Source organism: Strongylocentrotus purpuratus, unplaced genomic scaffold (genome assembly GCF_000002235.5).
Source record: "Strongylocentrotus purpuratus isolate Spur 01 unplaced genomic scaffold, Spur_5.0 spur5_scaffold_12, whole genome shotgun sequence".
Classification (NCBI taxonomy): Eukaryota; Metazoa; Echinodermata; class Echinoidea; order Camarodonta; family Strongylocentrotidae; genus Strongylocentrotus; species Strongylocentrotus purpuratus.
The window spans coordinates 26,211,782-26,283,870 of NW_022145597.1; the positions used below are offsets into that span (position 1 = coordinate 26,211,782).

General features: G+C 36.8%; 4 protein-coding genes across 5 annotated transcripts in view; 1 reads left to right on the plus strand and 3 right to left on the minus strand.

The window, feature by feature from the left end:
• Positions 1-5,484: 5,484 nt before the first annotated feature.
• LOC100888989 lies at positions 5,485-15,901 on the minus strand. Its single transcript, XM_030982225.1, has 9 exons — positions 15,701-15,901; positions 14,733-14,941; positions 14,125-14,309; positions 13,528-13,628; positions 12,732-12,771; positions 10,591-10,656; positions 9,823-9,950; positions 8,392-8,937; positions 5,485-7,330 (listed from the first exon to the last, which is right to left on the minus strand). The coding sequence occupies exons 1-9, from the start codon at positions 15,813-15,815 to the stop codon at positions 6,435-6,437; spliced, it is 2,286 nt and encodes a 761-aa protein (XP_030838085.1). The 5' UTR covers positions 15,816-15,901; the 3' UTR covers positions 5,485-6,434.
• A 3,508-nt stretch (positions 15,902-19,409) lies between these two features.
• On the minus strand, positions 19,410-30,560 carry LOC100888918 (probable RNA-binding protein 18). Its single transcript, XM_030982226.1, has 5 exons — positions 30,371-30,560; positions 26,265-26,391; positions 25,627-25,713; positions 24,505-24,638; positions 19,410-21,480 (listed from the first exon to the last, which is right to left on the minus strand). The coding sequence occupies exons 1-5, from the start codon at positions 30,427-30,429 to the stop codon at positions 21,045-21,047; spliced, it is 843 nt and encodes a 280-aa protein (XP_030838086.1). The 5' UTR covers positions 30,430-30,560; the 3' UTR covers positions 19,410-21,044.
• A 4,032-nt stretch (positions 30,561-34,592) lies between these two features.
• Positions 34,593-59,816, plus strand: LOC585932 (calcium-binding protein 39). Of its 2 annotated transcripts, XM_030982227.1 has the most exons (10): positions 34,595-34,726; positions 34,998-34,999; positions 47,542-47,667; positions 49,617-49,761; positions 51,844-52,002; positions 53,431-53,549; positions 54,190-54,358; positions 55,469-55,594; positions 57,036-57,179; positions 57,911-59,816. In XM_030982227.1, the coding sequence occupies exons 4-10, from the start codon at positions 49,651-49,653 to the stop codon at positions 58,100-58,102; spliced, it is 1,020 nt and encodes a 339-aa protein (XP_030838087.1). In that variant the 5' UTR covers positions 34,595-34,726; positions 34,998-34,999; positions 47,542-47,667; positions 49,617-49,650; the 3' UTR covers positions 58,103-59,816. The 2 variants fall into 2 exon arrangements, with proteins under 2 accessions (XP_011680492.2, XP_030838087.1); XM_011682190.2 differs by lacking the exon at positions 34,998-34,999 and having other exon boundaries at positions 34,593-34,726.
• Positions 59,817-71,224: 11,408 nt separating this feature from the next.
• LOC100892413 (FUN14 domain-containing protein 1) overlaps positions 71,225-72,089 on the minus strand; it is a 5,765-nt gene continuing 4,900 nt past the window's right edge. Inside the window, exon 5 of the mRNA XM_030982228.1 lies at positions 71,225-72,089. This exon is cut by the window's right edge and continues 1,227 nt beyond it. The gene's annotated coding sequence lies outside the window, so the exon portion shown is untranslated.

Below are 72,089 nucleotides of genomic sequence, written 5' to 3' on the forward strand. Positions count from 1 at the left end.
AAACAGAGAATTTTTGGAGTTCTTGATGTCCGCATAATCAATCAAGTCTTGTAATTGATCATCCTCAAGAAGTTCAAATCAAGGAAGAGTCTCTTCAGCCATTTTTACCTTTTTTTGGACATAAAATAAAGTTTAGAAACTAACAAATCGGAGATTACATGTATATCTAGGCCTACAATCGAGATCGGCGGTCGTCTGCGCTGTGTGCAATTAAAAAAACCTAAATGTAGCGACCAAATTAATCGCACAAAAACTAACTATAGTTGCCGCGCTGCGCACAAACTAAGTTTTAACACGTAAACCAATGGGGATCGCAGCAAAATTTAACTATTTTCTTGGCACCCGGAATCTTGCAGGAATATAACTCATGAACTATTGACCATTACTGGCATTATTTCTGTCTTAACGGGAATGGCTGAAACCACGACTGCAATTTCGACCAATCCGATGGCTAAATTTCTAAAGAGATGTATATAATTTTAGCTAGATCCTGGAGTGTCAGTGTATAGTTACCCCGGTATGTATAATGTTGCACACAAGAACAAATTATTTTACAAAAAGGAAGATCATACGTAGTAAAAATGCAAGATTACTTGCAGAGACAATAATTGTAGTACACCTCAGAAATTGAATTACATATCAGTCCAGTATATTGTCAATAAGAATAAAAACTCTGGTTTTATTGCGAATATTTACATACAGTAGCAACACGTTAAATATTATTCATGGCAATTATAATTAGTATTGGCATAAGGTGCCAGGAAAACAGATGTAATGGTGATTGTGTGGTTGTTTTATTCAATACCGCATTGTCATGCATTGGATATTGAAATATAATCAAAATCAAATTTTATCACACACTAACACTCACACACACACACAGAGTTTTCAAGGCAGGAAATATACCAATACACTATAACCAAACGTAAAATTGCATTACAATTTACATCACGCAACTGGTATAATCTTTTTGCTTGCTCAAGGCATAGCGTATCGAGATGGATGGTTGTGATACGCGTACAATCTCTGTGGGAGGAAACTATTTTGGAGCCTCGTGAAATGACTAACCAATCAGAAGCAACATCCGGTGATGTAACTTTCTCGATCTCTCGAGTATCTATGGTTCAAGGTATCAGAAAGAAAGAAATCATGCTCTGCAATTCTCATCGAAGGATATTATCCATAATTTCAAGTGAGACTAGATCTTTTTAAAAGGGAGATTAACAAACTATAAGGGGAAATCTTTTGACGGAATAATCTTGATAATGGCCTCTTTTACTTTACATTCTGATGAATCAAGGCATTTTATAAGAAGGTTTAAAAAACAGTGACAATACGGTGGGATGTTAATTCACTTATTCATACTATAATTCAAAACTACTAACTATGAATATAAATGTACGTTTGTCTTTGATCAAACATGAGTTTGAGTAATCCCTATTACTGCAGATCAATTGAAACATGTCTAACATTACACTAGAATATGTACAGTTAACTCAATTATTCATACCCTTACCAAGTTTTCTCTCTCGAGGGTTTGACTTATTAAAAGCTTACATCAAAAAGTATTAAAAAAAAAGACCCTATTTCAATCAGTCCACCTTTCATCCTTGAGTTACAAAATACACAAAAAAAACATCAAATTTACGAGGGGTGTGAATAATTTAGTTGTTATCTGTATGTCTAGCTAAATATACATGTTACACTCCTTCTTCGGTTTGTCATAATAAGCAAACCAATCAAATTTGCAATGTAAAGTAAATCTTTTAGTAGCTTATCTTAGCAAGTACACATGTAGGGTACTATTAATAATGCATATCCAGTACAGTCTAGGTTTATAGAATATCAACCACTTTATCCCACGCAAACATGCTCAACATAACCAGGGGCCCGTTAAACAAAACTTAGTAAATGATCGTACAATTGGTTTTTGCGACTGATTGCACATAGTGATCAATGCAGTCAGTTGTAAAAGTCAATTGTACAATCAATTGCTAAGTTGTTACGGCGACCTTGGTCCTAACAAAAGAAGCATCGTTATAACATTTGGTGTACAGTAAAATATTGTACTTTTCTTCAGAAATATGCATACACAACGACCTTTTGACTTAGACACAATGCTCATAGGAGATGTGTGCAATATCTCATACACAATGTATATTTGTTCGTGTAAAAATATTGTTCAATGCTACATTAAAAATGTTCTTTTCTCTACAGCCTCTTTTTTTGTTTTTGTCTTTGGGAGCAATTCATGTTAAGGAAGCATTTCCTTGAATCTATAAACCCACGTTTGCAATATTACTCTTATCCGACATAAAATAAATGATAATAATACTAATAATACTAATAAATATAATGATGAATGATGCTGATTGTCATAATGATGTGATGATGATGATGATGATGATGATGATGATGATAATGATGATGATGATGATGATGGATGCATTTGTAAAGCACTGATGGTGATGATGGCGATGAAGAGTATGATGATGATGATAATTGCATTTGTAAAGCACTTTTCCCATCTTGATAAAAACTATTTAATATCATTCAATATAATATTACTACAAAGTTGACATAATAACATGTTCAGCTATTATATGCAAGGCATTATTCCTAGAAACCCAGCATGAGATAGATATTACTGAAATTTAAAAAGAAATCTACTTTAACTTTGCTCTCAGCCTCTAATTTCACACAGCAAATTTTTGTCTACATTTTCTTGAATTGTATACACTACCATAAACATTCCAACTATCTAGGAATTAAGTCACAATCATAATAACAATATTTATTCATTATAAATATTAATACAATAAATTAAAATTGGCAATTACATTTATGTAATTTTGCAAAGCTATAGTGACAGACACATATGTCTGTCCTTTTGACCTACATAACATGTAGATTATGATGTAATATACTCCTTATATATGTATTGGTGCAAGTTTGTTTGCATAACATTAATGAAATCTTGGAATGAAAGGATATTGTATCTTGTAATCTCATAACTTAATGATACAATTACAAAATCTATCTTTTGGCAACTGCTACAATATTTTTTTAAATTTTTAAATAAAACAAAAATTCATCCATCAATGAAGAAAAGAAGAAAGGAAATTAACAGTACACAAAAAAGGCATCTAATAAGATCAATGAATAAATACTTTTATGAAATCAACAATTTTGCCTAAATAGCTCCTTAAAATTACTTATACATATGCCACTCTCCACCCAGGTGATGTAAATGGGTACCTGGTAGGAAGACATTTCTTGAATACTTGAGCACCTTATGATGGCAGCTCAGCTACAGCCAGGGTAAAATTGTGATACTTTGTATTGAGTGCAGTAGAGTTTAGCTGTCCTGAAGAAATGGACATAGTTTGATTAGTAGTATTTTATTCTCTCTTTCCCTTACCAACAATCTTGTCCTTTCGTGCTCAGCATCCTTCATTTCCTTTTTCATTTTACCCTGCTATCTCCTCTTACTTTTGACAGAATGTATTCCAATGTTGGTTAATCTAATTGATGTTTTTGTTCTGTGCACATTTATGTATTCTTATGTTATTCAATGTTATTTCCTGCCAGTGGAGACCAAATTTCTGTGTTTTTTAACGTGGACAATAAAATCTGAGTCTGAATCTGAATCTAATGCTGTTTCTTTTCTTCAGATTATAGCCTGCACTACAGACATGGTTACTTTAGGACTGACATGTACAAAACTGAACATATTCATGCTCTTCTAGTTGACTGGGTACATCAAACAAATCATTTCAGTTCACAATAACCTAAGTCAATAATGAGATTTAGAATGGCTTAACCCAATTAGTTCCATGAAATAAAAGCACCCTTGACATTCATGGATGAAAGACCTTATTAATAAAAGAAAATATGAAGTGATGGCATAATACACTAATATTTGTCTGTTTCATAACTTCATCACGCGATATTTGTGTATCCAACTTGCAAACACAGTCATCTTAATGCATTTAAAGGAAACCTCACCCTAAAGAATAATAATAATAATAATAATAATAATATTAGCCTAATAGTCCACTCCAAATTTTAAGTGTAGGTATTCTAAAAAAAGAGATGTATTACTGCCCTTTGATGTACAAAATTCTTTACAAAAATGTACAATACAACTGTAGATATATAAATGAAGATATTCTTGGCATGATGTGTTGCATTTTAGCATGACATGGGCATTATTGTTGCTTTATGCCTCTCTCATACACTTTGGTGGGAAATCTTGGAGATTAATGGGCAAGAATATCATAAATCTCTCAGAATAAGTAGTTATTTCTTGGAGTGAGGTTTCCTTCAATATCTTCAAGCTTCATGTAGAAGCTTTTTAGTAACTACAGGTGCAGTCTTTTCTAGTTTTAATCTGCAGAATACTTCATGAATTATGAGTAACTAAACAGGATCTTACCTTTTGTTGCCTTTGAATCAAACATTTTTTTCAACTAAACATCAATCAATGAATATATTAAAAAATGAATGATCAAATAAATTACATTAAGAAATTAACTTGAAGGGCAACTCCCATGTAAACCAATGAGCTCAGAAGAAAGTGTACCAATCACCTTAAAGATAAAGGTGAGTTCTGGTAATGCAATTGCATTGTGAAAGAAAAGGTGTGGAATGGATCAGAAACAGGTGATCATGTAGCAAGTAAGTATTGGTGTGCACTGCAAGGTTCTGGAGTCATCAAAATCATTATAAATTTGGCCGAGTCTTGGTAAAGTAACAAGCACTGTACACAGCAAGCTATATATATGGGACAACACACATGGTGTTGGGGCTAGTACTACATTGATTTCCTTGTCTTTCTACGCTCATTTCTCAGCCAGTATACATTTTCTTCCAAAATTGTTTGGCACATGTCATTTATTTGTAATTTTGAACATTCAGTGTAAGTTTCGTTTGATTCTGTGAGAATTAATTTTCTTTTTTTTTACCAGAACTGGGGGGTGTTTCACAAAGATCCTAAGTTGAACTTATCTCTAAGTTGGACTTAAAAGTTATGGAAAGCCATTAGCATCTATGAAAATATTTTGTAAAAGTTAATAAAAAGGCATAAAATGTTGATTCAAATCATTCATATGTTCTATTATCAAGGAGATTTCATGTTCTTGATGGGGAATTTATAAAAAGTCTAAAATACTTGAATTTTTGCTTTTGAATATATTTAATTTTAAGGCTACAAATGGCTCTCCATAATATTTAAGTCCAACTTAGAGTTAAGTTCAACTTAAGATCTTTGTGAAACACCTCCCTGGAGTTTATCTTTAAACATGGGTCAATACTGTCTTTGCAATACATAACTCTTGATTATAATGGTACTCACTCTTGATTGCATAGTTTTTCTTGGCACTTTTGGAAGAAAGCCAAGTAAGAATTTGGGTTTTGATTCTAATGACTCACAAATTCTAATAACTACTAATCACTCTAATTACACATGACAAAGGAAAAAGCTTCAAGGCTTTAACAAATACATAATTATTTTAAATGCAGATATGCGTGGCAAGTGACGACTAAAAAAAAAACAGTAGCTACGAACAACAACAACCCCCAAACATTTAGCTTTATGTTACACAAAATGTCATACTATGGTGCAGATTTTTCTACTGCATTGTGTGTAAAGGAGGCTTAAACATACAAGATGCCATGAACACCTAAAACTTCGCTTTCCAGTAACACATGGAACAGCATTATATAGTTAAGTAACACATCAAAATTGAAAGTACATCATTAATGCCACACGTTACCTTAAATATTCACAATCATCTGTTCAGAGCCAGGAGGTCGTTAACTCTATCTTAAAGTATATGAGTTAATGCCCTTCTGGCTCTAAACAGACTATACCATTCAGAATTTTGTGTCAGACGCAAATTGTAATCACTACTTCAGTAGATATCACATCTGCAGCAACAACAGAGGGGGTACTTGCTCTTTGGGTTATCAGGGGAACCAACTATTTCAACCCTGTCACAACCTGATTTAGATCACCATTAAAAAATTTTTTAAATTACTATGGTCAGCCAAAAGGGCAAACAAAATTCAGACAAATAAAAGTATATTATTCTGTTTGTTTTTAAAAACAGGAGACCAAAAGAGGGAAAAAATGTTTTCATTTTTGCCCACACTTGGACTGTGATTGTTATTGTTGCTAACTTGCTATCCCTTCGTGCTATCGATGGCAAATTGTTGGTTTACACTATGGCGATGAAACAAACCAAGTCATCCTTGCACCACAATTCCATGCAGCATGAACAAAAATGGGGAAAAAATGGATTTACAGGGAAATTAATACAAAAAAAACACACATCTACAATATATTTTACAATTTATTTTTCTCAAGAAATTGATTGTCGTAAAGCAATAGAGGGCAAAAGCTACAAATATAGCCTGTCCAGATTCTATCTTTATCTGTCTGGTTCAGCAAAGCTTACAGTATGAACCTGGTCTTTGTTATTATTCAATTCTCCAGGTTCTTCCTCCTGAGGTACAACGCCAGATTCTTGACAGTGTAACTTCTCAACCGCTATTACATCCGTCCCATCGTCAATCTGTTCAGTGACGTCACCATCTACATTTTCTCCTGGCATGTTATCTTCGGCGACACCATCAGTTGTATCATTGAGATTCACCTGTGCCATTTGTCCATGTAGATCCACTACTTCTTCATCGGTTACTTGGCACTCTGGGTCATATTCCCCATCCTCCTGGATCATGCCACTACTTGGGATATCTGAAGCACCCTGAACCGTTTCTACCTTGCCCAACATGTCTTCAAATTGGCCATTGCTTGTCCCATTTTCAATAGACACATTTGGCTCGTGTTGACCAGTGTTTCCCTCACGATCAGTGTGACAATCTTGCGCTTCCTCCCGTGGTGTCAAATCTATCAAGTCTTGGGTACGGGGTGTAGGCACATCTGCCAAACTTTCTCCACCACCCCTAGTGCTACCGACCGTCACGTCCTGACTGCGAGGCGTCGCCTCAGGATCAACGGCCCCAACTCTTGGTGACCCCTCCTCTACGACATCCTCCTCCCCTGTGCTTATATGTACGGAGATCTTACTGGCAGTGCTCGCAACAGTACTCACAGCATCCGAGCCGTTCCTTTTGGCAATGCCCTCTTCAGACAAGCCATCCATTTCGTTGTTGCTATTGCGATTCCTGCTGGGGTTCTGTCTGCTCGAAGAGGCAGCCGTCTGAGGGCGGGGCACACCTCCCAATGCTTGTCTTGGGGTGTAGTGCAACTTGATGTCAGGGGAATTAATTCTCTCCTCCTTCATGCTCATACGAGACTGCGTACCTAAAGAAACAATGATCCAAGACAGATGTTAAAGGTAAAGACCAGTTTTGGAAATGCCCCCCTCTCAAAAAATGAAATGGAAGCTCTTATTACCAATCATGTGAAAGAATATGTTTTGACTAATACGTAATGATATAAATTTTGCCGGGAAACCGCCTACTAATTGATATATTTGGTAAATTATTATATATATCCAGACTGGATAGATATCCCATAGTCCCATATACATCTTTCTGTGTACAGTGCTTGTAACTTTACGAAGACTGGGCCAAATTTCAAAATCATTTTGATGATTCCAGAACCTTGCAGTACACACCAATTCTTATATGCTAAATGATCAACCTTTTCTGATCAATTCCACAACGTTTCTTTCACAATGCAATCGCATGACCAAGAACTCAACTTTATCTTTAAAGGGCCCCGTCTTACAAAGAGTTGATATCAATCGTAACTTATTTGCGATTGATATCAATCGTAACTATGTACATAAGAGATAGGAGACTGCAAACTTGCGATTCATTGGAGGACTTACGATTGTACCTTTAAGCTCTCTTGCTCTCTAAAACTTTGTAACAATGAGGCCTGTAACAATCCTGGAAAATAGGAGTATCCTCATGAGTATTTGTTTTGTACAAACACCAACTTTCTTCCATAAATTAGTTAATTTCTTTTTCCTTCTCCCATGTGCTTGTATTAATTAGATCCATTTCCTTTGGGATTATTAAAAATACATATTCCTTGCTTTTTTTTAAATACATATTTAACATAACTGCATTGATATCATGCTCATATCATGCTCATATTTTGCAACTGATTTCAAAAACACATGTCACCTAATCGGTTAGAGTGATTTCCGTTTCATATACATGTACATTTACAATTCCAATTGCTTTGAGAGAAAAGTCTCAATTAAGTCTGCTTGATTTTTCCATGGTTTGAATATATATCAGTACTAATGACCTTACTCCATTGAAGATAGGAGAAAAAAAGAGTCATGAAAAGAGTTAAAAATCTCACATTTTATTAAATATCAAATATCATACAATATTGAAATCACCTACCTAAGATTCTCAGATGGTACTGCTGTACTAGCATAAGGTCTGCACCCTGGCGCTTTCCAGGGTATGAGGGATTGTCATTACTTGTATTGCGCCCTCTCTGTGCATGATGGGTCCATTTCCTCCTGCTGGGTGCCGACATGATGTTCCTTCCGTGAAAATGAACGGGAACGCCATGCTTGACAGCAGAGCCTTCTTGGCACAGGATGCACGAGTCACAGCTACTGACTGTAGAGCGTGCCAGACTACTGCTACTCTGCTGTCCAGAGGCACTCTTCAGTTGGACTCGCTTGGAATGCAGGATCTGACTCCTCTCGGTCACTTTGGATTTGGGAGCAAACTCTGACTCATCCCTCAAGGACGTCGCAAAAGACTCACGGCTATCGTTAGGAGTGGGACTAGGGGCACTCGCAATGGAGCTGGTACCCCACGCCTGACGAGCTTCAGAGGGTGGCTGAAGGAGCTTGTGAAAGCTTGATGTGGACTGGCAAAGACTGTTCAGCTCAGATGCAGTCACTTCAGAGAAGGCCCCCAATGCGATGTTGTTCGCTAGTGGAATGAAAAATTTAAAAATTATTTCCACTTAAGTACATTGAATATAACATTTCAACCATTGTTTCCTTATTAACCTAATGTTGTTTTCATTACCCCAGACTGTATTCTCTACAAGTATGACCAATATCACAAAAAGAGACAAAATTGGCAAAATTTGGGACCACATCATGCAGCCCATTAGACCTTGACCCCTCGGTCCTCTAACCACACATCAACTCTCCTTTGGGAAAAATTCCAATACTGACAATAAAACTGATTTCATGCATACTTTTTAAAGAAAAACAAAATTTCTCTTGATGACTGCAAAGGCTTTCCCGACATATCAACAACTAATGTATGCAAAGTGAACTCAATCCATATAGATGCCATTAAGCAAAGGAGGTGAATCAAATCAATGGTAAGCAAGGGTTTGGAAGAGAAACATGCCTAAATTGAAATACATCAGTAAACAGAGCATCATTTCACAAAACCATCGTTAGTAAAAGTAAGCCAACATCCCATTGGAACTGGGCCCTGTTTCACAAAACTTGTCATCAGTGACAAATGACATTTTTGTTATAAGCTAGTGAAATTCTTGCTTCTGATTGGTTATCAGCAGATTTGTCACTGATTTTTGTCATTTGTAATTGAAAAAAAGGCTCCGTGAAACGGGTCCCAGGTCTATTGTGAAAGAGGCCCACCATTCGCTGTTTTGTTGGCAAGCAAGTTTGCCTCGTTTCACAAAACTTGTCATCAGTGACAAATGACAGTTTTTGTTTTAAGCTAGTGAAAACCATGCTTCTGATTGGATACCATCAGGTTTGTCACTGATTTTTGTCATTTGTCATTCAAAAAAGGTTTTGTGAAACAGGTCCCGGGTTTATTGTGAAAGAGGCCCACCTTTCTCTGGTTTGTTAGCAAGCAACGACTCCCGTGTGGTGCCATTATTCAGAAAGCAGTGCTGAGGATTCTCCCTGGAGACGTAGAGTCCAACCTTGTTGAAACACTTGGCATCCCGATAGTGTGCTCTGAAAGAGACGAAGAAAACATAAACATAACATTAACAAACTACTTTTGCATGATTCAGACATTTTGCTTAGGCCTTAAAAAAAAAAGATGTTGTATTGCCCTTTGCGACCAACCCAAAAATCTTGAAATCTACGGTCGGCTTTTTTTTTTTTTTTAATTTTCCCGCTTTTTAGAGAAATAAAAATAACAAAGCATTCAAAACTGAGAGATGTCAGCCCAAAGAGGGAGAAAAAAAGGGAAGAAAAAAAAAGAAAAAAAAAAGATTTCCGACCAAACGACCCATATGTTTTGGCACTTAAAGGGCAAGACAACACCTTTTTTTTAGGCTTTATTGTGGTAACAATTAACAAAATACTAATTATCTTTTTATGATGGTACTGTAGAGATTGATCTTGATTACCAATACTGATGGGGCCATAGTTGATATACACTCATACGACAATGAAAGATCACTATCACATGAACATTAGTAGAGGACACAACAGCAGAAAGGGTAATATCCAGTTGCTATGTACATGTAGTTTTCACATTAATTTTTCCTCTGAATCATAGATATTAGCTACATCCCTGCTCATGTTATATTTCATAGTTCGCATTTTATGCTAAATCCTTTAAGAAATGGAAAAAAAAAATGCTAACCTGTTGTATCTTGCTCCGACAAGGAACTGATGCACAGTTTCTGCTCCCTCTGTCAAAGGCTGCAAACTAAAATTTGATAAGGGGAAAAGTGTATGGGAGAAGCTACATGAATGTTTCAATTTGTACAATATTAGAGATGACAACAGACTTGGTAGCAAATTTGCCCCATGCTAAACAACTAACTCATATGATCTCTACTGTAAGAATCAAGGATATGTCCCCATGCTAAAGGGGAAGGGGCAAATATGCTTTAAACTACAGATGTTTCTTAATATCACTCCCACCCACCCCCCTCCCCACCCCCTCTCTTTGGATCCACTCATGATACTAGTTATTATTATATACCTCATTTTAAGATTCTTTACTAATCCTGTCTTCTGATTGGTTGAAAATGCAGTCATGTTCTTAACCATGCCCGCTAATTGAAATTCATAGTCATTTTTCCCGGCTCTACCGGTTTATATCCATTTTTCATAGCACTTTTTCCATGAAACGTGACGTCATTTTGCTGCGATCCCCATTTTGGTTTACGTGTTACCGTATAAGTTTCTTTTGTGCGATGACCGATGCGCTTTGTATTTGGTATTTGTGTTTGGTATTCCCTGTTCTACTGGAGCACAGCTTGTTGGATTTCATACTGTACACAAGTTATTGTTGGTGTTAATATTCATGACTTCAAAGAGATGGAAACCTAAATGGGTGAGTCAACATTTTCCTTTTTTTCGGTATATAAAATATATATTGACTGCTTTTAATATTCGAGGCATAGTTGTTTCTATAGGGTCTCGGGAAACTCACAACCTGCTATGACCCCGCGGCGCAAGCGCCTTGGGGTCATAGCAGGTTGTGAGTTTCCCTTGACCCTATAGAAACCACTATGCCTCTCAAAGCAGTCAATATATCCTTACTATTACTGATTATGACGCTATATAACTGCAGATCTATTGAAGATATAAACAGATGAAAATTTAGTGTATGCTTTGACAAAATGAGCTTACACACATTTCCTAAATACCCAAACATTTCTTTACACGTTAATAAAAGCTTCTGTTTATCCAGGATATTTCTAGACTCTCCAAATAAATATATGACATATACTGGATATTTGGATTCACTTTTCTTTGTTATGGATATAGTTATATGCCTTGCTATTCAGAATGTACACTTTGCATGAATATCTTGAAACAGAAATAAACAAATCAGGGCCATTCCATGAGAAGAAGGACATGACATCAAAAAAAGAAATGTACCTCTTATGTTAATTCTTTGATTTATCACTAACCTTATGCCATGGATGTTCATAAAACATTAGGGCCTTTCAAATTCAATACAATTTTTTTTTCATTTTTGTTGATTTCCTAAGATCTCAAACTATCATCAAAAACGTACATGTGGGACTGTAGCTGAAAAAAACCCAATTTATTGCAGATTACACAGGATTCTTGTAATATTTTTTCCTGAAAATTTCGCTAAATGGAAAAAGATGAATATATTTCCATATTCTAAGGGGTCCTGTGATATTTAATCTATTACATAGGGGTGAAAATGGCCTCCGGACAAAATGTAACGCGAGTTACCGTAACGTGAGTTACCGACATATTTGCTCCCTGCATTTTACTAGTCCATTGTTTCTTATCTTTAATATTGTGATCTTATACTAGTAAGTCACAACCTACTATCAAATTAAAATAGGAAAGATTTTGTCAAGATTGTCTAGTATGAGGAGAAAAGAAGGTCTCGTAGAATTGACCATGTCCTTTTTTTGTAACGCGAGTTACCGAAATTCAATAATCCAAGAATCTAAAAATGTTTGTTCTTCAATTTTCTTTTTTGTTTCATTCAGTTGTTCTATATCTACCCTGTCCATGTTTGAAAAAAGTATCTTGTAGATCCTAGCAGTTCTAAAGATATAGGCACATTATCGTGTCAATGTACCCATTAAGTGTAACGCGAGTTACCATGGAATGGCCCATCAAATCAAATTATACCCACTTTTACAATGTCTTTTCCTAATTCATAATTTGAAAAAAACATTTCACAGTCTTGTTAATGTGCAAAGGGAACTAAACACTTCTCTTAGTATTTCTTCTCTCACTCTCGATTATATATATCCAAATATAAAAGCATTCAACATTACTTACTCTTCAGGAACATCAACGGTCTTGTATTTATCTTCCCTCTCTGTTGAAATACAGACAAGAAATTTTTTCAAAGATCAATGAGGTATAAAAGTTAATTGAGAATTTGAAAGAAGATGTGGTGATTACATGAATTTAAATATGTTGCACTTTTCTAAGCAGCATGTCACCCATATGGAGCAGAAAAATAATGACATGTAGCGTACTTCACTTACACACTACATACAGTACATTGTAAACACACATTAATTCTTTTAGGACAGGATTCATCATTAGGGCTACATTTATTTGTGTATAACATGTTGTTTTTCAATTGCCAACAATGATATTTTTTCTTCTATTGCTATAAATAAAATGTAATGTCTCTGAAACGAAACATGGATGCAGAAATGTTGGCCCTTTCTTGTCATGGATCTGGCATATTTTTTAGGGCTCTGCATCAAAATTTATGAAGCCCAACCACAAAAAGTGGAATGATTGTTGCGAAAGGGTTTATGCCAAATGCTTGTCCTGATAGATACAGATCAAAATTCTCAACAAACAGAAGAGCCATACCAAAACTATAAAAAAAGATCTCAAATTTACAATCAAATGATTCAATTGGTTTGATTGGCCTTTGTGGTTGTAAGTTTAAAAATAGATTACTTTTTGGCCAAGTATGTGTAAACAATTGTCACATCTACATCATGTAGTACTTAACATGCTTTTTAATCACACTACATACATGCATACAAGTATATGGTAGAACTTGTGACACAACTATTTCCCTCTTTATTTTTAGCAATTGTGATGAACTTACTCAATGCCTGTTCTTGAAGGTAATGGATATCATCTCGTAAATCTAGCTTAGCTCTCTCCGGCACAGGAATATTTTTGATCCGTTGTCTAGCCCTCAGCAAGCTGTAAATAAGACATTCAAATATTGTACAATACAGTTCTTTACAGGGTTGGCAACCAAATCTAATGCTGAATTAAATCATTCACTTTTTTTTCTTCTTTTCTATAATCTAAAATCATAATGTAATTTTTCTTCTCTTCCATTAGCGAGCTCCAAATGAAATTATGCTATCAAATCCAAATTGCATTTTTCTAAAGTAAGGTAATAAAATGTAATCATCCACCTTGGTATTGTATATTCCTCCTTGATAGTAATCCCTCTTTTTGTTAAAGAGACAACAAATCTATTATTTACAGATGGGTAAGAAAAGTAAACAAATTCATATCGAACATTCTTATCACTTTGCATGACCTATTTGCCAGATATGATGCATGTCACCAAAGATCATGGTCTTTATAATAATGTTTTCATTTAGAAACCATACTCGAGAGAGACAACACATGATACAGGTACTTGGTAACTAGATTGATCTTTATATCAAATTATGGTTTTGACTACCTTGTTCTTGTAGGCCTGCCGTGTCGTACATCCACTAGTTTCTCAGACTGGCCAGGCATCTCAGTTGCAGTCAGATATTGATGAAGGCTAAGACCCTGTTGGAACTCTTTATCAACGACCCGTTCAACACTGAACCTTGACTGAGGTTTGGCGGGTGCAGGAAGCACTCCGTTCTGCTGCTCTTGCTGAAAAACACATAGATAGATATGAAAAGAAATGTCACCAAGATTTAAAGGGAGCAGTCACCCCAACAGATAAGTTTGTGCATTATGTGGTTACCAGTCCCCCCCCCCCCCCTCCCCAAGAAAAAAGAAACATACAAATGGTTAGGAATCAACAGAAGTTATCTCAGATTTAAATTTTGTGTACACCCACTTCTGTCAACTTAAACAAGAATAGTACATTTACCATCATTGAGTAAATTCAAACGTGCTAGATCTCTTGACAAAAGTTATATTTGAAGCTGATATTTGAAAGCAAACTTATGCAGTTTTAAAAAATGGTCATTGATTCCCTTTGTCATTTTGTTTTTGTTCTTCTGAAACATCAATCCTTTCCTACAAATCTATCAATAGCAAGGACAGCTCAAGGGTGTTCTAAAGACCTACCTTATTAGTACTAAGGAATCGTTGAACCATCAATGGTTGCTCCCCAGTATGGTTCAATTCCTTGTTGTATTTACTAATCCAATTTGGAGAGCCATTCCTCTCCTCCTCCTCCGTCTGTCGAAACACCATGTTCTTGACATCGTTCAAGAAGTCCGTCGGCCTCTCTGATATAAACGCTGCCTTTGATGGAGGGTAAAGGTTTGTTATGCCTGCAAGGATTGTAAAAGATTTTTTGAATCATTAAAGTCATTATGGTCTAGGTCTAGACCTAGTCTGGTGTGTCCATATTCAAGTCAAGACCAAACTTCACAGATGTCAAACCCAAAATCCTGATTTCCAGATAAGGCTGGAGTAAATAACAGCTCACTGAATTAACAGCTATTGTTGTTACTTGGTACTTCTACTACTTGGACTTGGTTGGTTGGTTCTCCAAAATAGTTGTCTGGCTGAGTTTATTGAACTGGATAGGGTGGATTAATATTAATGTAGATTAGATTGTTACGTCAGCGTCAACCTTTTTTGTAGGCCTAGAATCTACATCAAAATATTGTTACTGTTACTGTTGCAGTGTTAGCGGCCTAGATCATTCATATTATGATCTATTCTATCATCTTCTACTTTCTCCTAGTCTAGGCCCTAGGCCTATTCATTAAGTTCTTGTTAATGTTAACTGTGTTACTGTGAGTGTTAGTGTTAGTGTTACTTAATTTCTCTTTACTCAAAGCTAATGCGTATTCTCAGAATCATGGTAGGCCTATAGGCCTACACATCATGACATAACTCATATTCATTTGAGTAGACTTGCAGTCACTGAGCCTTAATATTGATACGTGTACTCGCCTACTCGGGCCCGCGTCCGGTGTCCGCGAGGACGAGGTGCGACAGTGAGTAACGGAAGACACCGACATGACTACACAGGAAAGAGCACACGGGACTAGACTCCCATTCACTCTCTTATTTATGCTTACCTTTTCGACCTCCATAGGGACGAGTTCCATAAACATCTTTCGTCTGATTTGATAATGCAAGGTTCATATATATCTTTCCCTGATGAACCGGTGCTCTGCCTTTATTTTTCTTCATTCTTTTTCACTATCTCCATCGTTGATAAAGTAAATAAATCTTTAAAAAGTTTGAACTTTTTGGTTCGTGAAGCTCAGAATTAATATTCTTCCGCTTGGTGATGGGTCTAGTCCAGTATTTTCGCCCAATTTTTCATTTGTTTGTATATTTTCTCTTTCATTTTTGTTTCAAATGCCGATGTTAAAACAGGATAATACACCTATAATAAAAAAAAATACATATAAAAATGAATTAAACATTTCATGGAAGTTCAGGCATTGTTACATGTGACGCGTATGAATATTCATCAGTAAACCGTTTACATAGCAACAATCGGAAACTTTCAATCAATGAAATGTACGCGTTCAAATCGCCGTGCAGGTGATGTAGGTCGAGGGGTCAGCAATGGAATACTACCCCGGAACACAAGTACAAATAGTAGATTTTTCAAATTTAATCACGGGACTGGTATATGGTAATACAACAAATGAGAATTCGCAAATGTATCAATTTCCTATGATTAAGGATGCTTAACAAACATACGGCTACCACTTTTGCCTTTGGATTTAACGAAATGTATGTATCAAATAGCACTCGTCCGTTCATTCGTGACTCCTTAGATCAAGATAGTTATGTAAAGTTCCTTAATTAATAGTAAATTAATTAAATTAAGTACTTCCATCGCCCAATTGCTGCAATGGCCGTTTCATTAACAAATGCCAGGTCTTCAACTGATAGTACTAGCCGTCACAAATATTTATCCCTTATAATCGTGTCTACCATAAGTTTTAAAAGATGAAATATTGCGTGTAAACTTCTTAAAATTACCATTTTAAATCTACCGTCATAACACAACGTCTGGGTTTACATGCATTAAACCAATAGCCACCACATTAACTAAACAATAAACCAGTCAAAGAAACGTTAACTAGCTTAACTACTGATCAACAATCAAATAATTAAACACTCGCCCACCTAATTTGATATCTGAGCAAGAAATAAATCCATAAATTGACCAATCAATCAACCAGTCAATCGCGGATCAATTGGCCACAACATTTCAGGGGGCTACTTTTCAACCTTGCTTGCATGAAAATAACACTCTTTTAATTTGTTTTGCATTGAACTCTATGCACATTTTTGGGGGCTCTTTTATGACTTTCTGGGTGCCAATTTGCCCTGAGCCCCCGTGTATTTTTTTCACTGCTTTGAATCTATGAAAATGTTTATATCTATCAGTCACTAATCAATAAACTATTCAACTTAGTCGATTGCAGCCAGGAATGAACATGCTTTTTAAGCTGTACATCCATCGGCCATATCATGTTCTTTAAACCTAAGGTGACCAAATGAACCAATGATAGGTCAATAAGTCAGTTTGTGGATCATTATATCAAATTAATAAATATCCTTTTGAACCTTCCCTCCTTCCTTAGGACTGACAAAAGTCTCACAGAAGATAAGGAAGGGTAGATTCAATAGATTGAGATATATGGGCTTGAAATATCTTCTTTTTTTTTTTTTTTGACTCTCGGTCCGCGCCTGATTTGGTTATTGCACAGCTCTAGACAGGCGCGCCAGAAGCAGTTTGGGATTTGGGGGGGGGGGGGTCAAACATTCCAGGGGGCTCACCTTCCAGGGGCAGTGACGTAATGAGAAAAAACGTTTGGAAGGGGGGTGGGGCAGACGAAAAATCTGCATCACCACCAGTCTTACACGTTACATGCAGGCCCCGCGGAACGTTTTTCAAAGTGGAGTATTAACGATCAGGTAGAGCGTAAATTGGCGTGGGTCCAGGGCATGAGCCTCGGCAGGGGGTCAAGGGGGTGAGCCCCCGGGAGCTCTGGGGTTTTAGGTATTTAATAACGATTAGATGAGCATCCAGGGGCCCTCTTTAAGGCCATTGACGTGTTCCAGGGGGGGGGGGGGCCCAAAAGCTCAGAGGTTTTAATATTTAACTACGTTCAGATGAGCATCCGGGGGCAGCCATAGGGCCCTTGGTGGGGTCCAGGGGGCAGAGCCCCGGAAGCTCAGGGGTTTTTAGGTATTTAATCACGGTCAGATGAGCATCCAGGTGCCCGCCCCCGGAAGCTCAGGGGTTTTGGGTATTTAATTACGGTCAGATGAGCATCCAGGGGCACGCCTTAGGGCCCTTGGTGGGGTCCAGGGGGAAGAGACCCGGAAGCTCAAGGGTTTTGGGTATTTAATTACGGTCAGATGAGCATTTTTTATACTTTATTTGTGACATTGGCAGGTCACTTATTTTTTTTCTCCGTCTTTCTTTCTGTTTCTCTTTAACATACTTTTTCAAAAAGTGAGGGGGGGGGGGGAGGGGGCTCGAGCTCAGCCAATTTGCAGACCATGACATAAAGGCTTCTAAATAAGCGTATTTTTCGCCCGACTGTAATTTGGGAATTTCTTATTTTTTAACAAACGCATGAAAAGGTACGACTTACAACAAAAATGGAGAAAAAATACCGGAAAACCATTCAACTTTTAAGCAAAAACCAATCAATCCATTAACCAATCAACCAATCCCTCATTTCATAAGTAAAGTTGTAAATTACTAGACTTTTTAACTCACACACTAACTGATTACCCCATCAACTTCATAGAGCTATCAAATAACAGCAACCAATCATTCATTCAATCGCTGACTACTTGCATGAGTAAATGGAGGCTATCATAAGGTATCTTTAAATAGCAAAATGTAGTTGCCCAAGAAGACAAGTCCGGAATGCAAAATGTATAATTTTTGGAAATCAGAATTGATCAAATGGAGGTGGAAGCACATTGTTATTATAGAGCTGGTCAATACATGTACTAGGTACGTCAATTAGGCTTAATGTCTACCAAAACTTTCATTCAGATATGTAAAAAATAGCTCATAATTCACAAACATGACCAACTATTCCGCCTTTTGCGTTTAAAGGTAATACAAAGTTTTGGTGTGGGGTCATGAATTTGGTTCAAATGAACATATTGGAAGCATATGCGATCCTACAATATTCAGTGATCGTTGTCGCGGTTGAAATCGAGTCTAAAGTTATGAAATTGTTAATAATAAACTCTTTATGTTGTATAGCTCCCTCTCAAGGTCAAGATATTAATTAAACTATAAAACATTGCTTCTTGACTAAAATAGACCGATTGGCTATTCCCATTTGGAAAGTATATATCAGAATGACATATTCCAAGATTTTCATGGTTACAGCTTCCATTGTACGGCCGTAGGCGCTATTTGAAAGTTATCAAAATTTACCGGGAGCACCGGTAAACCTTTATATTAAATTTTTCTCAAACGCAGAAGTGTTTTAGGGGCTAAATTTTCTAGTGTGTACAAACCATCTACAGAGGGATCTAAATATATCAAAATTGTAAAGAATCACTATCCACCCAATTTTCAAAATTTCCCAAAACTTTGTATTACCTTTAAGATTGACTTTCTTGCCTCTACATTTAGTTAAGGTACCTAAATGAAATTCCTCCGCCGACAAAAAAAATGATTCCAATAGAAAGACAATATTTAGAACCCTGCCCAAATCCAAGCATGGACCAAACTTAGCATTGAGTAGCACAGAACTTGTAAACATTAACACGACAGGACCAGCAAACTACTTCTTCACAAGAAATGTTTTAATGCATTATTGTCACTTGATACAAATACAATAGGCTATACAAATCACAAAGTCAAAATAATGTATGAATGATAATAACCACTTATGATCACATTAATTTAAAGTTTCCAGAACAGTGAAATTTGTGAGATATTTTCTTGAACTATGTCTATTTTGTTTAAGTTCCTATCAGTATGCTATTATGAGTTTTTACACTGCACAAAATCTAGCTTACGAGTTTCACAATATGGTATTTTCAAGCCTATAATTTTCAAAACATTTCTTTAGACTGTAATGCACTGTTTCATAGGCTTCTTACACTTCAATAAATAGATATGGCAAAATTGGCAATGAATACAAAATACCTGAAAAAAGGTTATAATATTTCTTGTAAAAAGTATAGCACAAAATGATTGACACTGTCATGCATTTTTGCCTATAAGGCATATTTTTTCTCTGTTCTTGTACTCTAGGTTGAACCATCTTGTTGTCCTCTGTTATGGAGGGGGAATATTAGGTGTTGGAATGCACTTCAATAAATATTTAAAGCTCAAAGCACCTTTTGAAACATTTTGAATAACATCGTACTACAATATGGACTGCACATGATGGAGCTACAGTCAAACCTGCTTTAGTGACCACCTGTCTACAAAGGCCACATTTTTTGGTTTCCCTTGAAAATGGTTTCTCATTGAAACATGTATTAAAAGAACCTGTCTACAAGGAACACTTTTTATTTTTCCCTTGGGCGGCCGCTATAGACAGGTTTGACTGTATAATGATAACTATCTAATTCATGTAAGTATGAACTAAAACTACAACATGATTTATTTCTCATATGGCACCAGCCTATCAACATACTCTTTGTTTTGATAACTATAAATCTATTCATGTTATTGAAAATAAATATTTTGGGGTTTCTTCTTAGGGTTCATCTTTCCTCTGGTTTTCTATGGAAAAGAGAATAATATCCGCATACACTACTTCACATTCTTTTTCAGGATTTATTATTCAGTATTACATTTCTAACAATATATAATAAATGTATCCCCATAATTTTTATTGAGCTTGACTATCAGATCTGGGAGAGGGGGTTCCCCCAAAAAATAAGTTAAACATTTCTTTAGTATGTTTCTTTAGTATTTCTCACTTTTTCTTCCTTTTTCTTCCTTCTTTCTCTTGCGCTTAGAAACATTGTATTAAGCGCATTATAAATGTAATGTATTATTATTATTATTATTATCAATGCACATCAATATATGACATAAAGTAGCTATTTTTTCGATTTTAATTGGATATCATAAAATGAAGTGCCACTCTCTCAACCAAAGTCATTACCAACATGGAAGGAGGAAAAAAAACCCACAAATACAAGGAGACAATAAAAATTAGAAAGTTACTTAAAAATAAATATTTGGTCCTATCTTCATAATCTTATTGGTTTATGCTACATTACCAAACAAAATATTTGAAATAATTTTGAGCGGTCCTGCAGAATTCGTTTGAATGGAAGTTCCTTCCTGTACTCTCAAGGTTGTGCGGTTTGATAGAGAGGGCGCTACACTTCCCAGCAGCAGAGTCGATAACTCTCAGGTAGCAACGGTTTAAAAGGTTTAACTCAATCTTTGGTCTGTCACCTCTTATCATAAGGCTTTGGTCTTCCGGAAGCTTTACTCTTACCAGTATTAGTCACTTGTGATTTAACCGCAGCCGATGAGACGTTTGATGTCGTTTTTGATGATGTGGTCGATGACGGCTCTGACGACGGTGATGACAATGATTGCGATGATGATGATGATTTAGTCTCTACCTGTTCTGTTTTTGATGAGTTTGAGTCTAATGTTGATGACGATGTCTCTGAACTTGTTACTGCTGTTGACACGCTGGAGGTAGATGGAGGGGGTTCCAAAGGGAGTGACATCAGGCTTGGTAAACACTTCTGGATGATCTCCTTGGGTTGTTCAGGTTTCTTTGTAGCATAGACCGGGACTGGCTTGAAGGTGGCTTTGGAAGTTGATCTGTCCATCTCTCTCAGTTTTCCCTCAATCGCTCTGATCTGTGACTCAACACTGTACAAAGAGTAGGGAGGAAATTCAGATATTACTTCATTTTGTCAGAAATAGACAAATATGAAGTTTCTTGTGCATCATGCTTTTAAAGGCGAGGTATTCGACTTACACTACCTCAGGTTTACGTATATTGCTATCTTTTGCTCACAATGTCCCATTTTGTTGACAGCCATGTCCCATAATGCATCACCAACTGCACATGGTGCATATGATAGTTGGGTCCAGGAATCGGAAGTTGGTCTATGTTCGCCTTAAAAGATGGCTCATTTGAAATACATTATAGCAGTGGTAGCAATGTTGGTACAAAACCCTGGTTTTAAACATAAATATTGATCAATTAGATACAGAAAATATTAGAATACCATGGCTTATTTTAGTAGACAAATATGCTTATAATAAATGATTGTACAGATTTATGGACAAATTCAAAATGAGGACAACTTGTAAAATCACTGCATAATACCCAGTAAGGAGGGATTTTCACTTTCATAGTAAATTTAATAAATGATACAGATACATGTACATGGTACTATCATAAACACATTAGCTCTGAATCAATACATGTTACTCCCATTACATTAGACTGCAAAATATAATCAAATATCAAGGTATGATACATTGATTTACAGATGAAAGATCTCAATCAAATAGTTGTTGTTCGCAAGCATTTTGTTAATGTGTCTTTTAGAGCAAAGGAGGGAAATCCCATATTTTGTTATCTGATACAAAAAGAAAACCAAAGAGCAAACAAAATACAGACCAAATTATACACAAAATTTGATCTGAAAACTACATGAACGGTATTGTATACCCTGGGCTACCAACCCAGACTACTACCCCAATAAAGGTACCCCCCCCCCCTCCCTCCCTCCCTGTACAATCTTTCGACAACAACACAACTTGTCACAGCTACCGATGATTGGTCATCCTCTCTTCAATCTAGAGGCCAAACTGATATCGTCTTTCTCGACTTCCAAAAAGCGTTCGATCGCTTACCACATCCACACCTTAGATCCAAACTACATTACTACGGAATCAGGGGAGACTCTCTCTGCTGGACTATGTCACTCCTAGCGAATAGACATCAAGCTGTCGTCGTCAATGGTGCTCGCTCAGCATGGATGCCTGTTACTTCAGGAGTACCGCAGGGTTCTGTCATCGGCCCCGTACTTTTCCTGCTGTACATCAATGACATCAAACTCAACATCAAGTCCACAATGCGTCTATTTGCAGATGACAGTGTCATCTATCGGCGTATCAACTCTCCCTCTGACACTCATATACTGCAAGAAGATCTCCATGTTCTTGCAGACTGGTCTACTAAATGGCTGATGGGATTCAACATCAAGAAGTGTGCTACATTGTCAATCACAAACAAGAAGCACCCCGTCACAGTGGACTACACCCTACTAAATGAGTCAATTCCTCGAGTAAAACAATACAAGTATCTTGGTGTCACGATTACCCATGACCTTAAATGGAACACCCAATGTAAACTCACCACCCAGAAAGACAATAGAACCCTTGGTCTCCTCCGCAGAACTCTATCACCGTGCACCAAGAACATCAAATCCAAAGCCTACACAATGCTTGTTCGTCCTCAACTTGAGTATGGCAGTGAAGCTTGGAACCCTCGGACTCTGACATCAATACAAAGTCTTGAGAAAGTACAGCGAGCTGCCGCCCGTTTTGTATACCAAGACTACCGGAGAATAACATCAGTCACAGCACTTGTCAACTAACTGGGATGGGATACCCTTCACAACCGCAGGCTTCTTGCACAGTCCACTTTGTTTTACAAGATGCACCATCATCAACTCAACATGCCTTTTCCCACTCACATTATCCCAGCTACATATCTGGGCAGAAATGATCACCCTCTAAAGTATGCAGTACCCCCAGCTTCCATTGATAGCTTTAAGTTCTCCTTCTATCCTCGCACCATCTGGACGTGGAACCACCTATCAGCTGCTGCGGTAACATCTCCAACAGTGACCATCTTCCAGGAGGCTGCTCCACCCATCATCAGAGCGTTGCCTCCTCCTGTTGGGTCCAAGCTACTGTAGACTCCATGTCTCGGTTTTTACTTGCACGTCCACCGTTTTATTGTAAATAATAGACATCATTCACTGTTTTTAATTACTTCATGCACTGTCACTATGCCAGCACGTTGCACGGACATCCCAGTTTAGCTGTATGATAGCTGCCATCGGGATTATCTCTAAAAGTAACAAGTAACTACTCCCTCTGACATTTACCCAACAGACAACTACACCCAAAGGGGTGATGGAGGTACTTTCAAAAAGGGGTCTGGCAGTGTAGGCAGGGGGTTGGGTGGGGATGGTAATTATCAAATGGAAGGGGGCAGTTGTCCTACAGTAACAACGGTAATTGTAATGAGAGGAATTCTAGGGGGTAGATGTCTGGAACCGGTTTTCAGGGGTGATAGTCTGAAGGAAATTGTCCAGGGGGTGTTTCACAAAGATCTTAAGTCAAACTTAACTTTAAGTTGAACTTGAGCGAAAATTGAAGTATTTTAGACTTTTTATAAATTCCACATCAAGACCATGAAAAATCCTTGGTAATAGAAAATATGAAAGATTTGAATCAAAATTTTATGCCTTTTGAAATACTTTTACAAAATATTTTCAATGATGCTAACGGCTTTCCATAAGTGCTAAGTCCAACTTAGAGATAAGTTCAACTTAGGATCTTTTTAAACACCCCCCAGAGAGGGTAAAATGGATTTCATCAAATACAGACATACTGAATGTTTTTGTCTTGCACTCATCTGAGTATAACGTAAAAATGAGCAGAAATCCGAAATAAAACGATATGAAGCTAAAGAGAGTGAAAATAATGGGCTTTGTTTGATGCCTTATTACAATAAAAACGAACTAGGCATGTCCTATTTTGGCTTCCTGTTCATTCTTGTGACATACTCTGATTAGTGCAAGTTGAAAAGCTTTAGTATGTCTGTATGATATTCTTGATTATGTAGAACCAAAATAAACCTCATAATACCTTGAATTGACAGGCTTCTTCTTTGCAGTTGGTTCCTCTGGTACCTTTGTAGACTGACCCCCGAAGCTACTTGGGATTTTATCGGGATGTAAGTTGATCTCTGGTTTCTCAAGGGGGACAGGTTCATTTGGAGCCTACAAAGAAGAGGAGACAAATGGAAAGATCAGCAATACATATTTTTCCTCCTCTTACATGTTACATGTTTGAGACTGTGGACCCTTTAAAGGGCAATCCTACCTTTGTAATATTTCATTTGTATGAGAGCAAGAAAATATGAGAAACAGAAAATTTGCGAAAGTTAAAAAGTAAAATGGACTAATAATAAGTTGCATAAATGTTTGAAATCTGAGATCACTAAATCAATGCAAATCTCAAATTGGTAATTTGGTCAATGGATTGTGACAAAGACATGGACAACTCTCCCGTCTGTCATGTAAAAAAATATAGGTCATTTCTGTTTTTCTCTTAAGTGCCTTCTCCCCTCCATTGGGGCACTAATAATATATTATCATGTTAAAATAGGTCCTCTAAAGAATAATAACCCTCCTGAATCACACATTGTAGTCATTTTGTGTTGGAACAAATGAGAAAGTTGTCCAAAACTATGTCAAAGTGAGATTAGTGATGCAGCCAAATGGAGGTTACCACAACTTTCAAAAAATCATAACTTTCTTATTGTTTGTCTGATTTTATTTAAACTTTCACTAGTCTGCTTCTCTGAATTTTCTGCTTTCTTTTAGAGTATTTGTTTATTACGATTGAATATTTCTTTAATTTGCCATTAACACAAGTTTAAGTTACTGGTACATCGTTGGTTTGTATGCAGAGCTCATATGTGTACTGTACATGATGATTTATTACATGTAGAATGAATCTTATTATTTCAAAATCTTACTTTTGTAAACATTTTATAGTCATTATAAACAAATATAGATCTGTCGCCTTTTAAGTTAACATGATCTGATGTCAATGCACTGCAACCTGTACAGGATCTTGGGAAGAAATTCCTACAAATGTGGAAAATGGTGTGGAAAATCGACAAAGATACAGGCTAGTATTTTTGTGTGTGTCCTTTTGGCATTTTATTCCTCGGGAAGTGGTATGATGCAAGTGAAGTATTACCTTTATATGTGAATGAGCCCATTTTACAGCAAGTTTCTTTCCAAGAGCTAGTTTACCATCCAAGGCATGGAGGGCATGTACTGCATCCTGAAACAAAAACAAAATTACATCATGGTCAACGTTAATCAGTATGACTGAAAATGAAGGACATAATATATATTGCAATATCTGTATGAACATAGGGAAGTTTAAAAGCAATACCGGTATATGACATTTTAGAGGCAGTTACACATTATCCCATACAATGTACCGGTAAGCATTAACAATAAAATTATGTATACACTTTTTCTTTTTAAATCAACAATTTAATTCCAGCATTTCACTCAAAAGAGCATTTATCAAATGCATTCAGGTACTGTAAAGCTAAAATTAACCTTTTTACAAAAGACATACAAATGTGCTTTTCAAACCGTTTTGTAACAGAGCTGTGCATTACAAAGTGACTAAATTTTGACTCATAATATCACAGCAATTACAACAAAAGATGATTAAAACAACAGCTCAGCTGTACAAGTAAAATGTTACTGAACATATAAAACACATCTAACATGATGAATTGTGCTAAACTTATTGCTTTTATACAATGCAGATATAGTGAAACTACTATGATCATTCTGTCACAGAAAGATTAGAATTACCGTTCTATTTTCAAAGCTTGCAAAACAGTAGCCCCTTGGTTTCCCTTGGTTCGGTCCTGATTTGTGAAATAGGAAGTCAAACTGCTCAATCTTTCCATACCTCTGCAACAATTTCAGCAAGGTGAATCTGCAAAAATAAATAACAAAACAAAACTAATAAAGGAGAGGCTATTTGTACATGTTTTTGCAATTTGGTTTGGCATTTTGCAAGTCACATAATCTAGTCTTCTAGATATGATTATGACTATTTGTCTGTAATCTATACGATATCAAAATACATGAGAATCTATTTTCTAATTGCAATTTATCCCGATTTATCAATATCATACTCATACTAGAAATTTGCAAAAAATATAGACCCTACTAGAGTAAAGGACCGTCACCGTCGACAGTTTTTCGGCCGGTCCGTTGGATGCATGGTAACATGCCTTTAAAATACATCGCACAATAGTATATCACATATCCCACACATACCATAACATGCCAGAGTCACTGAAGAACCACATTTACCCACTACCCGAATCTGAAAAATCTAGTATCTTACACGTGTCTGTAAGGAATATGGGTACCATAAAATGAGCTTTATTTCGAAAATTTTCAGATTTAGAGCCCGATTTTGTGTGAGTCGCAAGCTCAAAAGTATCTCATTGCATGTATTAAATCAATGCAGCCGGACACCGCAGAGCACACACGATATCTCTGTCTAATTCAGATTCCAATTGCCGATCACTGCAGAGATAGTTTTCGGCATGGCGAGCTGTGGGATACCTGCTCCGCCCGCTAGTGCTATAGATCAGCTGGGGATCGCTAGGCGCTAGGTAGACCAAAAACTTCAGTCTCTCTAATCGTCGGTTGTTCCACTGAGACTACGTCTGGCTCCACTAGACCTCCGATTATAGAGACTGAAGTATGGCCTATCGGGACTGTACGGGACTGTACGGAACAAATGGTTCGGTTCGACCGGACCGCGATGAATGAGATATGCAACGAGATTTTCACTCTTTACATCCTCATAACTGCTGCAATTATAATAAAAATTAAAAATAACATATATATAGCTTATTTGACTTACGATAGCTTGCTCATTTAGATCCTAAATTAATGATTAATCCGAGAAAGTCTCGTCGTCAACATTATCCGTCTTGGTTTTAGTTGATTAATATTCATTTTTTCTTTTCAAATGTCCAATAGCTACCGTAGCTACGTACGAGTCAGCCCGGCTTGACCAACGAACTCCCACGAAACGAGTGCTCTGATTGGCCATTGGCTATGTTTTGGTAGGTTGAACCGGAAATATATCAGCCGCCGGGTAATAGTTTGAATGCATGAACGTACTGCTTCACGGTTCAGAGATAAAATTGGATAACTCATAATAAGTAAGTCCGTAAATTTCACATTCTATAATAGGTTAGCAAATTTTGAAAACTGTAATTAGGAGGTACATGTATATATACCGACCTAATTTACATCTGATTTAGAAATCAGAAAATAAGATCTAAATAAAGAAAATCGGGGAGAAAATGTTTTGAACGAAAAGATGTACATCGGTGGCTCTAACCACCCCCACGGTACGAGATCCCTGGGTTACCGTCTGTATTTGGGAATGTCAACAAATGTTAGTTTTATAAAAGAAATGACCAAATCAGACGGTTATTTCTGTCTAGGCGCTAGGCAGATAACTGTCAAAACAGTGAAAATTGAAATGAATATTGTCATGGCAATTCAAGATTTTTTTTTCTGGGATTCTTTTTTTTATTAAATAATAGTAACATTTGCTTTATGATTTGAACAAGAAATGATAATAAATAGGAAGTAAAGAGTCCAAAAAATAGGAGTTTGTCTGAACTTGACCGGAAACCCCCTCCTTTGGCTTTACTTTAGGCTTTAAAGTCTAGATCTAGATTAGACCGAAAGCTTCAGTCTCTATACCGTCGGTTGTTCCACTGAGACTACGTCTGGCTCCACTAGACCTCCGGTTATAGATACAGAACGATCGCCTATGCCAGCCTATGTTGAAGATATCACGGCTAGATTTTAGCTGTTAGGCCCCTCCCACAAACATGACAAACTTGCCACGGCCGTTTTGTTATGCCCCCAAAATCCCCCAAAATGTCATTCTACCTCGTGCATATCCAATTTTACATTAGGCCTAGGCTATAATACATCGGTTCCACTTACTAACTTGATGGAAATAATCCGTTTAATGGTCCCTTTTAAGGAAATTATGGGTCAAAATCGACATCCATGTTGAAAATCTTGCAAGCCGTGTTAAACTCTCGCTGCCGTCAATCTCATCCCTTCTAGTCTACGCCGAAGGCAAAATGATTATGAAGGAAAAACTGTGCGCCATCTACATGTTCGTAATGGCGTTATCACAGTTTTTCCTTCATAATCATTTTGCCTTCGGCGTAGACTAGAAGGGATGAGATTGACGGCAGCGAGAGTTTAACACGGCTTGCAAGATTTTCAACATGGATGTCGATTTTGACCCATAATTTCCTTAAAAGGGACCATTAAACGGATTATTTCCATCAAGTAAGTAAGTGGAACCGATGTATTATAGCCTAGGCCTAATGTAAAATTGGATATGCACGAGGTAAAATGACATTTTGGGGGATTTTGGGGGCATAACAATACGGCCGTGGCAAGTTTGTCATGTTTGTGGGAGGGGCCTAACGGCTAAAATCTAGCCGTGATATCTTCAACATAGGCTGGCATAGGCGATCGTTCAGTCTCTATAACCGGAGGTCTAGTGGAGCCAGACGTAGTCTCAGTGGAACAACCGACGGCATAGAGACTGAAGCTTTCGGTCTAGATCTAGAATCTAGTCTAGATCTAGAAATCTGGGGGCCGTTTCTCGAAACCAACTCCATGACAGTCATATCTTTGTCGGCGACCTACGGAGATGTCATGAAGCGGATAAACCGTTTCACAAAGCCATGACAGACATGATATCGATATATCGCGATACTAGCAGCTCAAGAACATAGTCTTTGTCACGATCCATTTGATTTACCAAGAATAACCCAAAACAAGTTTTGGGGCTAAAATTGTTCAAAAAGAAATATATACATATAAATTCTCCTAAAATAAATAATAAATAGTGTCATTATCATATTTACATCATCAAACGATTTGCATATTTCTGTAAAGATTCTTAAATTGAAGAAAAACCGGTGAGTGTTTTTTTTTTCGACAGTCGAATCAAAAGTTAGTTGAAGGATACCGTAATGTGATAGTTTATCAATACGTACTTTTTTGTTTATTGTGACGAGGAATTTTAGGCTAAATGTCTTTTCTCAGCCAGTTTTTATTCTAGAGTCTCATAAATACTCGTTATATAATTGATTTGATATTGAAAATATAATTTGGAAGAAGTAATTAGAGAGGGAATAATAATGCACATAGGCCCCAAAGGTATGACGGTATCCTAAGAAAAGACTATGGATCGACTATGGAAAACGGTGTGTAACATTCTTACCTCTCTTATTTATATGTTATAGTTTAATGATTTGTGATTTAATGTTTATATTCAGCTTTTTAAAGTTTCTGTATAATTTGTATTCTCACTTTTGTACATTTGCATTTCGCATCCCAGAGAATTACGTACCGAACTCGTCTATATTTTTCTCAAAATGATAGTGAAACTAATCGTCCATTTCGCGGCCCATGGAATGGCAACGAACTGACTTGTGATGGCGCTTTACAGCAATTAAAAAGATATGACAGGTTCGGAGCAGTGACAACTCGCTTGTCGCGGAAGTTGTCGCTCATCTTGGCAAAGACGGCTTCGTGAAACACTTAGCTGACAAGTTGCGTGACAGTGGCGAGATGTCGTTGATCTTGTAGTTATGACGGTTTCGAGAAACGGCCCCCTACTCTCTAAAAGTAAAACTCTACTGATTGCCCAAAAATGTTAAGGTAACCTTATATTTCATCACAGTAAAATCTTTTAAAATAAAATCTACCAAAGAAATATTTATGACGTTTGATAGTTCATTAGTTCATTATTTTTTCGATGGCAAATTCTCAGAGCACTGCAATACACAACACAAATTTACTAACACGGTTCTGAACATGTGGGACACCATTAACAAAAATCTTACTCAGTTATCCTTTCATCTAGGTTCCCAATCCACAGTCTCCGACCTCCAGTGTCATTCATTTTGCAGAATTATGTAAATTGATATGATCAGATTTCGAATTTCCCAAAAATTTGGTAGAATATGCTCAAATAAACGGATATTCTGTCCGATCCGCAGCTGAACACAATAGACTGGTAGAAGTTAGCAGACAGGTAAGATAAATGTTGATCATTTTTAAAAGTGTCATCTTACGCGTTGCCAATTTGTCATAGCATAAGAAATCGAATTTATACAAGCCAAATCTAATTAAAGTGGATCTGTAAATGTGGAAATCCCAAATCGAAGAAAATAAATAAAGTCCTCTCGAAAATGAATGTGAATTTTTGAGGGTTTCAACATTTTTACCCCCACCCCCTCTATATCCGCGGATTTTTAGGTTTGAACGTTTTGTAGATATAGCCCCTCCCTCTACGTACCGTTTGTCAAGGAGGAGAAGAAGAATAAGAAAAAGAAGGAGGTGGAGAAGAAGAAAAAGGAGGTGGAGAAGGTGAAAAAAGAGGAAGGAGGAGGAGCAGAAGAAGAAGAAGAAAACCGAGAAGGAGAGGATCAAAGAAGAGGAGGAAGAGGAGAAAAAGAAAAAGAAGAATTACTGAAGAAGAAGAAGAAGAAGAAGATGAAGAAGAAGAAGAAGAAGAAGAAGAAGAAGAAGAAGAAGAAGAAGAAGAAGAAGAAGAAGAAGAAGAAGAAGAAGAAGAAGAAGGAGCAGAAGAGGAAGAAAAAGAAGGGAGAACGAAGAAGCCGATTAAAAACACTTTACAGAAATATAAATAGCGGCCCTCATTGTTGTATCAGGCATCAGCTAAGCAGGCCACTAATTAAAAAAAAACATTAAAACAAATAAATGAAAGTTATAGAAGAACCTCATGGTCAGTATGAGAGACAGGAAAAGAGAGGATGCGACTTCGCCCCCAACCCCCGCACTCTCTATATATGATTATATCATCCTCACTTCTTTCCTTCCTTCCTTCCTTTCTTCTATTTTTTTAAGGGGGTCGGCATACAGGGGGTGATTTTTGAGGGGCAAAAACGCCCCTCCTCTAAGGTTGTATAAAGAGAAAGATAAAATAGGAGCTGTATATAAATATAGCTGAAAGGGGAAATAGGGGGGAAAAGAGTAAAAGGTCAATCAAGGAGAAAAACAGAAAACCTGAATCAGTTTAGTATACAAATAAGGGGAGAGAGGGTACATAGCAAAAGAGGGCAGAGTGAGGATAAACAACATTTGGCAGGAAAGGCTATAGAAGCTAGAGAAAATGGGGAAAGAACAGCGGAAGAGCTAAAGGAAAATGAGGGGGCCCATAAATGACAAAGTCAGAATTGAAATACATATATCTTCAACGTCAGTGATTTGTATTTTAACAAGAATCCGGCGTCGCCAAACCACTACAGCCCCTGTCATGCAGTGCCTTATAGTTAACATAAAGAGCAAGAGAATGAACTGAGAGAAAATAAGGTAAAAGATAGGAACTTAGAGGGAGTATAAAGAAATAAAGAGTGAGAGATTTTAATTTGTTTAAATCGCTCCCCTGGGTAACGGATCGGCAACGTATTTGGTGGGATGGAAACCCCACGCAAGCTAGCATAATTATTTGCGTACAAATGTATAAATCAGTGGTGGATAAGGGAATGGCTCAGCCACTGGACCTTGGTAGGGGCTCTTGTAGCCAATATATAGGGTCCCATCCAAGACAACCCATTGTTCTATAAAATTGTCCATAGGCCGGCCTATGACAGACAGTGTAAGTGTGAGAGAGAGAATTGATTTCCAACGAAATAAAGCAATTAATAGAGGAGGAGAATATTTTAAGGATATAATGTATATAGAGGGATATATAGATCTCGAGAGCGTCAGGGGCGGAGGCGGGGAGGGGTTCTAATCCTGCAACGGGCCTGGAACCCACAACCCGTTAAGATAGAAGCACTGGCGTACTGGTGGGGTGGCTTGGGGGGCGCCAGCCCCCCCCCCCCCCCCAAATAAAATTGAACCATGACTTATTTTCACAAGTGATGTATAAATGTTCGTGATATCACATGATTTTCAACTAAATGCTAGTTTCTCCATTAATTCTTGCAAACAGACCCATTCTCAAAAAGCCAGGAAGAGCATATATGTTTTTTAAAGTCACTAAGGGCCTTATAGTGGCCACTAACAGTAACACTAGTATAAAAAAATCCTTTCCAGAAGCTACTGTGCAAAGCACTGCCGGGAGGCGTTATTTTTTTCTGTGGCACAGATTGGGGTTAGGTGCGTGTTGAGCCTATGGGAATGTTTAGGGTTAGGGTTAGGATTAGGGTAAGGGTTAGGGTTAAATCAAGACCTCTTTTTAAAAAAAAGCCCCAATCTGTGCCGCAGAAAAAAATGACGCTGCCGGGAGATAACATGCTATACCCACCACTCGGGCTGAGCATGCACAGATTTGCGAATGAGCGTTCCATACTTACATCATGTAACACTGCACATATAGTGGGGGAAAATGAATTCAGACAAGATTAAGAGTAGAGAAGGGTACAACGAATGGTCTTCCTTCTCTAATAATTTAATGAAACGGCAAAGCTTCCACGCTTCGCGCGGGAGGAGGGGGGGGGGGGGATTGAATTCAGACAAGGATTAAGAGTCGAAAATGGCACAACGAATCGTCTTCTTTGTCTAATGATTAGATGAAACGCGAAAATGATTTCAGAAAAAGATTAAGAGTAATAATTAAATGAAACGACAAAGCTTCCGCGCTTCGCGTGGGAGGGGAAAAACTGAATTCAGACAAAGACAGTCACGATAACACGAATCGTCTTCTTTCTCTAATAATTTAATGAAACTTGAAAGCTTCCTCGTTTTGCGCGGGATGGGCGAAAATGAATTCAGACAAGGATTAAGAGTAATAATTTATTAAAACGTCAAATCTTCCGCGCTCGGCGCAGGAGAGAGGGGGGGGGGGGGGTGGGAGGGAACTGGATCCAGTAGAGGATTAAGAGTCGGGACCGGTACAATGCATCGTCTTCTTTCTCTAATAATTAAATGACACGTCATAGATTCCGCGCTTTGCGCGGGAGGGGCGAAACAAGAATCAAGAGTCGAGAACGGTACAACGGATCGTCTTCTTTCTCTTATAATTTAATGAAGTATCAAAGTTTTCGCGCTTCGCGCGGGAGGGGGGAAACTGAAAAATGACTTTGTTCCTGGCCCCGGGATTTGTCGGTAATCGGTGGCCTCTACACCCTCCCCACTCCCCCACTTCAAAAAAATAGCGACGCCCCTGCTAACGACACAGTTTATACACTCGAGATGATTTTTGCAAGTACTACTGATGAAGTACTGGACCACCGTCTTTGAGCATTGTGCGGCATCAAAGCATATACAACATCTCACGACTTGACAGATCACTTTTCTCTAACTTTTTCCAGGAAGTGCCGGTGGACATTAATGTGCCAAATGTGGTTCTCAGATTGCAAAAGATTCCTACTCTTGGAAGGGGAAGGAGAAAGCACTTTTACGTCATATTACTCCAGGAAGTGCCTGAAATGCGTCTAATTTGGTTCTAAAATGACAAATACTTCCCACGGGAGGGGGACAGAACCCCCCTCCCAGACCCACCCCCGCTTGGTCGCTCCGCTCCCTCGCCGCTGTCACTTCATCGTTTTACATATATATTTAACCCCATGCCATTTTGTGCCCCCCCCCGGTAAGAAATTCCTGGATCCGCCACTGATGCCCATAACCCTTGAGCTTCGGAGGCTCCGCCCCTTGACCCCCGCCGGGGCTTTGCCCCTAGACCCCACTTTGCGAAACGTTCAGCGGGGCCTGCATGTTATAGTGGGATGATGCCGATTTTTTTTTTGTCAGCCCCCCCCCCCCAAACGTTTTTACTCATTACGCCACTGGATAGAAGTGATTCCCAAGAATTGCCAAAAATCGAGAGCATCCGGGGGCTCCGCCCATTGGACCACACCCACCCTCCTCTTTTGCAAAATCCTAGATCCGCCGCTGTAAAATGTGATAACTGCATTCAGGTCAATACAAACTGCTCTCAAATAATCATAGTGGCAACGTAATACCTAATTGATTTGCCTAAATCCCTTTTGTTGCAGTCATAATATGCTCTTTTTGAACTTCCATATTTTTTCTCGCTGAGTATGATAATGACCCCGGTTAAAATTTGTTCATTTCACTTCCTCGTTGCATGACGTCACTGATAGATATGTATGTACTTTGGAAAGGTGTCGCCGCCGTTGATCTTCTGCCTTTATCGACCTCTCTCATGTTCTGCGAGATATGCTGATATTTTGTCACTAAGGGAGTCACTTAAGTGCTTGCTTATTATTGTAAGTATATTTCACATATTGAAGACTGTTTTGAATTATATTTTGCTGCAATATGTTGGGCCATTTTTTGTGATGTGGTCTCCCATTCGAAAACGTACACTCAATTGCCATTTTTTACTCTAGTCCCAGTCATAACATTCCGTGTGGTGTTTTTTTTCTTTCTTTGGATTGACCAGTATTTTGTTGCTGTAATGTTTTCCTTTGCCTATTCATCGAGACAAATTATTGATATGTGAATATATTTCGGAAAATGCTCCTGAACATAATATAGATGTCTTATTAAGGCTTTTCAATAGAATAAACGCTGATTTAGATTAATTTCAAAATTGCAATTTAGCGCGTTTGGTCTTTTTCTGGTGATTCTTAAATGACTTGTGATCATTTGCAAAAACGTGTGAAAGAGGGCGCAGTAGACTCTAATTTTACTCCTGTCAAGGCATATTCTAAAAACCACTTTAAGAGATGTTCTTTTCCAGTTTACGGGCATAGAAATCTGGGGGTTTCAAAAACCATTGTATCGTTAGTACAACTACAAGATCAACGACATCTCAACGCGGTCACTCAACTTGTCCGCTAAGTGTCTCACAAAACGACCAACAACTTCCCAGACAAGAGTTTATTTGAACTCCTTCAAGAAAAATCTTAAAACATATATCTATTATCCCTTTAATTTGTTTTAGTTTAATACCTATTTCAAAATAAAATATAATTGTGTAAATTACCATAAGAGAGAAAGAAGGGGGAGGTGATGGGGAGGGAGGGAGGGGTAGAAAAAATACATGCAATTATTTTATACATTTGGACGCCTAAATCAACAAGCTAACATAAGCTTCCTACAGGTGCTCCCTTTTCCTTGTAATCATTTTCAGAAATTGTTTAAATAGCTCATGATTTGTATAATTTAAACTGTCTGTACGTCACATGTATTTGTTCGCTTTTTAACGGAAATAAAGCCTTTTGAATTGAATCAAGAGACTCATCGTGACTCCAAACCTGTTGTATCTCTTTTGTAAATACATATTTTTTTATCTTCAAGCTCTCAGTCTCATTTCACTGATCAGTTCTTATTGGTGTTCTAATATAAAAAAAAGTATTATACAATCACAAGCATACAAACTGTTCTTTTAAGGTTTTGATTTAATGCCTTAACTTTATAACAAGTACCTGCACACACCCCCAGTATAGTACGATAATACTCTGTAAAAGAGGTCTGTACTCAAAAGGAAGAAGAAGAAGAAGAAGTAAATAAGATCAATATTGTTTGTACATACATTGGTCTACCATAGAAAGGTCACAGAAGATTGCATGTTCTGTATTAACTCTTTATGCGCCACTTAAAAAACCCCCCTGTGCCACATTCTTTTAGGGTCACACATTTCGAGGGAATCTTTATTGACTCTGCTGAATCAAGAGGCTATAACTCTTCACTGGATGATCATGATGAAAAATATTGTGCAGCAAAGTTGTAGACCGGAAAACGTGCTTTTCGATGAACCGTCATTTGTTATATTTTGAATTATCATTTTTATAATAATCATAATTATATAATGTTTAATTTTTCTTATTTACGGCAGTTTTTTATCCCTCTAGAATTTCTTATTTAGCAATGATAAGACATCTTCAAATCGAATCTATTAGAAAGGTGGACTTCTTACCTTTCTTTACATACCTTGCTCAAGTATTCTAACAATTCAGAAGGTTAGTATTTAGGTTGTTGAAGAAAAGAAGTTCAATAGGGAGAGACTTGAAAGTACCCCGCTCAGCCACCCTTGACAATGGGCTAATCTGCCCATTGAAATCCCTATTACCCCAGGTTATTGTCAATGTCCGGTTTAGCGGGGCATGAAAAGGGACGTCGTGGGGATGTTTTTCTTTGTTGTGCCATGATAAGTCAATAAGAAATAAGAGAATGTTATTGATTTTGCCCACTGGTATGAGCATGTAAAAATGGTATAGGCATAATATATTATATGTGATATACATGACATAATCTGCATCTTATTGAAATGTCTCATTATGAATGTTCACCGCATCTGTTCTCTCACCTTCTTTACCCCTCAATAAAATTGATTTCAAGTACATTTATCACAGCCATAGATATACAAAGAAAGAATGAATCAATCTTAAAATATAAACTATATTGCATTGTTTTCCATTTACTTTATTGTGAGAGAGCTTATTATCAGAAATGATTGACGAGTGGAGTATGCAATGAATAAAATATGGAGAACGGACGTGAGAGACATTATGAGAGAGAAATAGTGATATGAAATGAAAGGACTTTACTGTGAATAAAGATTATAAGAGAAAGAGATAAAGATGACGGCAAGACAGGATACATATTGATACGAAAATAACAATAATAATGAGATAGAGATGACGGAAAGAAAGAGAGTAAACACTGATAGCATAAGAATGAATAAAGATAATAAGAGAAAGATATAGAGATGACGGCAAGACATAGGGTACATATAGATAGGAAAATGATAATAATAATAAGATAGAGATGACGGAAAGAAAGAGAGTAAACACTGATAGCATAAGAATGAATAAAGATAATAAGAGAAAGATATAGAGATGACGGCAAGACATAGGGTACATATAGATAGGAAAATGATAATAATAAAAAGATAGAGATGACGGAAAGAAAGAGAGTAAACACTGATAGCACAAGAATGAATAAAGATAATAAGAGAAATATATAGAGATGACGGCAAGACATAGGATACATATTGATAGGAAAATAATAATAATAATAAGATAGAGATGACGGCAAGAAAGAGAGTAAACACTGATAGCATAAGAATGAATAAAGATAATAAGAGAAAGATATACAGATGACGGCAAGACATAGGGTACATATAGATAGGAAAATGATAATAATAATAAGATAGAGATGACGGCAAGAAAGAGAGTAAACACTGATAGCATAAGAATGAATAAAGATAATAAGAGAAAGATATAGAGATGACGGCAAGACATAGGGTACATAATTATAGATAGGAAAATGATAATAATAATAAGATAGAGATGACGGAAAGAAAGAGAGTAAACACTGATAGCATAAGAATGAATAAAGATAATAAGAGAAAGATATAGAGATGACGGCAAGACATAGGGTACATATAGATAGGAAAATGATAATAATAATGAGATAGAGATGACGGCAAGAAAGAGAGTATTAAACTCATAGCATAATAATGAATAAAGATAATAAGAAAAAGATATACAGATGACGGCAAGACATAGGGTACATATAGATAGGAAAATGATAATAATAATAAGATAGAGATGACGGAAAGAAAGAGAGTAAACACTGATAGCATAAGAATGAATAAAGATAATAAAAGAAAGATATAAAGATGACGGCAAGACAGGATACATCTTTCTTTCATTAGTTTTATTCATTCTTATTCTATCACTGTCTACTCTCTTTCTTGCTGTCATCTCTAGCTCTTTCATTAATTTTTATTCATTCTTATTCTATCAGTCTACTCTCTTTCTTGCTGTCATCTCTATCTCTTTCTTTCATTATTTTTATTCATTCTTATTCTATCACTGTCTACTCTCTTTCTTGCTGTCATCTCTATCTCCTTCTTTCATTTTTTTTTATTCATTCTTATTCTATCAGTCTACTCTCTTTCTTGCTGTCATCTCTAGCTCTTTCATTAATTTTTATTCATTCTTATTCTATCAGTCTACTCTCAGGGAACACTTTTATCACTAGAGTCTTCGTCACTGCTCGATTCGTCGGAATCAGAGTCCATGCTCCATGCTTCCATAGTAACAAGATCTCGAGCCTCCTCTACACTAAACACACGTTGACGTTTTCCAGCAGGTGCCATCGTAACATCAGTAAAAAAAATCCAAAGAAAACCGCTAAATACACGGTAATTTCGAATGTAACACTATGAAGAAAAACAGTTTACCGGAAAGTGTGCGATGTATACAATGTAAAAAATAGTAAACGCAACGCGTGGCTACACACTGCGAGCGGTATTATGAATGTCTAATTGACTCGTATACATCTGTGCAAAAATGCGAAGTTGGCACGCCTACGTCCGTGCAAATCGGCGAACAAAGCAAACAAAGAGTTAATAGACTGATGAGAATGATTTAATTTTTATGCATTTTTTTTTTCTTGATTTTTTTCCATTTTGAAGCATAGCCTTGATACAAATGGTATTGCATAATTATGATAAATAATTGTTAAATCTATGAGTCATAAAATATTTGTATTTTCAACATTTTTTTAACTAGAAATAAAATCAGGATCTTCTTTTTGATTGGATATGAGTATGGTATCCTCTTACAAATTTTGGTTCGCTTGTCGCAAAAGCAACCTCGAGTTTCATCAAGTTTCATCAAGTTAAATTCTAAGATGTCATTATCAGGCCTAATAAAAACCCGATTTAAATTGATTTCCCGATTTTTCCCGATTTTTCCCGATTTTTTCCCGATTTTTTTTTCTTCCCGATCTATAAAAAAAAAAAAAAAATCCAGATTTTTTTTTTTTTACCAATTTTTTTTTCTTCTTCCATATTTTATCCTGATTTTCCCAATTTCCCTCTTATTTTCTCTATTCTTCCCTTTTTGCCCTACTTTTTTCCCAATTTTCCCAATTTTGTCCCAATTTTCTTATTCGAAAGGGGGGAATTTGTTAGATGCCATTTTTTCCCCGCGAATCCTCTTTTTTTTTTTTTACTCAAGGGGAAAACAAAAAACCTATTTTTTTTTTAGTGCTAACTATCACCCCTGCATTATTAACACATGTTTTCATGCAAATTAGATGTTTGTATAACATTTGTGCTACTCTGATGGATCATTATTATTATGCCTAAGAACTTCTGCCCATAAAACTTCATCAAAATTAGGGAGGGCCTGCAAATGAGGGCTTCTACCTTGAATCCCATAATGAAAAAAATACTGATTATGTTGCAGGCAAAGGCATATTTTTGACTGCGCAGAGTTGATTCTTTTTTCTAGTTTCTAAATCAACCTGTTAAGACTATAATTTTTTTTTAAACAAGGGTAAACTTTTTCCTGGATTCTAGTGAATATCAGCTAGTTAGCACTTTGCTAACCTTCCTGTTGATAATGAGCTAACATGCGATTCACATTACAAAAACGCTGACCTCTTTCAAGAGTTTGAGATGCAAATACATGTGGTGTACATGTGTGTATGTAAAAATGCTTGTTTATGGAGTTACAAACTTGATAATAACTTTACGACGTAGCGATTAGTTTAAATAAGCACGCGCAGGGAGCTCACTAAATTCAGCAAATTCTGTGTGTGCGCCATACATGTACTGTAGTACACTAAACCAATAGGCTAGCTATTATCATACATGTACAATCAGCATAAAGCCTGGACCAATGTCGGCTGCTGCACAGCCAATTCTAAGTATCTAACACATGCAGCTATGAAGCTTTTCAAGCTTATTTCAAATAAGTGCCACAGAGGTAGATTTTACACCAAGCAAGGCAGTTCCTGCCAATGTAGGGAACGATACAGGTTTGATGTTATACTATTAGCCTAGCCTTTAAATAGCATAGATCTACAATCAGTTTATTCACAATCCACAGCGCCATCTAGCGACACCAGTGTTTAGTTGATAATCATGTGATGTATTGTGGGAAAAAGTCGACTTAGATTATCAGCTGTTTAATTGTTTTTCCCCTTTGACTTTCACATGAACCAAGTAAACTATGAATTGATGCTTGCAAGCTTTGTTGGCTGTAGAGGCATTGATGACAATTTTTGGTCACCCTTCTAACCAGTTACACAATTTAACAGATTATAATTGTGACTTATCTTCATGAAATCTTCTCCGATTATCAGAAAATCAAAACCTTTATCAAGGCTCCAATGTTCATAGGGGTCCAGATTGAATGTTTGGGGTCTACACACGTATAATTGTAGCCCTCTGATTATTTGTTCGTTTAATGGAGGGGGGGGGCAGGCATGTGTCGCAGGCACCTGAAGTGTCATTGTGTCAAGCCCTGCATTTATTGAACCATGACTTGAGCTTGATTGATTTTAATGGCACTATAAAGTGTACATGTAAGTCTATACAAATTTGATACTGTCTACAATAGAAAATATATGATAAATGTGCAGGTACTTACATTTAAAAACACCATCGGCATGGTAGCGAGACAAAAACATAATCTCTCTACATTTACAAGTAGCTGTATAAAAAGTCATAAAAAGTTGAGGAACAGAACCAGAGTAAATTAACATGTTGACTACCGTACTGAATTCTCCAATTTCCATAGGCTGAATACCTGGACCAACCGGTTTTGGTAGGCAGTGGGTTATTAGTGCTGCTATTTTATGTATTTTATGTATAGTAGTAGTTTGTTCTTTGGCAACATCCTCATGGTTCTTATAAACTTTAATACTGATTTTTAAACATGCATTTTCACCCTTACATGCACCACCCTACTTTTCGAAAAATTATTTAAAAAATCAGTTGGAAAGGTTATCAGGAAAACAACAATGGTATGGAATATCTTTAAGATAAGCTGGGCCCTATCTTTGAAAGAGTTGTTATTGATTAATTGCCTCCAGTCAATCCAGGATTTACAATCTCCTATGAGTGCTATCTCATGAATATAGTCGCACTGATATGAGGTTGCAATCAATTTGAATCAATAGCACCATAGTAAATATGATGATAATAATAATAAATAAACCATTCTTGTTGTACAGTGCATAACACAGGACGTATGTTTTTCCCTATGCGCTTCGGAAGAAAAAGATAATAAAAGCAAAGGGAAAATATGTCTACTAAAAGTTCCTTGTATCTGTTTAACATGTGGAATAAGTGTGTTTTAAGAGCAGACTAATCCATTGTTTTAATGATTCTAAGAGAGTCAAGAATTTGTAAAGACATAGCCCAATACCTTTTCCTTTCTATGGTCATTTTTCTGAAGCTATAGGAGTTTTTTTTTTCTTTCTTAGTTTTAAAAAATATGAATAAGAAGTAAGAGATACATATCATCATCATCATACCATGATCATAACCCTGTCAAACCCTTCAATTTTAAATCATATTCACTGGAGGCTTGGAAGCAGTTTCACTAGTGTTGTTGTACCATGCACTTCTTCTTTGCTACATATTACCAAAGCTTGCATATGAATCACTCATATGTACATGGTGGCCCTCATAATTCATGAAGCCCTCCTCCCCCATCCCCCTTTTATGTACTATTTTAGCAGTATAGATTTGGAGTGGCCTAGATTTAAGCCTTGATGTTGAACTCTGATGCCGTGATTCACAAACCACATGTGAGGGGCCATTCGCACAAAGCAATTTAGTCTGGTTCAAAGTTTAGTTTTTTGATTGGGAATGGTATTTTTTTGTTGGTGGCTGTAGCATGAAATCTCACTACGTTTAATTTTTAAATTTTGTATTTGTTTGGGAAAAAATAAAGCTACATTGTATGCCTTCATGGTGTTTTTGTGAATCATATAGTTATATATTTACTATCACTCATAGTGTGATTTTTGCAAACAGTCATCCTTTTTCTGCTTGCTTTATGTGATAGAAGTAAAATTTATGTTTTTATATAGTATTTGCCAAAGCAATGTAGGATCAGACTTCAGTCACTGTTTTAGCGTGCATTGTGGACATTGCGTTTCTGCAGATTACGGAGAAAAGAAGTCCATGTGTGAACTGAGAGGGAAAGAATGGCATCTAAAATGCTCTTCAGGTCTCTTTTAGTGTGAGTGTGAATGAGCTTGTGTCTGATTTAGTGAGTTCATACATTTTTTATTCTTCTCCAGACTATAGTTATATTATATGTGAACTCCTTCTCACCTCTGCTCTGTTTCCTTCATGAGGCAATTAACACCCGGGTATCTGTCTGACAAAACAACGCATAACTCAGGACTTCCTCTCTTCACAATGTGATGTGATCAGACGCTAATAGAATTCCAATATGGATCTGATTGGATGGGATGCACGTTGCCCTTGATGTCTATAGCTCATCGTCGGAAAAAAAATTAGGGGAGTTTGCTGAGGGCAATTTGTCCTTGAAATTCTATTTAATATAGAATTAAATGGACGGAATTCTTCATTTCCAATGTGGAGCTGGGTTTAGGGTAGACTTTTGTGCAAAATCGGGTTTAACAAAGGAGCTTTAATAGACCGAGGTCCAAGTTTTCACTGAAATAAAATGATTTTAGGACCAGGATCAGGTTCAAGTGAAACAGTGGAATATGGGCAAATAAGTTTAACATAGTGCCGCACAATATATGTGTTAAGGCTTTGTTGCAGTGTAGGCCTACATGCAGGTAGGGCATGACACAATCACACACCCGCTAGTGCCGCTACACATGCATGTAGGCCCCCAAACTCTAACTCTAGACCCCAAATTAAAAAATGTTAATAAAGATGAAGGATGAATTAAAGTTCACTGGACATACCAGGAGATTTAATGATTATAGTTTCTAAATACTTAGATAATACCATTACTTTCAACCCTGCCTGCACCCACCCACCCCCCCCCCCCTCCAAAAAAAACACACAACAACAACAGAGTTTTATGCTGCATGTACATGTACACATGTGTGTAATTCCAATTGTAACATGAACATTTATAGATTTTTGTTTTAGTTGATTGAATTTGTGTCTGGCTTTCCTTTGAACCACAGTCTGGCAAGTAAAGATTTGTTTCATTTCTGTACCACAGAACCGTAAAGAGGCTCATTATGAAAAAATATATTATTAATGTGTAGTCTGTGGGAATACTGTTAAAGATATAACATGGATTAGAGATTTACATGTAGGAGCTCTTGAAAGTATGATTCTGTTGCTTCAATCTTCACTGAAATTGTTACACATGTTTATGCAGATTCCAATTCCATTCAGGTTAGACAAGAGTTTTGGGCACAGCCTCCATTGAGCATGTTTGTACAATGTACCGGTTCATACTATGTAGCTACACCCATGTACACATCCTCTTTGAATATTTTGACATTGACAGTTCAATGAACTATCCTAAGATAATTTTTTATGTAGTACTTGTAATAGGAGAATAAGATACCGTAGGTATCTTACCGTAAGATACCGTAGCTGCAGGTACCGTGCAAATAAATCATCTGTCAACAGTCAAAAGGGAGATACCCCTGTGTTAATGTTATGAGTTAATGCCCTTCTAGCTCCAAACAGATGTATGTAGGCCTATTTATGCATGAAACAAGGGCTGACCACAGTAATTAGAAATGCTATTATCAAAGAGTTTTGCTTTTGGTCATATGAGCATTGTAGGTTTTAAGAGTGCACATGTAGGCCTCTATATTTGTAGGCAACTAGGCATCCATTTCTTCTGTAGCTGCGCTGTAATAGTTCTCGCATCAAGTCCTTCTTCTGAATCACAAAAACAAATATTTATGCATTGTATGCCTGTACGTATCGTTGAACATAAAAAACTAATGTAGTTAGTTGTCTGTTTAGGGCCAGAAAGACGTTAACTCATATACTTTAACACAGAGTTGATGTCGGTAACGCCCTTCTAGCTGCGAACAGATGATAATCACATAAAAAACATGTACGTGTATGTTATGATGTTATACATGCCACCTTTGAAAGCAAGTTGGATGTCAATTTTGAAAACACATGGAAATCTCACACATAATCTTGTGCAACATGACAGAAGGCACCACTAACCATACCTAACCAGAAGGCCTGTCCTCATCAGCTTGAGATTGCCAAATAGCCCGCTATTTCTGATTTGGGAAATAATCCTGAAGTTACAACTTGCGTCTTCATCAGCTCGAAACTTGAAACTGGAGCTCGAGAAATTAGCTCAAGATATTTTGCTCAGCGTTCACGCATAGTGCGAGTCTTCGAGCTGGTGAAGACGCACTGGGCAAATAGCGGGATATTTTGCCAAATAGTGGGATATTTTACAAACTAGCCCAACATATCTTGGGATGGTTATCTTAACCAAATATCCCGCTAATTGCAACTTCAGGCTGATGAAGAAGCAAATTAACTGGATAATTTGCGATCGGGATAGTTCAAATAGCAGGATATTAAATCTCGAGCTGATGAAGACAGGCCTAGTGTGATTCATGTGTCAAGATTACAGCTGTCTTCAATTAATAATCATCTTACACGTTCTGATTTACAAATGCTTGTCCTTGATGATTGGGATGCTTCACATTGCAACGAGCTATTAATACAAGAGCCATGTTCACACGACAGTAGCTGCGTTTACACTGCAAGCAAAAATCATAAATTTTTCTCACATTCCGGTGTTTCGTTAATAGTTGCATTGCATAGCATCTACATGTACCGGCAAACATATCAAAAATACAAAATCGAAACATCCACCTTCGGAGTGTTTTTTTTCAAGTGCCTGTTGAAATTTCACTGATTATTGCAGTGAAATCGAAACTTTGGTACATTCCTGTTTTTTCATCAAGTGATTCTACTCGCTTCTGTGTGATCGCTCGCAGAGTAGCGACAAGTCGCGCCTGGGTACTACCTACCAAAAAACAGTATGAGCAAACACAGACAGGTTTTTATGGGTTTTTCCATTAGTGTATGAAAATGGCAGTCCAAAAAATTGATGATTTTTTTTTCTTCAAATTGGTGTCTGGATGTGTATATGGGCCTAGTACAGTGTGTAAACTTAAAGTTTATGCTATGGTCACAAATGTTCAGACGAACGATAATTTTGTACGAATCTCCCTGTTTTTCCATTGTCTTCCCAAATTTCCACTGTCTGAACATCGTTCGTACGGCGTTTGTAGCAGTTCATAATGGCATTTGTGACCGAGGCTTTAGTTGTGATTTTAAGCTTTGAGGTTACTGAAATATGGCAGTCAAAACAAATAAAACAGGGGCAAAGTTTGCCAGAGGTTTAACCAACACACATGTACTGTACGTAGTACAAAAGCTCTTCACTGGAAGAATGAGGGTAGCTCCTTCCGCCCCGCCCCCCGCCCCCCAAACCCCCAACCCCCAACCCCCAACCCCCAACCCCCAACCCCATCCTTCGATTATTCTCTTCACTCTTACACTTTCATATTTTCAATATTGGTATTTGGTAACCCTGCCACAAATGTAGGCCTATAGTATCTTTTTATATTTGATATTGTTTGATGGCTATCATTTGTTATCCCCCTCATGATAGCCACATGCACAGTTGCACATGTTCATCACATGTTAAACTCCCACACCGCGCGCCCCCCCAATGCTATATCATGTTTGTCAAAAATGTAATGCTGTACTGGTAGGTGGGTATGGTGCCTGGCACAAATATGTACCGGTAAACACACATACCACAAAGTCCACTATTTTTAAAAACTCAAATGGCTCCTGTGGCTGTGCTCAGCTATCTCTCTCTCCCCCCCCCCCCATGTTTACACATGTTTACACATGGAAATTATTGAACACAGTAAACTCACATCAGCCTTAAAAAAAAGACCGCTTTTCAGCAACTCGGGTTCTTATTTTGCTTTGACAAGCAATTGTTTTTATTTTATTTTTCCCGGGGGGAGGGGTGGTTTCTGTTTGTTTGCTTGCTTTTAGGTTGTCATACAGGTACCGGTATGTGAACAAAGCTGTATTGCTATAACCATGCAGTAGGATGTATAACTGTAACTCAAGTTCAAGTTAAAAGGACCTCTGCAAATCAATCGATAACACCTGCTTCACTTCTTGTCGAGGCAGGAAAATAGCACATGTTACCAAAATACCAAGATATATACCTCATACTAAAGGCTCGTTCACATATAACGCAGTAAAATCACTGCAGATAACAGGTGTTGTGGTCCAGAGGGAACATTCTTAATGTTACCTACATGTGACGTTTCCTAACACTTCAAAACGTTAGATACAGTGTACATGTATATAATTAACGTTTTGAAAACGTCAGAAACGTTAGGGGGTAGTTTATTTTGACTCGTAATGTACCATGTATATGTAGTTCAGGTTTTGTGTCCTGCATCAGCACTATTGTCCTTTGGCAAGTCATTAATCTATATTTGCCACTCTCCACCCAGGTGAAGCAGATGGTTACCTGTAGGAATTTATTCATAATGATTTTAGCGCCTTAGGACAACTTGGCTCAATAATGCTTCTTTTATCTAGGTACCTTGAGCAACCCCCGGGATCCATATATGTGCACAATATAAATGTAGCTATTAGTATTACTAAGCTCAGTCTGTAGAGCAGTGGTCTCGTAATCCGGCGACCCAGGTTCGAAACCAGGGCGATGCGCTTGTGCCCTTTGGTAAGGCATTGATCCTCATTACCAGGTCTCTCGGAGAGGACCTTAAGCCGTCGGTCCTCTGGTTGCCCACTAACAAGCATTTATGCTTTTTTAACAGTCCGGTAAAATAACCACCACTACTACTACTATTTTGTAGCAAACAAAAAAAGAACGATAAAAAAAAAAAAACGTCAAAAGTGTAGGTTTGCTGTTTTCCACACATCTTGCTTTACAAGCAAAAATATAACCAAAATTTTTTTTTTTTTTAAATTAGCCCATCGGTCTACTTTTCTTCCTCCTTTCCAACATTCTTTTAAGTAGCACATTAATTGTAATGAAGGTAAAATGCTGCGATCATCTGTGAAGAGTAATATCAGCTATGATTTCATATATATGCCCTACCCCTCCATGCAAACTTCAATCCTATGAAGTAACGCCTTGAGCAAATATCACCCGAGCATCACCTCTCCTTCATGTAAAAATTTCATGTTGAAATCTATACGGCTGACCCTATTATGGCTACTTAATCAAGGGATCAAGACCAACCTAACAAAATTATTTTTGACCTTTACGCTTTCTTTCAGATATCCAGGCTAGTCTGTTAGCTGTGCCCTATTTGCTGGGCTGGTTTGGCTGGAGCAAAGCATCCAACAAGCCCAACACCATCACACCCGCATCTTCATTTCAACAGGGACTTGATATTAAAAGAGGTACATATAATTGCTCATTCTAATTCTTGTAGCAGTTGTGTCATTCTACACCCCTGAGAGTTACATTTCAGTTTCAGTTTCAGTTTCAGTTTCAGTTTATTTTCACATTTCACATGTTGTGTAATACATTATTACATTTGGGCTTACATTTGGCATGTTACATTCTTTTTTATCTTTGTTTTATTTATACAAACAAAGAGGGAGAAATATGATGGAGCCACATGACTAGCACTTGATATCTTGAAACCTCTCACAAAAAGTTTGGAAACTGGCATAATCCCCACTTTGATTTGTATCATTAGAAAGTGTGTTAAGTGATTTAAGTCCTCTTTAAAATGAAACTATATTTGTTATGAGTTTGCTGGAGCAGTACATGTACATCAAAATAAGGGGCGGGGTCGAAAGTGAAAATTTGTAAAATGAACTGGTATGAAAGCACTGGTAAATGCAGAGCATTCTTAATTCTTGGACATGAGAGTATGTTTTTTGTAAACGACAGCTATTGTTCCAACTGGTCATCCATGAATGCAAAAATTAAAAGAATCTCAAAATGAAATTCATTCACTAATGGTGACATGTCAGGCAAGATTCACTACTGTTTGGTCATCAACTTTCTGAAATACTATGGCTAAGTCAACAACTGTTGAAAATTGCTCGGCAGTAGGGCACATTGAATGTACAATCTATAAACAAGAGCTGTGCTTTTTGCAACTCTTCATCTTTGATCTTGCCCCTTATTTTGATCTACTGAATAATCATAGAAAATTAGAAATGGGGTATCGTTTTTATAAAGAAATAAACCCTATTTGCAAAGATACTACCGGTGAACATAGCAATGATTATGCCATGACTAGAGAGATATAATCAACCATTTTGGCTGTCCCGTAATAATGTACCTATTTAGTTTAGAAATCAAAATAAATTGTTTGGGTTTCATAGAAATGTCAAGTGCTTGTCATTTTACTCCATGCAAAACTGTAAGGAATAGGCCATTTTCATAAAAGTAATCAAATTTAATGCATGCACCTTCTTTTTGAAGTGCCTCGATACAAATCATTTCATTCACCTGTTGCAAATAATGTATTTCAATATTCGGAATGCAAATTGCATATATATTACCTGCTAGGTTGCACAGGCCATAATGTTTTTCCTACCAAGCAACAACTAATGTTTACAATTTGCATTCTCATACAGAAAACGCACAGAGAATATTTGTTATTATGGGCTACACAGAGATGCCAACCAGTACGATTTAATCCTATAGTACGATGATAAGAGTGGAATACGATAATACGATATCACCTCTTAAAATACGATTTATCAAAACAAAACAAAAACAACATAAAAACCACGGAATCGCATAGAAACATGTAAGTAAACCCCCGCAACCCCAACAAAAACTTTGCTTTACAATTTTCTTTTAAAATTTAATGAAAGAGCAAACATTTTACTTGACCGTACGTACCAGTATCACATTTTTCTGAAATTTTACTGGCCCGGGGCCAACCGGCCATTGGTAGTGTCGAGTTTTCGTGAAAATCTGATTTTTCTCTCCAAAATCTGATTTTTTAGGATACTCTGTCTGTTTTTTGTGTCAAGAGGTTGGCATCTCTGGCTACATGAAAAATTGCTTTATTATTATTTTATGTTATTAACATATGCATACCATGTTAAGAACCCTCTTTAATTTGACCTCTTGTTGTGCAGGGGGCAGGATGGTTCATTGGTAGAGCAGATGTCTCATAACCGAAAGGTTCCGGGTTCAAAACCAAGTCAAAGTGCCCTTTGGTATAAAGGCATTAATCCTCATTACCAAGTTCCTTGGAGAGGACTTGAAACAGCCAGTCCCCTGTTTGCTTACTTACAACTACAAGCATACAAATACTTTCAGAGCAATCAGGTATTAAACAAACAAACATTTTTTTGTTTCTTTTGCTGTTTTATTGTAGAATTTCCTAGTTCTTCGTTCATACAGGAGTAATCATGCCGCTGTTTGGAAGGTCTGCGAAGAGTCCGACGGAATTGATTTCTTCTGTTAAGACCAACGTCGCCCTCCTAACGGATGCCAAGACATCAGAGAAGAAAAGTGAAAAGGTATGTACTCCTTCTCCTCCTAACTGCCCCCCCTTACTCTCTCTCTCTCTCACACTCTTTCTCGCTCTATCTCTCTTATCCCTCTCTCTCTCTCTTATCCCTCTCTCTAGTCTCCTATCTCTATCTCTCTCTCTCTCTCTCTCTAGTATTCTCTCTCTCCAACTCTTTCTCACCAATACTTCATCTCCTTTTCTCCCTCTTTGATCTACATTTGCCACACTCCACCCAGGTGAAGTAAATGGGTACCTGGTAGGAATTTATTCCTTGAAACGCAGCGCGCGTAACAGCTGCACTGCTAAAGCCAGGGTAATTATGCTGCACTATTGTAGAGCGCTTAGAGACTTCTGTTAAAGTAAGTGTTAGGTGCTATATACATGTAAGCAAGGATAATTATTATTATATACCTCACTTAAGTAATCCAGCCATCTGATTGGTCGAAATTGCATTCATAAACTTCAACTGTTCCTGTAAAATTCCCAGTAACCATGGTTAAAACATTTATATATTTTTAATAACCATGGTTATTAAAAAAATAGGTCAGTCTCCATGGTTACCCCATAGGTTTACATGTTAAAAAATGGTTTGAGCGATCGAGGATACCGTATGTGTGCGAAGGATTGGTCGGTAATTTCAATACAATTGAATCTCGATCGATTTTACCGACAATTTTATCTTGCATTGTTGACATGAAGACGAAAATAAACTTCCAAAAACAAAAAAACAACATCTGCCGATAGATCTTGATCTAAGTTCGTGCCAATATGCATTGCAAAAGTAAAAGAAGGGTGCTTTTGCGAAGCATTCATCACGCCGAAGCCGGTTTCAATCCATTTTAATGTATATATTGTACAAAACTGCCAAGCATGTTAACAGCGCGCGATGGCCGAGTGGTGTAAGGCGTTGGTTGAAGATGCATCACTCATTGTACGCAAGAGTTCGAATCTCACCTTCGACAAAAAAAAAAAGTATTTTTTATTTTTTATTTTTTAGTCTATTTTTTTTTGGCATATAAAAGTATTAATGACTGCTTTAATATTCGAGAAATAGTTGTTTTTACACGCTCTCGGGAAGGTTACAATTGGGCTATTCCCCTCGGCACGCCTCGGGTAATAGCACAATTCTAACCTTCCCTTGAGCGTATAAAAACAACTATTTCTCTCAAAGCAGTCATTAATACTATATTATTCCCTCCTTCCCATTCCTCTCTTATTCAGTCACACATGCACAACCTCTCTCCATAATCCCTCCCCTCTCTTGCTCTCTCCTTCTTTCATTCTCCCTTTTTCACTCTCCCTCTTTCTCTCTCCCTCTTTCACTCTCCCTCTTTCTCTCTCCCTCTTTCTCTCTCCCTCTTTCTCTCTCCCTCTTTCTCTCTCCCTCTTTCTCTCTCCCTCTTTCACTCTTTGACTCTCCCTACTTTGTCTCTCTCACACTCTCATTATTTTCTCTCTCTACTGTTATTTGTAATGATTTCTGGCTTTTACAAGAAAACAAAGTACATAATCTGATTGAATCTGAATCTGTTAAAATTTCATTTATGATTATTGTTTGTAAATTTAATGGCAGGGTAGGGTCAAAGAAAACTTTTGTTCTCATTCTGTTTGGTTATCATCTGCATTTACCACTCAACCCAGGCGAAGTAAAGGGTTACTTGGTAGGAAGCCATGGTATTAGTCGTACTTTGTCGTCACCTTGAGCATGAAATACACATAGTTTCATATATGTCAAGGATATCGATGAGCGCATTAAACTGTTTGTTAGCCCACTTATGATGTCATTAATTATAAAGCAAATGGTGGCCTCCGTGAATGTTCAACTCTTGGCATTTGTATCAGGTTTGTTACTTATTTCTCAACTTTATATTCATATCACAGACCTGTACAAAAATATATATTCATGTTTTGAAGCTCGTGCCAATAATGCACTGCACTCGGTCAAGCCACAATGAGCTTGACAATGAACTCGAGTCTTGTGCTTAATCCGATTGTGAATCAACCTGCAAATATGACTTATTTGTATACCGGTACTGTTCTTTAATTCTGTAGTACCAGTGATCTCTTTAATCATTTCATTTCTTGACAGGCTACTGAGGAGATTGGGAAGACCTTGTCACAGGTTAAAAACAGTCTGTATGGGGTCGACGGACAAGAGCCACAGGCGGAGGTCGTGAGCCAGATTGCAAGTGGTCTCTGTGAACACTTGCACAATCTCATCCACTGCATGCCAAAACTAGAATTCGAGGTTTGTGTTCTTCTTTGAATAATTCATGGTCTTTGTGGAGGTGTTGTGGACTAGTGGATAAATTAAAGTCGTTGGACTGTGGATCACAGGGTCCGCGGTTCGAGCTAATTTCCTATGGCAAGATATTAATCTACATTTGCCACTCTCCACCCAGGTGTTAAATGGGTACCGGTAGGAAGGAATTCCTTGAATGCTGTGAGCGCCGAAATCGGCTGCCTAGCAGAGCCGGGTAATAGTTGGAGCGCCTTGAGCACCATGCATGGTAGATATGTGCGCTATATAAATATCCAATATTATTTGTAAAACGCTGTTGACGAAGTGCTGTACAATAATGACAACAATACTAGAAACTTGTACTAAAAATAATAATAATAAAAATGATAGTGGATTCTTGTATAGTGCTCATGTCTGTCAAACTTGACACTCCTGGCACTCCACAATTGTACAGAAAATACATAAACAATCAATTATATTTATGACAGCTTAATATTATTAAACATAGATCAAATTATGGTACTATACATAGGATAATAGGGTTGTTTATAACCTGAGGACTTGAGTTACAAAGACATAAATCTTTAACACTACCGAGACCTACACCAAAAATCATAAAGTCTCCTATTTATTTTACTAAGAATTTCATTTTCTACTTACAACCCCCATGAATTGCTTGCATCTTTAAAGGGAAATCCAGGCTACCCAAATAGACGACTACTCTATAAAACGAAAGCATACAAATCAGAAGGGCAAACTGAAGAAAGTTTCCTTTAAATCTGACTAAATATAAGAAAGTTATTAATTTTTGAAAGTTGTAATCACTATACCTGTGGGCATTTCAAATTGGCTGAAGCGGAAATGTCAATGTGATGTAGTGCCGGGCTACTTTCCCCATTTGTTCCTACATATAAAATGACTACTAGTAGATTCTAAATTTCCTAAATTCATGGCTAAGGAGGGTCTATTCTTTTTAGAGGACCTATGGTAATATGCTATCTATAATATATTTTGAGTAGTGCCCCAAGGGAGAAGGAACTTATAAGAAAAACAGAAATTTGTGATATTTTTGTACACGGCTAATGGGAGAGTTATCCACGTCCCACGTCACAATCCACTAACCAAACTACCAATTTGAGATTTGCATAGACTTAGTGATCTCATATTTCAAACATTCATAACTTCCCTACTATTGGTCCGATTCATTTCAAACTTTTGCCATTCTGTTTCTGTTATTTTTCTGCTGTCATACAAATCTACTTATTACAAGAGTTGGATTGCCCTTTAAGGTTCCCTTTTACAGTCTCGTAAATCATATTGCATTTGTACATTTTTTAGCTTTCATTATAAATCTAGTTGTGTATTAGTTTTTATGCATGGGATTGTGAATGATATGAGTAGCAATTATCTTGAATATATTTTCATTTATTACAGGCCAAGAAAGATTTGGTCCAGATCTTCAACAACATCCTCCGTCGTCAGTTCGGTGCTAGGTCTCCGACCGTAGATCACATCAGCGCTAATCCTCTCATCCTTGAAAGTCTGGTATTAGGGTAAGTGATGCATTGTTCAGTCCTGATAATTACCTGATTTTTTTTTCTTCCTGTTTTTACCCCTATTTTCCTGATATTTCCCTTATCTTCCCTATTTTTCCCCAATTTTCTTACTGAAAAGGGGGAAAATGTTAGATGCCATTTTTTGTTCTTTTCTGAATGCTTTTGTTGTTGTTGTTATACTTAAGGGGGGAGGAGGGGTTGGGGGAAAGTGCTCACTATCACCCCTGATTGTTCAGATATGACACTGTAAACTAAGGCTGTGCACAACAGTGTAATGAGGTACCCGAGTACACTCCCAGGCTTACAAGCGAATACTCGAATATTCGGACGAGAGGAGGAGGAGGAGGGGAGGGGGAGGAGGAGGAGGAGGAGGGGAGGGGGAGGAGGAGGAGAGGAGGAGGAGGGGGAGGAGGAGGAGGGGGAGGAGGAGGAGGAGGAGGAGGAGGAGGAGGAGGAGGAGGAGGAGGAGGAGGAGGAGGAGGGGGAGGAGGAGGAGGAGAAGGATTCATCATAATCACATTCACAATGATAACGGTAGTAATATTGGTCATGCTGCTGATTATAATGATATTGATAATGATGATGATTATAATGATGATGATAATGATATTGATGATGATGATGTCTTTATACACAGGTATGAAAGTCCTGACTTTGCATTGAACTGTGGCCTAATACTACGAGAATGCATACGTTATGAGCCTCTGGCCAAGATCATCTTGAATGCCAATTACTTTTACAAGTTTTTCACATACGTGGAGATGTCAACGTTTGATGTCGCATCAGATGCCTTTTCCTCCTTTAAGGTAAAAATGGCTTTTTTTATTATCTGGGTGGGGTAAAGCAAACTGAATCACTGTGACTCCTGTCTTCCCTTATTGGGGATGTGCAGGTGGACCAATACACCAGACCAGGGACCCATTTCACAAAGCCTTGTTTTCAATGACAAATGACAAAAATCAATGACAAATCTGCTGATAACCAATCAGAAGCAAGGAATTCAGTAGCTCATAACAAAAACTGTCATTTGTCACTGATGACAAGTTTTGTGAAACACCCCCCAGGGCTCAGTCTAATAAAGAGTTGCGATTGATCCAAATCAATCGCAAGTCCTTCAGTCAGTCACTAGTTTGCAGTGTCCTATCTCTTATGTACATAATTGCGATTGATATCAATTGCAAATAAGTTAATATCAACTCGTTATATTAAGACATGGCCTATGTCCCCCCCCCCCCCCTACTCTTATATGAATATTGCAGGGCGTTCTCAACGTGTAAAGGTGGTTACTGTTCTCTGCACTGGGCTTCCAATTAATGTCATATCCGTGTTCAGTCATTCAATAAAATTACTACCCATGTACATTCTTGTTTTCAGAGACATTGCATTTTATTAGAATAATATAGGATGGAGAAAGAAAGAAAAAAAGTGCTATTGTTGCCAATTTGAAGAAAGATAAGTGATAAATTTAAGCCTCAAAAATTGCTGTCCTGAAAAGGTTCTATAAAGCACATGGAGATAGTTTATTGGTAACAATTCTACAAGCGCCAATAAATCAGCAAGCAGATGTTGTACATCAGGGCTGCGTCTCACGAAACCGTCATAAGTACAAGTTTAGCGACATCCCATTGAAATTTGTGTATTAAGTTTAACACGCGCTTCAATGGGATGTCGCTGAACTTGTACTTATGACGGTTTCGTGAGACCCGGTCCTGTATATCCATATTTTGGTTGTCTTGCAGATCCTTTTTACCAAAACTCTGTTTGATATAAAATGCATGAAATGTGGTTTGAAAATTTGCTTCTTTTTCCATGGATAACTGAGTAATCATCTGTGTATAATTTGAAACTGAGAAAGCAAGCATTGACCTATCATCTGTTTCAATGATTTGAGGGTTTTAAATCTTTTTTCTTTGCAGGAACTATTAACAAAACACAAATTAGTAGCTGCCGACTTTTTAGAGAAGAACTACGATTCAGTGTTTGACAAGTACAAGGTGCTTCTCAACTCTGATAACTATGTGACAAGGAGACAGTCACTCAAAGTAAGTTAGCACTTGAGACATTTCTATAGGCCTGTCTTCATCAGCTCGAGTTTGACAAATGACCCGCTATTCATACTATCCCGATCGCAAATTAACCAGTTAATTTGCGTCTTCATCAGCCCGCAGTTGCAATAGTGGGATATTTGGTCGAGAAAATATCCAGAGAAATGTTGGTCTTGTTTCCAAAATATCCTGTTATTTTGGGAATAGCGGCCTAATTTGCGCCCGTCCGAGCTAGTTTGTGATGAGCGTATCGGTCTGGTGAAGATGCAATTTCAAGCTTCGGGATAATATCCAGAGTCTGAAAATAGCGGGTTATTTGGCAAACTCGAGCTGATGAAGACAGGCCTGATGTTCTCTCTCTTTCTCGTCAGATGGTGCCCATAGGCACTGCTGTGGCCTTCACTAAAGCTCGCCATCTTCCTCTATTTGTAGCCAAATTTGTAGCTCTTGCCAACTGCCATATTATCGTTGATATATATGAGATATCTGTAAACCATTCACATTCTGCCGGCAAGTGAATAAGTCTGATATCCTCTGGAAATGGTGCAATATATCAAAAAAAAATCTTCATCGTCATTACTTCATGTATTATTATTAATATCAAAATAATTAATGTAATGATATATTCATTCAAAATCTGTCTGGGAGCCTTGGCTGAATAATGAATTGTACAATTTTTTACAATTAAAAAAAATGAATGAAACAATACATAGCAATACTTTACCAAGATATAAGGAATAAAAGAATGATACGCAATTAGGCATGGTAACTGTGAATCATAATTTACATGATTAATATAATCCCATAGACTAATTTTCCCTCTGAAAGTAAAGAATAAGTTAAGGAAGCAGCCACAGAGAAGAGCAAGGAAAAGTTTATATTTGATTTGTTTTGATTTTCTTCTGTATTCATATAAGTACTGGTATACAGTTTTTCAATAACAATATAATTTTTGTTTTAAATAAGTATTTTTCTGACAGTGAATCATAATTAAGCAAATATATATATATATAGCAATTGTTATTTCAAAAACGTATTGATAAACTGTCATAAATACTAAATTTCATCAAACATTATAGAATTCTTTGTGGAAGAAGGACTGTAAGCAGATTGCTTGAAAATAAGACAGCCCCAGACAAAACTCATGAAATAGATTAACACCTTTTTTATTAAGCAGAATGGATAAGTAGTTGAAAATACAAATTATAAGGATGATGATATTGACAATGCAGATGGGGATGATGCTGGTGTGGAAATGATGATGATGGCGATGATGATAATTGGAATGAATGGGTCAAAAATAGAAGGAAAAAAAAAAGGAAATGAAGAGGGAAGACGGATGAAGAGAATGGAGAAACTGAATAAAAAGGATGAATAATAAGTTTGATACTGTTGTTATTTCTGTTATTCATATTATTGTTTCTGATTGTGTTTTTAGCTTCTTGGAGAGCTGTTGCTAGACAGGCACAATTTCACAACGATGACGAGATACATCAGCAACCCAGAGAATCTGAAGCTCATGATGAACATGCTGAAAGATAAGAGCAGGAACATCCAGTTTGAAGCTTTTCATGTATTTAAGGTAAGAACTAATGTCCACTGCAGGGCATTTTTAATTTCAATTTCATTTATTTCCACAGATTCATAAAAGACAGTATAAATTACAATCAAGTATAAAAGAATTACAACAAAAGATGAACCTGCAGAGGGGTGATCAAAAACCACAGAGGTTTATCGGGGATCATCCCCTGCTTAAAATTACAATATCAAAATACAATAGTTTTTTTTTAAATTAAACAATAACACATACAAAAACATATATAGATATTACATGCAAATCTATGTGTGGGGTGAGTAGTGGGCATGAATCTACCTCTGACGCTCTCAACCCAGGTAAAGGAAATGGTAGGAATTAAATGCTTGAATGCTTTCAGCAACTCAAGGACAGCTGGGCTAAAGCTATGTTAAAAATAGTACTTTGTAGTTGATGTTGTTATTAATGTGATACGTACGGTACGTAAACGTAACACCTTTTGATTTGTCGAGATTTTTCTTTATTATTATTATTATTATTTATTTATTATTATTCTGCCATGAATTCGTTTGCAGGACATCTCAAGAATGGATAAAGCCATTGTCATGAAACTTGCCATGATGATATATCCTAGTCCAACTTAGAACTGCGTGACTTTCCAGCAATGCCGGGTCATTGTGCCGTCATGCAGGCACCATTTTGTGAATATTTTTGAAAATCAACTCATGATCATATCTTCATAATAGAAAGTAATTTCTCATTCTATTTCAATTGTGCAGGTATTTGTAGCAAACCCCAACAAGTCCAAACCCATCCTTGATATCCTGTTGAAGAACAAGGAGAAGCTGGTGGAGTTCCTCACCATGTTCCACACGGACAGGACGGAAGACGAGCAATTCAACGACGAGAAGAACTATCTCATAAAGCAGATCAAAGAACTACAGCCTCCTGTGCCCGCTGCATCTTCATAAGGAATATCCCCCCCTCCCACCCCCCACCCCTATCACCCATCACCAAACCTTGGGCTCGGCTCGGCTGTGTGTATCATAAATTAAATTATCATACATGTAGAACTTTTGTGGCAGGCTGTGCTGATGATTTGCTGGAGATTATTTAGATTTTTATTTGTAATGATTTTTTTTTAAAGCCTCACTGCACTACTTATAGCTAATTGCTCCCTCTATACAGCCGACAATGCTTACAAAGTGGTACCCGTTGATCCCCCATGATGCCCTTTTTCTTATGTTAATTGAGAGCTGATTTTGATGAGATAACCACCTGCTAGTGACCATGCAGGGACGTCTAATCCCTCCATGCCAAGCTAGTGTAGAGGGCCTTTAAAGGTTGGGAGTTCAGAAGTCTGAGGACAAAGTCATCACAATTTTGTTGGGGTATCTTCCTATTTTTAATATATCTAGCAAACGGAAATGTTGCACAGTTAGTTTGTATCTAACTAGCTGCAGAATTACAAAGAAGTCCACAGTTAGCAACATGCATCACCAATAATGTACATTACACAATGTTTTGATTCCATTTGTAATACAAGGCTTTTGCAAGGTATATATATTAAACTCCTTAAAAGTCAATGTAGGTGTACCAATTCACCTGAAAAATAATTTGTGTATAGACAGAATAATCAATCTCAAAAAAGTTTAACCTGGCATCATGTAGGTAAACGGTTTAAGGAGTATGATGAAAATATAGGATAACACATAACATTGCGTATAGTGCATACTGCGTATGCAAGAGCGTATACGTGTGTAAATAGTCTACTCAATCAGACATTTTGCTGTTCCCTGGGAGTGTATTTATACTGCAATTCCTCTTTGTAGAAGAAATATTTGAACCTCAAAGTTTGACTCTAGTATAGTGACTCAGAACTCCTTGCATCACGAGCAAGCCACCTTTTGGTGATTGGTACAGGTCAATTTTCAGACAAGTTCCAATTATCTGTCTGGAGTGCAGCAATCATATTACGCCTATGATCTAATGGAGCTTTACACACACTCCCAGACTGCAGGATATTAGTCTCTGTACATGTCTTTAAATCATCAGCACAGCTCAAAAGCTAGAGTAATTGATTTCCCAAGGTTGAGATTTTGTATGTATAAAGATTTTTTTTGATGCATACAAGAGCTTATTATTTCTTCTTTAGAGTATATATATATGACATAGCCAGTAGTTTAGACTAGATAGTACCTGTATATATGAATGGATCATTTGTGAGTGGTGTAGAGGAGACAAGTTGTGAGCTAAGGAGATTTTCACCCTGCCTGGAATTTCGTTTCCCGTCCATTCCCATCTGCATTTGCCACTCTCCACCCAGGTGTAGTATTTGGGTACCTGGTAGGAATTGATTCCTTGAACTCTTTGAGCTTCTTTAGTGCAGCTGGGCTAAAGCCAGGGTAATGATAGTACTTTGTAGGCGCCTTGAGCATCCCCTGGAATGGATATGTGGCTGTTATTATCATCTCTTTTAGTTGTGAAAAAGCAACCTCAAATAAAATCATGCTCGAATTCCCAGAAGGGAAATTTAAGAAAGGTTTGGGAATCATTGATTTGACCTACCTGGTAGGTTGAATACTCAGAAAAGGGCACCAATAAGGATAGGTCATAAGTATGTCAATGCATTCAAAGCAACTCGCTTTGATCTTCCATACTGTGGGACGCTGCAAGTTCATACCAGCTTGGAAATGTTGTGATAGAGTGGTTTGAACACCTGACTGAAGATGTGAAGGTCATTGGTTCAAGCCTGATGCGGCACTTGTGTCTCTTCCTCTTCTTCTTCTTCTCTTTTTCTTCTCCTTCTCTTCTTCTTTGTCTTCTTCCTCTTCTTCTCTTCTTCTCCTTCTTCTTCTTCTTCCTCTACTTCTTCTCCTCCTTTGTCTTCTTCTTTGTCTTCTTCTTCTTCCTATTCTTCTTCTCCTTTCTCTCTCTTCTCCTTCTCTCTTCTTTTTTGACTTCTTCCTCTTCTTCTTCTTCTTCTTCTTTTTTTCCACTCAATAGGGACTAAGGGTAAACAAATCTGCTGGTGAGGAACCCCTCCCCCTTATTAGTATGTCAATCAGTGTTCTCTGTAGTGCAATCTCTACACCCTCAAATCTCTCAAACTTTGCTCACGACACTCCTACTCCTCACATTTGCAAAAAAGAGAAAATATATGAATGAAATTGTGTATTATATCTGTATATTTCTTTGCTATAACTGAGTAATGATGATGATGAACGAAAAAAGATTTTAAATAGCACGTTAAAAATGTGGTTGAATCATAGGAAATGGTTTTACTTGATTTAAAATTGTATTATTATGATGTTTTATTACTCAGGTGTTATATTATTTCTTTGAATATGTTATTTTTTGTTGTTTAGATTTTACAAAATTTGCATGAATACCAAATATATCACACATCTAATACCACTTTTGTATATTCTTTTAATGGTAGCACAAGGGATTATATAACCAGCATTAAAAAATCATTCAAGTGGATCAGAGATATCTCAAGTAATTCATTCAAACAATGTTTTAGTTTTCTTTGATTGTTTCTTTCAAGAAAGTTGATTCCAAAATCTGTTAAAACACCCTGATAAAAGGGTGTAGTTCCACAGGATGCAACCACTTTACTCCTTTTTTAATTTATTGGAATGTTAGGCTTCCAGGGAGTAATTTCAATTTGTAAAGAAATTTGGCTTGCAGACTGATGAATATTAATAAGTCAGGAGAGCTGAGGTATTTGTTTCTAGATCATCGTGACTGTGCCATGGACCAGTGACGGCCTGGTGGTAGAGTCACTGCCCTGCAAGCAGTAGATTGCAGGTTCAAATCCCGCTGGGTCCAAGATTTCTTTGACTTGTTTTTCAATTACAAGGTCGAGCATGCAATCTCTATTTACTGGGTGCAAACCAAACATTTCATTAGATATATTTTTTATTTATTTGTGGTATTGGAGCATCAAACGCATCACCCAAACATTACAACGATGGTACATTTCATGAGAGATATTTTTGTTTAAAGATTAATATGCTATTCTAAAACTCAGGAGGAGAAATTGATTAAGTTCTTTTCACGGTTGAAACCTGTCCAATACATTCAATTGAAGCAGAAAAAATGTGAAAACAAGTGCAGTGAATAAATAATCAAGCAAAAATTATGAAGTTGGTTACCAAATTTTGTTATAAATTAAAAAAAATAAAGATGGTATCCAGGAATTTGGCCATATCTAAAGGAATATTACTATATATGTTGTTATGATTTAAGTATTTGATGTTTTTAGTTTTGAAACTATGCATCATTAACAAATATGTTTAATTGAATAGAAAGTATGGTACATAGATATCTATCCTTATCTTTGCTATTTTAAAGTTACTTTGTGAATAATATGATATTTTCTTGACATGCCTGCTATGGTTTTATCATTTATTCAATCATATTGACAGATAGTTTGTTCCTTTAATACTCTAGCTTGTTCCGTTTAACTTAGTTATTTACAAAGAAGACAGTGATTACTTGTGTTATATCATGGGGGAACATGTTGTAACCAGAGCCATCAATGTTACAGAGTATGGCCAACCTGGTATTAGTCCTGGGTACAATTAACAAAAGAATATGCCATGTTGTGACCAACTGAAACCAAGTTGGCCAAACTCTGTATGTAGATGGCTCCGGTTGTAATTGATAAGATAAGATATGGAATAAGATAAGATGTCCTAGAATGAGCTTGTAAATGTTGTCATGTTCTTCTGCAACTGGATATTAAGTAAGGATTGGAATGCTTATGATAAAAGGAAGTAGATACCACCTAGATCAGTAAACTCCTTTATTTTTCATTTAATAGGATACAGTTACAATGTTTTATAAGTTACTTCACTATAATCTAAATTGCACTGTAGTTCACAAGGTGATTCTCCTGTCATTCAGAGAGTAATTTGACTTGCAATTTCTTTTTACAGAAGTAATATTTGAAGCTGGTTTATTTAATGTCATGGAATCAAGAACATTGAGAGCAAAAACATGTAAGTGATATGTCCCCCTTTGATCAAATACTTTTGCTGGCTTTAGGGCTGTGATAATCATAATTATAGAGCTTTCGAATCATTCCAAACATATTTATATCATATGTGAGGGTTTAACATAAACAAAAAAGTTGCTTATCACAAAGAAAATTAACAAAGTATGTAGATTTTGTGGCATCCAATTGGGAAGTATATTTGTCAAAGTAATGAAGATTTTTATCAATATGGAAAGGAAAATATGAGGGATGTGAAATAAATATGAATATACTGTCTGTAAATATAAAGTGCTAACTCATAACTAATGACCCCTTTTCATCCTTTGAAATTCATTCACAATTTTGCGACTATAACCCTCTTGGATGATAATATATATTCACTTTTTTTTAAACCTGTTTTTTTTTCTTATAAAGCAACATGTTTGTATATAATGTAAAACATATATTACATATGATAATACTAATAATGTTGGCTTCTTATATATAGTGCACATGTCCGTCATATCGTGACGCTCCTGGCACTGCTGGACTCCCTCGAACTCCTCATCTAAGCATTCAAAAGCTCAGAAATAAATATATACAGTGAAACATCGTGTAATAGGGAGAATGGGGTTAGAAAAAGAATAACACAATATAACAAGTTAATATTGCCCATCTCACTTGTTTGTATACTGTTGTGGTGTTTGTTTCCTCTAACCTGATAAAAACAAGATTTCATGAAACAAGTCAAATTCCATGTTCCTTTTAAAAAGTAGATTGTTTTCATGGGATTCCAATTTAACTGATTTTCTGTTACCGCTTGTAAGATATTGATATGGATTGTGGTCCGTCTTCCTAGAAAAGAATTGTCCATGGCTGATTATCATATTCCCACTGAGTATAGTTGACGTTTTGGGGCTGACTATACGGTAAACTCTGCATAACTCAAAATGGCACAAATCGATCAAACTTGTTAGACCAAGCTATGCGAAACGTGTGTTATGTACACTTCGGAAGTTGAATTTTAAATAAGTCGAACAACTTTTGTGGTCCTAACAGATTTGGCGTATGCAGAGTTCACTGTACTTAGCACGTTTCATGGGAGCAGGTTCACACGGCCATTGGAATGATATGTATGAAGACCAAAGGAGTTTGTATGAGTTTGCATTGAGATGGGGAGGAAAAGAAACGTTTTCCATCAAGATGTACATGCAAGGATTACCTGTAGAGCGTGGAGAGATCGATGAAGAGGAATATGTGTTACTTCTTTATTTCTCAGTTATTAACCATGAAATTATTGTAGAATTTGTAGCATATGAACGAAGTGGATTCAACTGATGTGTCATGAGGGAATATAAAGAAAGAAATTAAAAAACAACTGCTATTAAATACTGATCGATACACTTTGAATAACCTCTTTTATTTAAGTGTTGTACATGATTAGTCATTATTCAGGAAAGTCAGGGATACTTTTATTTTCTCAAAAATGTCTCTTTCTGCCTCCCTTCTTCTCCTTTCTCTCTTTCTCTCTCTTTCTCTCTCTCTCTCTTTCTCTCACTCTCTCTCTCTCACTCTCTCTCTTTCTCTCTCTCTCTTTCTCTCTCTCTCTCTCTCTCTCTCTTTCTCTCTCTTTCTCTCACTCTCTTTCTCTCTCTCTCTTTCTCTCTCTCTTTCTCTCCCTCTCTCTTTCTCTCACTCTCTCTCTCACTCTCTCTCTCTCTCTCTCTCTCTCTCTCTCTTTCTCTCTCTCTCTCTCTCACTCTCTCTCTCTCTCTCTCTCTCTCTCTCTCTCTCTCTCTCTCTCTCATTCGCTCTTGCTCTGTTTATATCCGCCTATTTATCTGTCTGATCCCTATCTTATTTTATTTCATTTTTGGGGTTTTTTTTTCACGATGGAAAAAGCCTACTTGGATAATTCTAAATCAAATGTTTTTCTTTGACTTTGAGTTGATCCTACAAAGCAGTTTATTGCGGTCATTTCAAGATTCAAGATTTCTTTATTGATATTTCAACTGACATGAAAACATTCAGTAAAAACAGTAAAAACAAGTTCATCGTCAACAAGAATAAACTCATGAACAATAACAAAAAAGTTATAAAGACTTAGAAAATGTGGAAAAGAGGTGCATGGTCTGTAAAAAAGCACAGCTTGTTAAACAGATCACCTTTACAATTACAGGAACAAAAATATTTAAAAAGAAGTAGATTAATAATAAAATAGAATAGAAATAGAAATTTAAAAAATGTAAATGGGGAAGGTGAATAAATGTACAATACTGGGTGGGGGACTAACAAGACTAATCTAGTTAAATATACTGAATATATATATATATAAATGAATATCAGATCTATCGCTAATTTATAGAATATGGTACGTAGATTAAAAAAGAAGCAGAATAATGATGATTAAATATAGAATCCATTTAAATCGATCAAGAATGTTTGAGAGATGGGGAAGGGCCAGAGGGGGAGGAAAAAAAGAGAGCGAGCCGGGGGGGGGGGGGGGGGGGGGGGGGGGGGGGTCACTAGATTGTCTGATTTTTTTATACATAAAAGTGCAGGATGGCCCTAATTGTTTGAATTGCTTATGACCACAAATGCATTTACAGTCTGATGTAGAGACTACTTCCATGTTTACATTGGGAAAGACATTAGACAGGCACTGCACCGTTGCCGATATTGTTTGCTGTCTTAGACGGGAATGTGTCATATACCAAACTCAAAATGCCGAAAGGAGATCCCTGCCAAAGACAAGCATGTGATATACAGGTGTGCTTGCAAGGTAAAACCACTCATTTTCTTAAAACGAATGCAGGCAAATCAGCCTAAATTGTAGTGTAGGCCCACATATTGTATTATGTGTAGATCTATTGTTCACTGGCAAAGGCAGATGCAAGTATAGACTCTAGACCGAATTTTCCGTCTCTTTCGTTCGTTAGCCTCTTATTGGGGTAGGGTCGGCCGGCTCTCTCTTTAGAGACGGAAACCGTTTAATCACATGTCCTTGCTAACGCCACGACCAACTCTGGTCGTAGCGTTTTGCCCCCAAAATCCCCCAAAATGTAATTTTACCTCATTCATTGATTATTTAAACTTAGGAGAAGGTTTTACTACCTCGGTTCCACTTACCAAATTTGACTGTATAATGCGTTTAATGGTCCCTTTTCAGGAAATTACGGGTCTAAATTGACAGCCGTGTTGAAAGTCATGCAGTGGTGTTCCGTAGTCTTCCTGCGTATGTTGTTATTTTTTATTTATCTAAATCTCATCCCTTCTAGTCTGTGCGCAAGGCAAAAATGATTATGAAGGAGTAGACAGCAATAACCATCTGATTTGGGTCATTTCTTTAATAAAACTGACATTTGTTGTCATTCCCCAATACAGATGGCAACCCAGAGATCTCGTACCGTGGGGGTAAATTAGAGCCACAGCGTAACAGCTTTTCGTTACCGACATTTCTCCCCCGATTTTCTTTATTTAGATCTAATTTTCTGATTTCTAAATCAGATGTAAATTAGGTCGGTATGTCATTTGTCCTAATTACATTTACCAAAATTTGATAACTTAATATTAAATAAATAATTTACGGACTTACTTATATGAATTATCCAATTTGTACCTCAGAACCGCGAAGCAGTACGTTCATGCATTCGAAATATTACCCGGCGGCCGATATATTTCCGGGTCCACCTACCAAAACATAGCCAATGGCCAATCAGAGCACTCGTTTCGTGGGAGTTCGTTGGTCAAGCCGGGCCGACTCGTATGTAGCTACGGTAGCTATTGGACGTTCGAAATGAAAAATTTTATACGGTATTCATCAACTAAAACCAAGACGGATAATGTTGACGACGAGACTTTCTCAGATTAATCATTAATTTAGGATCTAAATGAGCAAGCTATCGTAAGTCAAATAAGCTATATATATGTTATTTTTAATTAGACTCTAATTATTGTCATATTGCAGCATTTTTGAGGATGTAAAAAGTGAAAATCTCTTAGCATATCTCATTCATCGCGGTCCTGCCGAACCGAACCATTGGTTCCGTACAGTCCCGATAGGACAATCTTCAGTCTCTATAATCGGAGGTCTAGTGGAGCCAGACGTAGTCTCAGTGGAACAACCGACGATTAGAGAGACTGAAGTTTTCGGTCTAATGAAGGAGATGCTGTGATAACGTCATTACGAACTCGTAGCTCGTGCACATTGATTTCCATGCATGTCCTTTTCAATACATTGAATATTTGTATTTTAGTGCTAACAAAATAATATTAAATCTATCGTTTTTAATCCCTTGGTTCTTGAAATGTTTTTCTTTTGATTGTTCATTTCATTTTTCATGCATGTTATTTATTTCAACACGGATCACTTGCTTCAGCCAATGGCTGTTCTTCAGCAAGTCCGTGCAATAAAAATCACATACAAAATAATATACAATTCAAATTAAGACGCAATACAAATTAAACAATTACAACAGTAAAAGAAGAGCGGATTTAAAATCAATTGAATAAAATATTATGAAAATAATTATAACGAGCATGATGAATCGGATAATTAATAAGAAAATTATGAATGTTTAATGACATCAAAAACTTTGATAATCACAAGACCAATTGGCAAATCATTTATTTTTCAATTCCTAATTTTAACTTAACTTTTACTTTACTGTATTTTATTTCATTTAATATATGTATTTATTAATTATTATATTATGTTGTTCATCATGCTCGTTATAATTATTTTCATAATATTTTATTCAATTGATTTTAAATCCGCTCTTCTTTTACTGTTGTAATTGTTTAATTTGTATTGCGTCTTAATTTGAATTGTATATTATTTTGTATGTGATTTTTATTGCACGGACTTGCTGAAGAACAGCCATTGGCTGAAGCAAGTGATCCGTGTTGAAATAAATAACATGCATGAAAAATGAAATGAACAATCAAAAGAAAAACATTTCAAGAACCAAGGGATTAAAAACGATAGATTTAATATTATTTTGTTAGCACTAAAATACAAATATTCAATGTATTGAAAAGGACATGCATGGAAATCAATGTGCACGAGCTACGAGTTCGTAATGACGTTATCACAGCATCTCCTTCATAATCATTTTTGCCTTGCGCACAGACTAGAAGGGATGAGATTTAGATAAATAAAAAATAACAACATACGCAGGACGAACACCACTGCATGACTTTCAACACGGCTGTCAATTTAGACCCGTAATTTCCTGAAAAGGGACCATTAAACGCATTATACAGTCAAATTTGGTAAGTGGAACCGAGGTAGTAAAACCTTCTCCTAAGTTTAAATAATCAATGAATGAGGTAAAATTACATTTTGGGGGATTTTGGGGGCAAAACGCTACGACCAGAGTTGGTCGTGGCGTTAGCAAGGACATGTGATTAAACGGTTTCCGTCTCTAAAGAGAGAGCCGGCCGACCCTACCCCAATAAGAGGCTAACGAACGAAAGAGACGGAAAATTCGGTCTAATGCAAGTAGTGCAGTGATGCGGCACTATGAGTCTGAAGGGGGGGGGGGGCAGAGGGAGGGGGCTAGGCTATCTGATTCTGCACATATGTGTACAGTACTAATTAACCTCAACCTTTCGTCTATTCATTAACTCTGGAGGAGATGTATCTGTGTCTTGTCATTTCAGCTTCAACTTCAAGCTTGCTCATGCTCCTCTCCATTGAAATTGAAGTTTAAACTTTAAAGTTATAAATTACCTGTACCTTTTTTTAACTTGAATCTATACCCTTCCGTTTTGTTAGAAATATGTAGTTAAATGTAACTGCATACTGGAAATTTGTACTTGTTAGTATAGTATAGACCATAATAGAAGAATAGATATATTTCTTTATATTGCGTTTTAATTCATGTCCTTCACTCCTTGTTTTTCTCTTTATTTCATTTTCTCGGCACATAAATACAAAGAGGACCGGTGTTTACATGCCATCGAAGCCATGAGGAAGTGCTGTGACAAATTTGATTCCACAGTTTCTGTGTGCTGCTCAGGATTTCTCAAGGAGAAACACTTTGGGAAAACAAAGCAGGATTCTTCCGCACATAGCCAGCATTCATGACAGCGCTTTCATCTTAATTGCAAGGAATAGACTTTTGAAAAATATTCTTGTACCTTGGGATACTTGATGGCCCCAGCACCTCTATCGTGGCTTAAGAGGATGTAGTATGACATGGATGAGAGGACATGTGTACGTCCCACAAAATCATAGTTTTGACAGTGCATGTAAAAATTGCAAGGATTGTAACCTCTCTTGTCCCTTATTTTTTTGGATGTTGAAAAAAAACTGATGTAGTTCATACATTTTTGGTTTGAGAAGTTTTATAGCTTTTTTAATAACTACTATTGTAGCAGATGAAAATCATCTACCAACACTAGAACAGGAATGAGGATGCACTAGTTGACTTATTAGTATTACCCTCTACTGGCATGTAATTTCATGGATATCTTGTATAGTCTCAAGAAAGAAGGGAAAACAAAGCAAGTTTCTTCTTTATGGCAGCACCATCATCTCTCAAGAAATACACTTTTGAAGAATGTAGAGACTTGTAACTTGAGATACCTGACTTGTTGAAACTTGTTGAAATGTGTTGTTTCTTCCTCAATATTATTAGCCTAAAGGTTTCTCCTGTAAGAATTTAATGAAGTGGTGAAAATAAAATTTATGTTGTGGTAAACCTGGTGATGATGAATTTGTGATAAAATTATGTCTTCCAGTTTTTAGTCAAGAAAATTTGCTCTCTAAAGTGATTATTTTGACAATTTATAGTATACCACATCCTCATGACATTGTAAAATTGGTGTACTTTGTTGATGCACCTTTCAAATATACCAGTATCAGTATGTTAAAGTGTGCATAATTCCTGCAAAGTTCTACAGAATTTGATGTTGGCTGGAAAAGGGATATATGGAAGTATATTTAAAGTGTGTATATTATTGAAGAAGTACAGATTATCTTATCTTTCATTTAAGGTGCAATAGAAATGGATGAACTGTTTATAGGATAGGAATATTGAATGTTAAACCTATTTGTACTTCTCAATATGATATCAAATTGTTTTTTGTAAATTTAAACATGAATGAAGATACCACTGCCAAATGTGAGTCATTTTCTACATGAATTATATATTGCAATGTAAAACTGATATATAAATTGAATTAAAGTTGAAATATTTCACTTAAAAACATATACTTTTGCTTTCGTTCGTGTACGATATTAGAAAACTCATCAGAAAACTTGTAGGCTGTGGTAAGCATGACAAAAAAATTGTTTGTGACTCGAGAGTGACCCAACATTTGCTCTGATAGTAATAGCTTTGGGCATTATATCTATAACCATTTTTTCTATGTATATGTAGGGAAAAGAGAAGTAGAGAATGAGCATTCAAAGATTGTTGGAGGGGGAGGGCTGGTAGCCAAGAGTGGAAACAAAAAGGGGGAATGTACTGAGAAAAAAAGAAGAGTTCTCTGGGTGCATGGCAAGAGAGGAGTTACACGTAGTAGTGAAGATAGAAACAAAGCTTTGGATTAGAGAACATTGCCCAAGTCTACATTCTATTGTGGCTGAGAGCATCAAAATGTTTGCCAGTTCTTGAATGAACATAACATTTCTAACATAATATCGGACTGTAAAAAAATAAATACTGGTAAATAAATCTGCCTGATTCCTTAACCTCTACATGGTGTGTGTCCCCCCCCCCCCCCCCAACAACAACAAATACACTATATCGTCATTCAATAAACATATTGTTGACTTTTTATTGAATCAGCTTATCTGTATGTACATATGAAAACATGAATACATACACACACTTCTAAAGTTAACAAAAACATGATTGAATTGAATACACAGTAACAAATGCAGGCAAAGTCCAAGATTTTGTTCGAGATAGTGTCCCACAGTCAACCTGTCAATTATATGTATTTCATCATCCTACAAGGGTTTGATGGGCCAAAATATTAATTCATGCTTTCTTTGTCAGTATATTATGTTTGCATAGCCTTCTCTAGTTCCAGATGTGAAATAAATCAACAAGATAATACTTCATACTCAAAGCCCCCCCCCCCCAAAAAAAAAACAACAACAACAACACCCCAGATGCATCATGTTTTAATTACCATACCGCATACCGGTATTCAGCAAATCAATTTGAATGGTCTCATCAAAGGTAATACAAAGTTTTGGGAAATTTTGAAAATTGGGTGGATAGTGATTCTTTACAATTTTTATATATGTGGATGCCCCTGTGAATGTATTAGAAGCACTAGAAAATTTAGCCCCTTAAAAACTTCTGCTTTCGAGAAAAATTTAATATAAATATTTACCGGTGCTCCCGGGAAATTTTGATAAATTTCAAATAGCGCCTACGGCCGTACAAGGGTACATGTAGCTGCGACCATGAAAATCTCAGAATATGTAATTGTGATATATAATTTCCAAATGGGAATAGCTAATCGGTCGATCTTAGTCAAGAAACATTGTTTTATAGGTTAATTAATATCTTGACCTTGAGAGGGAGTTATACAACATAAAGAGTGTATTATTTACAATTTCATAACTTTAGACTCGATTTCAACCGCGACAATGACCACTGAATATTGTAGGATCTCATATGCTTCCAATATGTTCATTTGAACCAAATTCATGACCCCATACCAAAACTTTGTATTACCTTTAAAACTCTCCTTGTAGAAACTGTTATCAACAAAAGATGGTTTACATTCAACCATACTAGCAGTAGAGAGAGGAGGGGGGGGGGGTGGGGGTCTTCTATACAACAGATAATGGAGAAAAACCAAATCTAGTTGATACTTCAAGAGGTGACAATTCCCTTCTACAGAGTTTGAATCTGGCTTAAACTTCCATGGCGAGATCTTGTTGGTCAAGGTGAGACAAAGCCTCCTAACCCCCCCCCCCCTCCCCCCCCCCCCCCCCAATAAAAAAAAGAACACTCGTTCATGAAAAGCCATGTTACCAGTGTTGCAGGGACAGTTCATGTTTTGTTTCAATATTTCAGCAATAAGTAGAGTTATACTCCACAACTACAGCCTAAAGCTACATAAAACGTGCACACTCATGTTGTGTTTCATACATTATTCTCATCTGTATTTAACATGTTTGTACCACACAAAAATAATAAATCAAAGATTATTCAAATATTGTAAAGAAACAAATACAATAAATGATTGCACAGAATTTTTTGATGCAAAGAAACAAAACAAATTATAATGAAGGTTGTGAACACTGAATAGCTTAAATGTACAAAAAAGATGCATTCTATTGACTAATTACGTCGACTTACAGTCCTAGACCTTAACTAATATATTGGGGTTGTACGAAAATTACATACAGACATGATTTTCATGAGTAGTCCTACAAATCCTACATGTACAAAACATCAAAGGAGAAATGGCTGTAGGGAATCAATTACACAAAGTTAAAGGTAATAATTATATAGCGCTTAATATATCTACGATGTCTCTAGAAGCGCTTTACAGATATACTATTACCCTGGATTCATTACTTGCCCACACACACTGTGTGCACCATCTAAATCTTTCATACATTTTTTTCCTGACAGTTTAAGCATAACTGTTTAACATTTCAAGTACACGTACTTCAATGATCAATGTTTTCAAAGGTTAAGAAGTACCTCTAAGTAATATAAACACTGATTCTTTTTATGTTTAGCACTCAAGGAAACAATGCATCCATTATAGATTTCAGTAGGATTTCACTTCACTATATATGTACAATGGTCAAGCAAGGGGCAATAGCGGACCAGTTTATTACATTCATGTTGTACAAGCTACAAAGACACATAGGCCTGTATTCTCGAAAGTACCCTAACATGAGGCTAGGTTTAACGTAATTAAACCCTATCAAAGAGCAAAGATTTGGTCCATCGACTTATCGAGTGCCAAACATCTACCCCTCCAATCTT

Bases quoted from the DNA above. Each gene is read 5' to 3' on its own strand.
- LOC100888989 (XM_030982225.1), bottom strand. From the start codon at position 15,815: ATGAAGAAAAATAAAGGCAGAGCACCGGTTCATCAGGGAAAGATATAT. The intron at 14,310-14,732 runs GTAGGTCTTTAG...TGTGTTTTTCAG, and splicing joins GATTCCTTAGTACTAATAAG to CAAGAGCAGCAGAACGGAGT. The intron at 9,951-10,590 runs GTTAGCATTTTT...CGTCTCTTTCAG, and splicing joins GTCGGAGCAAGATACAACAG to AGCACACTATCGGGATGCCA.
- LOC585932 (XM_011682190.2), top strand. From the start codon at position 49,651: ATGCCGCTGTTTGGAAGGTCTGCGAAGAGTCCGACGGAATTGATTTCT. The intron at 53,550-54,189 runs GTAAGTGATGCA...CTTTATACACAG, and splicing joins CTTGAAAGTCTGGTATTAGG to GTATGAAAGTCCTGACTTTG. The intron at 54,359-55,468 runs GTAAAAATGGCT...TTTTCTTTGCAG, and splicing joins ATGCCTTTTCCTCCTTTAAG to GAACTATTAACAAAACACAA.
- LOC100888918 (XM_030982226.1), bottom strand. From the start codon at position 30,429: ATGAATGACACTGGAGGTCGGAGACTGTGGATTGGGAACCTAGATGAA. The intron at 25,714-26,264 runs GTAATTCTAATC...TTTTTGTTTCAG, and splicing joins CAAGCTTTGAAAATAGAACG to GATGCAGTACATGCCCTCCA. The intron at 24,639-25,626 runs GTAATACTTCAC...TCTTCTTTGTAG, and splicing joins GGGCTCATTCACATATAAAG to GCTCCAAATGAACCTGTCCC.